Source organism: Trichosurus vulpecula, chromosome 3 (genome assembly GCF_011100635.1).
Source record: "Trichosurus vulpecula isolate mTriVul1 chromosome 3, mTriVul1.pri, whole genome shotgun sequence".
In the NCBI taxonomy this organism is placed as follows: domain Eukaryota; kingdom Metazoa; phylum Chordata; class Mammalia; order Diprotodontia; family Phalangeridae; genus Trichosurus; species Trichosurus vulpecula.
In genome coordinates, this window is record NC_050575.1 from 198568172 (window position 1) to 198640260 (window position 72089).

Sequence of the window (72089 nt, forward strand, 5' to 3'; positions counted from 1 at the left end):
GACCTTTTTTGAGCAAAAGGAAGGCTGAGTCTTCTATGACCTTGAGTTAAGTTGATTTTGAGAGAGAAATCGGTGGGGGAGGAAGAAAGCCCTCTCCTGTAGGGCAGGAGTGTGCAGGAGTCAGCTCTAATTGGTTTGTGAGAGCAGATTTTTAAAATTTCAGTGTGAGCTTTTATACCTCCAAAATTAGCAAAGGCTGCAAATCAGGGCTTGCCTTATTGTTTTGCTGATTGTTTAGACTTAATAAAGTAGTGGAGAAAAATGTTACTAATGAAGATTAAATTTAGAACTAAGTGACCTGGGTTTGAATCCTGGCTTAGGTTTACAAGTTGTATGACTATGAGCCAATAATTTGGCCTCTCTGGGCCTCAGTGTTCTTTTCTATTTTTTTTAAAAAAGGAATAATAATAATACTAGCATTCCCTAGCTCACAGAGTTTCTTCAAGGAAGGGAGTTATTATTATAGCAGCCTGTTTCTGACTGATGTTCTTAAGAGAATGAGTGGCCATAATAGACCAACTTAATCATCAAGTCTGAGCTGGAATAGACCTTAGAGTTCATTGAATTCCCTTGTTTTTACAGATGATGAAACTGATCCAGAGAGGGGATGTGTTTTCATGTCATACAGCAAATATTAGTGACAGAGCATAGCTTTCATAGGATCATAGGATGTTAGAGTTGGAAGGGATCTCAAAGGCCATCCAGTCTTTTCTTGAAAATAATCCAGTGAAGGTGACCCTACTTTTCAAGGAAGTTCATTCTATTTTTATATAGCCCTAGTTATGATTTTTCCCCACAAGTAAATACTAACTCCATCTACTCCTTATTTCTAGTTTATGGCTATTTTTTAACCACATTCCCTGCCAACTTTTGGCTTTCCAGAAACATAGCTAGTTGGTACAATAGATAGAACCACTGTACCTGGAGTCAAGATCAGACCTCAAATCCAGCCTTAGACACTTAGTAGTTGTGTGACCATGAGAAAGTCACTTGAATTTCTGTTTGTCTCAGTTCCAACTATAAAATGGAGATAATAATAGCTCCTGTCTCCCAGAGTTGTCTCAAATAAGGTGATATTTGTAAAATGCTTAGCCCGATGCCTAACATACACCAGGTGCTCAACAAATGCTTGTTTCCCTCCTTACAGACTAAAATTTCAGACAGTTGTCCCCCCACCCCATTTTTTTTAAGACTAAAGAGTCTTAGGTTGAAAGTGTAATTTCTGTGCCCTTAAGGAGTTTACAATCTAGTTCAGGGATAGAAATGATTATTGCTAGCCAGAGAATGGCTTTATGGAGGGAAGGGGAAATGACCTGTTGCTTGAAGAAGGAGTAGGTATGTGGCTAGTTAGAGTAGGACATTCCAGGTAAGGGAAGAGAACTGATCAAGGGCAGAGAAAGAAAAATGTCAACTATATTGAGATTACAAAGTAGTGCGTGAGGTGGGGACAGATAATAAGCAGTCATCTGGGTCCGAAGATTTGTGTTGAAGAGGAATGGGAGTTATCAGTACCCCCACTGTCTGACACAGTTGTACCCAAAAGATGAAGAAAAGGCTCATGAAGTGTTGAAAAATATGCAGCTGTCATTGACCTTGTGACAAAGTCATCATTGCCCAAATCCTTGGTATTTTCTGTGTCTAAGAACTAGGGAACCATATGTCAGCCTGATGGGGTGCTGGGGTGCTTGTGCTTGGACCCTAATTCTAACATCACATTTCTCCTTAGCCTCTGCTTGGGTGCCTGTGCCTGGACCCCAGTTCTAAAATCACATCTCTCCCTAGCTTCAAAATACTGTCTCTGACAGTTTCTCTCTAGTTCAAGGGCAGCATGTCCTAGCAGAACACTTATCTCTACTCCTTTCACAGTAGGCAGCTGTGCCTACCTATAGACTGACTCCCTGTGTATTGCTAATTGGCTGTGCACTGGGACATAACAATATTTACTGCTTACTGGGCTTACTGATATGTATCCTAGACATAGTCAAATGTATACTCCCTCACATTAATCTTGACTAACAAGACACTTGATGGAACTGAGCCAAGTATCTCCAGGTAGCCCTGACCACTTGATGACTTAATAACATTTCACAGTAAAAATCACACCCCCTAGTAACCACCACCCCACCATAGGCTATTTCCCAGTGAATTCTGGGTAAGATACTTGCGCAGTAGATACAAAAAGTGCATGTTCCTTTAAGAACTAACCACTCCTTAACCACTCCCTAATCCCACCCCAAAATGCCTAACTGACATGTTTCCCCCCTTTAATCCCCTAGAACCTTCTATAAAAATTCCCCCTGCACCTCTCTATGGTTACAGGTTCCCTAAGAACTCTTGCCTGCTATAAAGTATAATTAATCTTTGCCTCCTTGACTTAAAGAATGCTTGGGTCCATGAATTCATTCCAGGTGACCTTGCCCTGGGACCTTTGGTTTGGGATTCCTACATTCCTAGGTTTCTTTTCCCCCTCAACAAACCCAATATATAAGACTTTCCCACAGGCATGCATAAATACAGATATTAAGGAAAATCCACATACAAATGGCAGGCCTTCGTAAACTGTATTGCTCAGTCAGTCACAAAAAAAGCTCTCATATGGCTTTGTCTTTTTCTTTCTCTTTCTCCATGGACCACCATCAGCATTACAAACAACACTGCAGTGGGTAAACCTATAAGTAGTAGGCCAGAGATTCCAGCTTTCCAAGCCTTTATCTAAACCTTGCAGCCAGCCTTAGATTAGGAGAAAGATTGTTGCCAATAGTATGCCAGTAAATGCACTAATTGTTGGCTATTGTAAGCAGCTGCCACTAACTAGCCCCACAAACTCTGGCTTCCTTTATGTGGTAACAGGTGATAAGGCTGAAAAGACTGAGTGGGGCCAGATTGTACAGGGCCTTGGGTACCAGGCAAATCTTACTGAGATTAGCATCCCAGGATAGAATTTGGGCAGACAAAAGTAAGATGAGATGCCTTGTGAGTTATTGAAAGGTAATGTATTTAGGGAATAACATTATAAACTATAATTATGAGATAACTCCTAGCTATCAGTTATAACTTAGAAAAGGAGACACTGTAGATTATTATCTGATGATATCTAGCATACTGGTCAGAATAATAACACTTTTTTACATAGGTTTTTTAAGGTTTATGAAGTACTTAATTTATAAAAAGTAGGAAGTATATTTTTATTCCCCAGTTTACACATAGTCAAGTATTCCAAACACTGGACTTGACTAGACTGGGCCCACTGGAGGGTAGCCCAAAGTGTAGCTTTCCTTGGCTCATGTTGCCTCTGTCCAGAATTCTCTTTGAGAAATCTCTGACTATAGCTTGTGCAGTTCATGTCTAGGTCTTCACAGATGTGAGTCAAAGGGTTCCCAGCTCCTATACAAGCATTCCAAGTAATAATGTCTATTGGGTACAGGATAGTCTTTCTCCCACCCCACAGAAAATGTAAAAAAAAAAACCCACAAAGGGTTCACAGCAGTCTGTTTATAGTTTGCATGATTCCCTTTCCTTTTCAAGTAAGTCCTACCTTTCCCCCCAGGACCTATGGAGTTCTCCAGACTCAGCATAATTTGGTGGTTTGGACTCCACCAGAAGGGAAATGTGTTCGAGGTTTCTAGAGAGGCAAGCCCTGACTTTCTGATAAATCTAACTTTCATTTCAGAGACCCAGACAGGCATTGAGCTTTATGGTACTACCCCAAGGGCTTAGACTTCTTGAGGAAGGGAAATACATTTATAGTTTTTAGAAATGTAATCCCCTTTTCATTGCCTAAATAATTTATGTTAAGAGCAGAGGGTAAAGTATGAGTCTTTCCCTCCCATGTTATAACTTTAGTCCCTTGCTAGTCTGCCTATTTCCAGGGACCACATGATCTTCTCCTCAAGAAGCTTCTGCTACCCAGGACCTCCCTTTTGGAGTACAGAATGGGTCAAATGGGCAAATACACATCCTTCACAGGGTGATGCAAAGTCTCAAACAAAGGCTTATCTCTCTGTAAATTGATGAATTTGATCTGTGAACTCCTCTGATCAACGCCTTATACATAGAGAGTGAAAGTGTACCTAGGAAGGGTGAAGTGACTTGCTCATGATCACACATCTGCTTAAAGTCAAAGATGGGATTTAAATTGAAAACAAAACAGAAAACATTATCTCTTACTTTTCCCTCACTTTCTCTACAGAAATGATTTCAGTTATTATTTAAGGGCCTTCATTCAGCCTTGGTTATTGTACCTTGAGAAGATGTCAGGAACTGACAGTTAAAATAAACAAGGCAAAAGGGAGGTTTACATGTGAGAACAGACTGAAACAATTGGGACACTTTGGTCAGAAAAACAAAAAAACCGCAGATGCTATGAAATGAATTGCTGTGGTCTTAGTTCAACGGGTCCTACAATAAAGGCATATCTATACTTGCTTATTAAAATAAAGTTAGAGATTTGAGTTCTAGTCCAAGTTCTATCACTACTGACACTGAGCAAGCCCTTTCCCCTTATTGGGTTCTAGTTTCCTAATCTGACAAAGGAAGCATTTGGATTAGATCCAAAGGGCCCTCTAGCTGTGACATTCTATGGTCTAGACTCTAAGGGGTTGTTCAGCTCTTGCATTCTCTGAGTTTCTAAATCTAGACTAGAAATACATCCCTAACCTTTGGAGCTTGAGGTCATAGAGGGCTCCCCTCCCTTCAGAAAAAATACCCTTAGACGTCACTCTCAAAAAAACTCTGAGAAGCAAGGTGAAGAAAGACTTACGTTTGAATTCCAACCCTGAAACCCTGGACAAATCATTTAACTTCTCTGGACCATGAGTTTCTCCAACACAAAATGGGAATTATCATACTGGGCCCATCACCTCAGATGACTTTTGTCATGATTAAATATGTGTGTATATATATATATATATATATATATATATATATATATATATATATATATACATATATATATATATATATGTATATGTCAAACCATTTGGAAAGTGTTGATTGATAACTAACCGAGCCATCGTTATTTCAACTTCCTGTCTAAAAGTATTCTCACCCTGTCACATCTGTCCTAATTTTTGCTTAGCACCTCTCCTTTGCCTCCATCACTCTCTACTTTGTATGATTTCCATTTGGGTATGTTTTACAGATTTTTCTTCTTCGCTTCTCCAGTGCTGAGTATAATGCCTTGAATATAGTAGCTTCTGAATAAATGTTTGTGGAAGGGAAATGTGGGGTTGAAGTGGAAAAGGCCTGGGGAACCAGGATCTAGTGGTTTATTAAGAAGTCACACAGTATTGTCTTCAGCCACATGGTGTCACTGTCTTCAAGTTTTTGAAAGGAATCTTCTTGGGAGAGTTGGTAGGATGAGATAATATTAATAATAGCTAAAAGCTAGCTTTTATATAGCCCTTACTATGTTCCGGGCATTGTGCTAAGCACTTTATAATTATTATCTTATTTGAATTTCAGAACAATCCTGGGAGATAGGTGCTATTATTATCCCCATTTTACAGTTGAGGAAACTGAAGCTGGCAGAGGTTAGGTGACTTGGCCCGGGTCACACTGTTAGTAAATGTCTAAGATCAGAACTGAATTCAGGTCTTCCTGACCCAGTAGTAGGCCTAAGGTGGTCCCTAATGGGTAGAAAGTGCCCAGCTTTCTACTTTAGCTATCTCACCCTTGACTAACTGATATTTCTCTTTTTCCCTCTTGGTGTTGTCTTATGATTGCTTGCACTGAGTGCCTAGAGTCACAACTGTTATTCTGTGTGTCTGGAATGACATACTTGTTGGCGTTTCTAAAGAGTGTTTATTAATATTGCACTAGTGACCTAATTGTAGTAGATGTATTTTAATTATGATTAAAAAAGAAGAAGCAAACCTATTGTTTTCAGTAGAGTAATGAAGCCATTGGAAGTCAGGGAATGTTAAACCATAGGATTGTATACTGAAAGGGCCTTTAGAGAGCATAGTATAAGGCTCTGTATCTATGTTCCTATGATGTAATCCAACTTTACCATCATGCTGATAAGAATCCTGAGATCCAAAGTGGTAATTGTCCACAATCCCACTGAGAATGAGAGTCAGTATGGAGTGATGAAAAGTGTTGCATTTGGTCTAGGTGGGCCCTTGGCTCTGGTCTAGGGCCCGTCTAGCTCTTTATCTGTCATCGTGTTATCATCTCCACTCCTTGCCTATCTTCTAACAGCTCCCTGGCACAAAGCTGTAGCTGCTGTCCATGCCCCAATGTAATCCTCTCCTTGTGCCAAGATGGCTCTAATGCCATCTGATAAAAGTATGAAGTGAAGGTGATGGTGGTAATTAGGAAGAGGACTAGGGAGGGAGGGAAGTTCACAGTGTGAGAAATGTGGTTTTGGGGATCACTGGACTTCCCCAAATTGTGAGAACATGCAACTTTGGGGATCACTGGACTTCCTAGGCAGGGCCAAAATCCTGAGGAAGAACCCTGTGATAATCCCTAGGGAAGGCTGTACAGACCACAGGACTCCCAGAAGAAGACCAAGTGGTAGCCCCCCCTTAATCTGTGGGGATCACAGGGCTTCCTAGGGGTCAGACCCTAAGGAGGACCCAAGTGATGGCCCCTTAGGAAGGCAGTAAGATCACAAGGCTCCCAAGACAGGGCCGGAAGTCCCAAGTCCCCTTAAGAAGGCTGTGCAGACCACAGGGTTCGCCCAAAGGAATCCAGAGTGGTAGCCCTCTTAACACCGCAGTGGGGATCACAGGACATGTGGGGAATCACAGGACACCCCAAGGCAAGATCCAGTAAGCCTGGAACAAGCTTCTACTGCCTGTTGCTTCCCTTCACTTGACCTTAGGAAGATCCATGTGATTTTCCCATCCTCACCCAAAGAACTCAAGACCAGAGTAGGCAGAGGAAGGCATTTTTTACGGTCCTCCAGAAAGCAGGTGTAGTGTTCACTGGAACACTCACTGATACAGCTGCAGGAGCAGGGGTAACCATTCCCTCCACTCCTGCTAGAGTTACGGTTAGTTTACAATCTTTATTTTTACATAGTTTTCCCAGGTTATACAGTTTATATAGGTAGGATAATAAGGATACAGAAGCAAAAGTGAAGTGAATTAGATTTTCCTTGTCTTAGTTTAGGATTAAACTATATTCTTTTACTTCCCCTACTTTCCCTCTTTAACATATGCAAATTATGCAAATCAGTAGGCCTGGATTCTTGACCAAGACCAGACCCTAGATAAGCTTGAACTGGTTCAAGTGGGTTTGGCCTCTCTAATTCCCCAGACTGCCTTCTCAAAAAGCATGCACGTACGTACAAGCCTCTGACCTCTCACCTGACCGACCTTGAGGCCTGGTTTCTGCTAACGCTGGGGTGGGGGAGGGGGGAGAGTACAACTTTAGTTCTGTGGAAACAAAACTCCTCCTCCCATTTCTTACAACAGTCAGAGTCAAGTCTCCCAGGCAGAACCCCACTGACAGCCAAGTGTAAAAGGAGCTGAGGAAGAGCAGAGTTCTCCAGCCTCATCACAGCCACATGGCTGCTCATCACTGTGGTAGAAAGAGCACTGGCCTGGGATTCAGGACACCGGGTTTATGCAGTAGAGATGGCCCTGGACTAGGGGGGAGGAGATTGATAAGTCACGTGTCCTGACCCTCAGCTCCTCCTTCTTCCAATTTTGCCATTAACTCTGTATTACTTTGGACCCAGTTCTCCCTGGGCCTGTTTCCTTCTCTGTAAAATCAGGATATTGGATGAGATGAGCTTTAAGAATCCTTCTAGTTCTGACATTTGTGACTTGACTGAGTTGTGGCTCTGCCACCGACCAGCTGTGTGACCTTTGGCAACTTACTTCACTTTGGGTCCTCATCTTTAAAATGGAGAAAATGGTACTCCCCCTGCCTGAGCCATTTTTCCTAAGGAAAGCGCACTCTAAATGTGACTTATCATTGTTATTCAGTTGCCAGGTCTTGTTAATTTCCCCTTCATAGTGTGTCTCTTGTGCCTGGCCCCCTCTTGCCGTTCACGTTGCCCCCACCCTCATTCCCCTTTTGTCTTCTCTTACTTGGATTATTGCTGCAGCCTCCTGGTTGGACTCTTGGATTCCACTCTCACTTTTCTAATCTCCACATGGCTGCCAAAAGAATCTTCCTCATGTACAAGTCTGACCATACCACTGCCCTGTCCAAGAAATGGCTTCTTGTTGCTTCTAGGATAAACCACAAACTCCTCCATCTGGCATTTCGAGTTCATCACAATTTGGCTCTAAGCCACCTTTCTAGGTTTCTTGCCTTATTGCTTGCCTTTACATATACTTACTTTCCAGCCAGACTGACTTCCTTGATGTTTCCCAAACTTGGAATTCCATCTCCTGCAAGCTGACCTGGGCTTTCCCCAGGCTGTGCCCCTTGCCTGGAATGCACTCCCACCTCAGCTGCAGCTCTTAGTGGTCCTAGTTTCTCTCAAAGCTCAGCTGCTGTGCGATCTCCTCTGAGGATGCCTTTCCTGGTGGTGTTTGCTATAACTGCTTTTTCCTTCTTTCTCCAATGACCAGGTGTGTACTGATCCATCAGCATGTATTTATTAAGCACCTACTAGATAAGTTTACAAATACAAGAGTTAGTTTCTGCCCAGAATGAGATTACAGGTTATGAGGGTTTGGGAAGCAAGGTATAATAAATAGGTGTTCACAGCCCTGAGTGGTACAATGCAAACAGTGTTGGATTGGGAATCAGAGGCTTTTGATTCAAATCCCAGCTTTGTTATTTTCTGTCTTCTTGTTTTTCAGTCATTTAAGTTATTTCTGACTCTGTGGTTTATTTGGGGTTTTGTTGGCACAGACACTGGAGTGGTTTGCCATTTTCTTCTCTAGTTCATTTTACAGATGAGGAAACTGAGGCAATCAGGGTTAAGTGACTTGCACAGGGTCACACAACTAGTAAGTGTCTGAGGCCAGATTTGAACTCATGAAGATGAGTCTTCTTGACCTCAGCCATAGCACTCTATCCATTACGCCATCTAGCTGCCCATTCTACATGTCTACCCTTGGGTAAACCATTTAATGTCTTTGGGCCTCAGTTCTCTCACCTGTAAATTCACCAAATAATTTCTGAAATGCCTTTCACTTCTAAATCCACGGTCATATAATATATACAAGATCAATACAAAGTAAGGGAGGTGGGAGGGGAAGCCCGTACAAGGGCATGGAGGCAGGAGATGGGATGTCGTCTATGGAGAGCAGCAAGTAGGTCAATTTGACTGAAACAGAGAGTATGTTTGTATTCCTGCAGTAGAACATAAGCTCCTTGAGAGCAACAATTATTTTTCATTTTGTCTGTGTTCCCAGTACTTAGCACAGACACACACACACACACACACACACACACACACACACACACACACACACAGAGTAAAGTACTTAAGAAAGCTTGTTGATTGGATTGGATTGGATTTCTTTCTTTGCCTCTTGTCTTTCCTTCATGACTTTCTTCTTGACTTGGGTTGGGCAAACCCTAGCTCGGCAAGCCAGTTGGGAAGAGTGACTTGGTTGTTCACATCACTTGGATGAGCTTAGAGTCTTCAGCAACATGCTGTTTCAACAATCTGGCTAGCAGCTTTTGTGGGGATGTAAGATCCACCCACAGCCAGCACCCAGAAAGCTGCCAACAGCACAGGTTCTTTTGATCTGCTTAACTAAGGAAAGCAAGGTGGAGGGGTTGACAAGCTCACTTTAACTCAGCACACAAATATCAGTCACTTAGTTCAGGGGAGATGGCCAGCACCCTGAACTTCAGAGCAACACAAACAAATTATAAGCATCAACAGACAGACCCAATACAGATTCATAGTTACCAACATCTAGGTTCAGCCTGGGAGCTCAGAACAAGGGCTGGCCCAGAGTGACGCGCCACCACTGCTGTAAGGAAGAGCTCCAAAGAAGAGACAGCCAACCCTTGGTTTTTATATCTTTTTCAGCATCAGGGGTGAGTCACACATGCGACTCACCCATGTGACCTAGAATCATCACAAAGAGGCAGACTTAAACCCATGTGGTCTAAAAGCCTCTGCTGTCCCAGACATGTAAACTAGGCCCTCCCTGGAGTTAGCCCCACCTTGGGCCCCACCTTAGTTGCCAATCCACACCCACATAGGTTTTACACCTAATAGGGGTTTGAGCCTGGGGCTTAGCACTTAGTAAGGCTCAATGAAATACACTCAATTACTCAAATGGAACAAAAGCCAAACTATTCAAGGGCACTTGTTGAACTAAGTGCTAAGGAGCCCATTTTGCCTACCAACACACATGCCTTCCAGTGAGATGGAGGATCATCAGGCCTTACTATCTGCTCTGCCACTGTCCTTAAGTCCTTTGAGCCTTAACATATGCTCTGCTGGTGCACCCTAGCAGGATCTTGTCATTTGTACTACCACTGAACCTTTTAAGATTTCTGGGCCTTTGCATCCATCACGGGATGAAGTTGTTTCCATGGGTTACCTCCCCCAATTACAATGTGAGCTGCTTGAGAGTAGGGACTATCTTCTTTCTTTTCTTTCTTCCTCTTTCTCTTTTTCTTTCCTTCTTTCTTTCTTTCATACGCACAGTAACTAATAATGCTTTTTCATTTTTCATTCATTTCCTTTTTCATCCAATTCACCGATTTAGCAAACCTTAAATACCTTTAATAAATAAAATACTGTGTTATTCCCTGTGGTAAGATACAAAATATAGATAGGTAAGATGAGGTCTCTCCCTTCATGGAATTTTTAGTCTGGTAAGTTTCCATTCACCTCGTTAGGGCTTTTGGGTTATTGTTTTTATTCAACTGTGGATTCCTCCCAGCTGTGATTCCATATTCTTTACAGTTTTTCAACTATTTTAAGGATTCAGAAAGCTACCATTGTGATTATAACCCATCTCCTGTGTCAAGCATTAATGTTGGTCTGAGAAGTTTGCTTCTCAGTAACAGTCCTTATTCTCTCTACGTCAAACTGTAATGCAGTGAGTTTCCTACTGTTGTATTATTTTTAGGGATGGCTACTTCTTTGCCAAATTGTCTCCCTCCCTCTAGTCACTCCCCCACCATTGAGAAGGCAAGCAATATCATATCCTTTCTATGTAGGAAGTCATGTAAGACATTTTCATGTTGGCCTTGTTACCAAAGAAAAGCAAGAAAAATAAAGTGAAAGAAAATATTTTTTCAGTATGCACTCAGAGGCCACCAGCTCTCTCTTTGGAGGTGGACAGCATTTTTCATCACGATTCCTTTGGACTTGTCTTGGATCATTGCGTTGATTTGTTGTTCCCCATTTGCCGCAGTCCATCTTCTGCCTCTGTGCCTTTGTATAGATGGTCTGGTGCTGGTCTCCAGTGCCTGGAGTGTTCTCTCTCCTCATTTCCGCATCTGGGAATCTCTCACTTGCTTCAAAATTCTTTTCCAGAGCCAACTCCTACAACAGGTCTTTCCTGGATCCCCTAGTTGTTAATTCTCCTCATTGCTATAAACTGTTTTTGCGTCTCCTCACTCTACATGTACGTAGGCTGCTCTCCCCCAGCCTCCCAGTAGGATATAACCTTCTTGTGGGCAGAGATTTGTTTGTTTTTTGTGTGTATCCCTACCACAGTCAGTACCTGGCACACAGAAAAACTCAAGTGATGTTTGTTGCATGAAATGAGTTGAAAGAATGAGTCCTCTGAATGAATTTCTTTAAAGTCTGATACATATCAAAGGTTCTGCAGTACATAGAATAGCTGGCAATATAAAGTACAGTATTTTTAATTAAACCTGATGAATTTAGAAATCCTCAACAGCCAAAAAAACATTGGTTATGATTTTTTTTTATTTTAAATCAAAAGACCCAGCAGATACTGGTAAAAATAACACATGACACAATATACAAAAATGTACAAAATACCAACCCTTCCCCTCACAAGATCTGTGAGCAAGCACTGATGGGAAACAAATACAGTACTCCTTGAGGAAAAGCAACTGAATTACAGCTCTTCCAGAAAATGGAAGCCAAATAAAACCAGCCTGTCTGTATTTACAGTTTACATTTTATTGTAAACCTGTCTCTTGTACATGGTTCCAGAGTATTCATGGTTTAGATATTATTGGCGCATCCAAATAAGTGTTCTAAGGCCAAGGAAAACTAATGCTTATGCTTATGCAACTCTTTTCATTGAGCAGGATTTGTACACATAGATACTTCCCGTTGTTGAAGGTTCAGGTGGCAGAGATGATCAGGTTAAATCTAACTCCAAGTGGCTGTAGTGGTAGCTATATTGGACAGCTGCCCATGTAAGAGCATGAGAGCAACATTTAGTGAACACTGAATTTAAGTCTGTGTTATAACCTACTAACAGTATTTAACATACTATACAGTATATAAGACAAATATGTCTTATTCCTAGATTTACAAAGAGGTAAATTTCCTGCCATTATCTAAACCTTTAAGCCATGTTTAAGCCTACTTAATCAGTTCACAGATCCTATAGGTTCTATCTTGGACTTGATGTATAAGTTTCTCTGCAACACTGGCACAGGAAAGCTTCAATACTGTTATAATGGAGGCAAGGTAGGTCACAGAATAGTAGATCCAGCAGCCAATCCCACTAGTTCTCAGCTACTGTCTCTGCCACATTCTTTGCTTTATCCAGCAACTCCTGCAGGATAGGGTCATCACCACTGAATTCAGCATCAGAAACCCGGGAGGTAAAGACACTGTGGTTGTCCTCCTCCTCTAAGAAGTTCTCTCTGGCTGCAGCCACAGGGTTCAGTCTGTTTTGCCAGGCCAAACGCAGCAAGGAACTTTGCTCCACATCTTTCATTTTGAGGTATGTAGGAAGCACATTGCCTTGCTCTAGTGTCTTTTGAATAAAGTTCTTCCATATCTCTCTGCAACGTCCAAAGGCACATAGGGCTGTAAGATCACCCACAACAACCAGCTGTGATTGGGCCCTGGTCATCACTATATTAAGTAGTTGAGGCTCACTGAAGAATTCCAGGTGGGTGGCTGAGTTGCTGAGCAAGCTGTCCCGGGTGTGCACTGTGCTGAGGATGACTACTCGGAATTCACGACCTAGGTTAAGAGCCAAGACCAAAAAATCAGAGCATAGCCAGGTTACGTAGGAGACCCCAAAGGTAGAGGAGCGAGACAACCCTAGGAAGGAAACTAGAGCAGGGATGGAAGAGGCAGGGGAAACCACCCTGGGAATGGGTTCCCATTATAGTTCCCTAGAAACAGCCAAAGCCAGAGCTCTTAGACATTTGGCTCTGGGCCCCAATCTGAGCCCCTCCAAATAGGCCTAATTATTTTCTTTAAGAGTAATATATTTTATTTTTAATAGCATTTTATTTGCTTTCCAATTACATGTCAAAATTTTTAGCATTTATTTTTATAAGACTTTGAATTCCAAATTTTTCTCCCTCCCTTCTTCCTCTCCCGCTCTTCCCAAAATGGTAGGCAAAAATTAATACATTTTTATTTTGCTAGATATTTCCCAATTAAGTGTAAAATTTAATATTCATTTTCTAAAGTTTTGAGTTCAAAATTCTCTCCTTTCTTCCTCTCCCCCACACCTTGAGAAATCAAGAAATATATTGATTATACATGTGAAGTAATATAAAACATATTTTCATAGTAGCCATGTTGCAAAAGAAAGCATACACATATGAAAAAACAAGAAAAATAAATAGTTTTTAAAAGTATGGCTCAATTTATACTCAGAGCTCATCAGTTCTCTCTGGAGATAAATAGCATTTTTCATCATGTGTCCTTTGGAATTGTCTTGTATCATTATTTTGATCAGAGTAGCTAAGTCTTTCGCAGTTGAATCACCTTTAAAATATTGCTATAACTGTGTACTGTCCCTTGGTTCTGCTCATTTCACTTTGCATCAGTTCGTATATGTCATCCTAGGTTTTTCTGAAACTATTCTGCTCATTGTTTCTTAAAGCACAATAATATTCCATCATAATCAAATACTGCAACTTTGCCCAAACAGTGAGCAACCCCTCGATTTCCAATTATTGGCCACCACAAAAAAAAACCTGCTATAAATATTTTTGCACAAATAGGTCATTTCCCAAGCTTCAGGATTTTTTCAGGCTGCTATTTTTACAGCTAGTTCTGGGAATATGGGAGTTTTTGGTACTTCCAGAGTGGTATGATCTGGGGAGAGGTGTGGTCACTCCACTCTTGGTCTACACTCTGGTCCTTACCCAGGAAGAGCGCTTGATCTCTTGGGGTTGCAATCAATACTACTTCTCAAGGACCCTGCTCTGTTGGAATAGCAAAAAATACAGTTCCTCGGGTTCCCTGATCTCTTGTGACTGAAAGCAATACGTTCCTCAAGGTCCCTGCTCTCCCTTGACCAAAAAGTGCTCTTCTCTGCCCTTGAACTATGACCTAGAAGTGGGTATATGTAATGGAGTTGCCGAACAATTTCAAGTCCTTTGTTGAGTGCTAGGCACAGGGGTCCCCTTTAATCTTTGTCTGACCAGTTTCCAGATTACCTTACTATTTCTGACTTGAGAGCTCCCCAAATTCCTTCTGCTTCTGTTGCCATCACCTAGTCCCACCACCAATGTTGTATCCACATGGTCTCTGGGCCAGCCTCCACTTACATGTCATAGATCTCTTCTTCCAACTGCTGAAGTTGCCTTGGGCTGGAAGAATGCATCACCCTAACCTTTTGTTGCCTCTGCCATTCCAAATTTTGATTTGAGGTGTTATTTTAAAGCTGTTCGGAGAATGCTGGCAGAAGTCAGCAGTGTGCTTCCTCTACTCCACCATATTGGATTGAACCCTGGAAGTCCTCCAAATAGGCCTAGTTCTAAAGAAGTTATGTACTTTCTTACTGTGGAATGAGGGTTATCAAGGTGCTTAACACCCAGCATCAAGAGATATCCAAGTAGTGTGATCCAACAGAGAGCTTCCCTACCCCCTACTTTCTACCGCTGACCCCTGACAATAAGTCTTTGTTCACCCCTAACTCCACTGCTAGTCAGTTTCTGGCTAAAGTGGAACACACACAAGACTAATCAAGATGAGGTTATAAAGAGAACACAATTCTGAACCTCCTCAAGTGTGCTCTCTTCCCCCATATGAGGTGTGGCAACTAATGCCTGACCATAGTCTTAGAGGGCATGAGAAGGGATACGGAAGACTTCTTTATCATCCCACATATACATATACAATGACCCTTGAGGGATCCTTCATTATCAAATGAGATAACATTTGTAAAAACCCCTATGTGCCTGGCACATATGTAAATGCTCATTCCCCTCCCTTCTCATGTCCTTAATGTATCTCCTGATTTAAGACTCCAGACCTTAGAAACCAGGGCCCCTGTCATCCATTGCTCAGGGGCCTGGTTATAGGAACAATGACCAGCCACTGAATGAAGGTCTAAATGGACAGGTAAATAAACATCTCACATGGAGTCCCCCACCCTCTCCCTTCCATTGGACTTAGACATGTTACCTTCCAATTTTATGTCTCTGATACAAAATACTAACCTGGCATGTTTTCAAAATTTTCCACTACCACTTCTTCCAGTTGCTTCTTCCTTAATTCCTCTTTCAGTCTTTTTACCTGGAGAATAGACCAAAAGGGAACAGGGGTTAAGCAGTGACCTCAGCCCAGAATAAGCTCCTTCCTCAAGACTCCCATCCTGCCTGACCAAACCCAGTGCCAGACTTCAGCCTCCAAGACAACCCCATCAGAACCCTATGCCATTGTCTGGAGCCTTCTCCTAGGGGAAGAACCCCTCACTATATGCTCTGCCTCCCTTCCCAGTACCACTCAACACCATAAAAAGGTTAAGATGCCTTCCTCAGGTCTTTCATAGCTTATAAATCATCCCTCCTTGATGAAACCTTCATGGTGGTAATTAGCAAGAGGACTAGGGAGGGAGGGAAATTCAGTCAGAGTCCAAGCTAGTCAGAGTCAAGTCTCCAAGGCAGAACCCCACTGACAGCCGAGTGTAAGAGGAGCTGAGGAAGAGCAGAATTCTCCAGCCTCATTACGGCCACGTGGCTGCTCATCACTGTGGTAGAAAGAGCACTGGACTGGGATTCAGGACGCCAGGTTCATGCAGTAGAGGTGGCCTTGGACTAGGAGGGAGGAGACTGATAAATCATGTGTCCTGCCCCTCAGCTCCCCCTTCTTCCAATTCTGCCATTAACTTTGCTGGGCCATGGGGTCTCCCTCCAACCCTGCCTCGCCCCACTATTGTGATCATAAAGAGCCTAAGCTATCGGAGTGTTTGCTAAAGGCAATTTTCCCCCTGCTCCCTGTGTGTCTGTATTTATCTATAAAAGATAAAGAGAGGGATGAGGACTAGGCCTGAGATTCCATCAGTATTGGCAACTCCCAGCTGAGGAAGCCCCTCACCAGTGCAGACTGGCATCTCCTCTTGGAGAGTTGTCTAGAGAGCTCTGAGAGGTTAAGTTACTTTCCCAATGTCACACAGTCAGTATGGGTGGGGCAGGCCTTGAACCCAAGTTACATTGCCTTCATTAGAACATGCATGTTTTTTAGCATATTTATCTGGAAACATATACTTGATCAAGATGAATCATGATGAACCTCAGAGCTCTCTTCTTTTCTTCAGAGGAGAAAAGTTTCGATCGCGGAAAGGATCCAAAGGTGATTACTTTCTTCCCTTCCCCCACCTCTGCCCTTATCCCTATGAATGCATACTGCCCAAGGATGCTGTGAAGGACTATGGGGCTTCCAGAACCCACATGGGACATTTTTAACAGCTGTGGTTTAGAGGTGAGTTTATAGACAAAACCCTCCAAATCTGTTGCTTATCAGTTTTGTTAGTCTTTTCCTTCTTTATCCTTTTTTTCCCCTTTAAAAATAGTCGTTGTTATATGGCTCCCGTGAATGGAGAGGGGTACTAGAAGAAATTAGGCAATGTAGCAACAAATTATATCAATAAAATTTTTAAAGGAAAAAATGTATAGACAAGGTCCTGCATGCCTGTTTGCAAAACAATATTCTATCTATTATCCCTGTGGGAGAGAAAAGACAGAGAGGAAGGGAGGGGCCAATTACCTGAGAGCCATGGGACACAACACAAATTTGCTTCTGATCAGGGCTGCCCCATTGGTAGACCCAGCCCTGATAGAATTCCTGTACCCTCTTTATGACTTCCACTATTTCAGCCTTATTTAACCATGATGCCATTGAGATATCTTTCTCAGGAGTACCAGACACGTAGGAAAACATAAGCGGGTACTGCCAGGGATGTTCGGGGATTCCACTTTCCTCAATAGGGATTTTGCTGGTCTCATAGAAATTCTGAAACACAAAGGAAATGATGGCTTTGGTGGTTCGGTAGTTTTCATGGAAGATGATCCTGCACTGGGAAGCCAATTGGTGAGTCTCTTGTTGGTAGTACTGGAACAGCCGATTGAATAGTGAATGGTCAGCAGACTTCTTGTCCCCCACGCTGAAGAGTTTGGGGGTGATTTGCACGTGGTCCCCAGCCAGGGCAATGCGTGTGTCTCGGGTAGCATAAGCCAGTGGCATTATGGCTTCACACTCTAACATCTGAGCAGCCTCATCAATGAGAATGTGGGAAAAAAAGCCAGGTGGCACATGAAGGTTGTGGGATGAGGTAGTGGTAATGACAATAATGGGGTACTGTTCAAGCTCATCCAGTGTTGGGAAGCGGAAGGAGCACCCGTCTTCTGAGAGGCAGCAGTACTGCAATGTGGTCGGGTCTGTCTCATGGAAGAAGCTCTCAATGTGCTTGACCCTCAGGGGTATGGCCTCAGGGTGTCCAGCTGTGGCATAGACATGAAAATACTCCCGGATGTAGACATCAGCAGCACTGCAGAGGAGAGACAAAAGAGGTTCAGGAGTGAGGCTACAGGATTCCTTCAATTACTTCAATTCGATTCAGTAGGTATTTCCTGCCTCCTATGTTCAAGGCATTGTGCTAATTAACACTGGGGATAAAAAAAAAAAAAAGACAAAGTCTCTGTCCCTTAAGGAGGTTACATTTTGCCAGGAGGTCCAAACTGTACCATGTAAAATAGAGCATCAGAGAGGCAAAGGAGAGGTCCAAAGTGCTTGAGGGAAATTTGAGTATCTGTCAAGGAGCATTTATGCGCTAAGCACTTTGTTCAGGGAAAGGAGAGATGGACAGAAGGGGTGGGACAGGAGACAGAGACACATACAGAGACAGAGAGAATCCTAAGGAATCCCACTCTCAAAATTGCTTAGAAATTTTATTTCTTCTGGTTAGTCGATTTGTTGGTTATCCATCATAAAAGGTTAGTCCCAGGGTGTCCCAAACCTACTATCTAGGTGAACGTGGAGATGGCAGACTCAGACCTGAGGGGGAAACCCAGTGAGGAAGGCGAAGCTCCTTCCTACCAGTTTGACAATGTGTTTCAAATAAGTCTGTGCATTAGCCACAGCTTGAATTATCTATGTCACTGGCTCAATTCACTGATGCAGAAAATTAACAACTGACTCTACAGAACCACCTGGGAAAACTGGGCTAACAGGAGGTGCCCTAAGATTAAATGGAATGGCTGAAACAGCTGGGCCCCAAAGAGCTCCTCTTTCTGAGTCTTCTTTTTATTTTCCCCCTCCAAATCCACGTCTGCTGGGGTGGGATTGGGGAAATGGCTACCATCAACATTTCCTAGGCCCCAGAGGGCAGGATATTAAAATTTTTCTTGCTTTCTTGACCTTGCCAGTAGGAAAAACTCTCCTTTTTCTTCTAATTTGGGGGAAATCAAGGCCTTTAAAAAAGCAATTTTTTTGCCTAGATAAAAGAACTAACAAAAGCAAAGAACACAGAATTTTACAAAGGGTTCAGCTTGTCTTTGTTCCTCAACCCAGGTTCAACTCTTACCTAATCTTAATTTAATGCTGGTATAATCCTGCTAGCATGTTGGTCCAATGCTGGTCCAGAGCTAGTTGAATCTTTGGTCTAATCCTGGTTTGATCAAGTGCCATACACAGTCTCATCTGTTCCAGCTGTGGCCTAATGATGATCCAATCCTGGTCCAACCCCAGTCCATCTTTGGTCTAATCTTAGTCCAAGTGATGGTCTAACCATGATCTAATCCTGGTCCCACCTCAGTCCAACCAACCTTGGTCTAACCCTGGTCTAATACTGGTCTAAACTCAGTCAAAATGAGCAAGGTCTAATCCTGGTCCAACCTTCATCCAGCCCAGGTCCAATTTTGCATAGGTATAGCATAGGCCTCTAATTTATTTCTGTCTTCTCCCCTCTCTATCATCCAACATAGGGATGAAGACTTGAAACCAATAGTGATATATGTCCTATAGTGGATGATTCTTAGCTTATATCATCCTAAATTCAGAGCCTTTTAAAGCACATCAAATGGACTTTGGCAGAAAACATAGTCCAAACTGGACAAGGGCAGTAAAAAAGTAATCTATTTATAGGAAGTCCCTGCTCTTGTCAGAAAATTAACCAATCAGCACAGAAGGACATAGAAGCTGGCATACTGTTCCAAGGCCATGAAGATTAGGAAACCCCAGTGACTAGATTAGTTGGTATTTTGAGAAAACATAGCAAGCCAGCTCAGAGGAAACGGGAAGTAATAAGCAATTGGAAACAAAAATCAGAAAAAAAGACCTTCTCAGTAGACTGAAAGAAAATTACTCTGTTCTGTGCAAACTAGTATTAATGATCATGAACCCGATGACACCAGCAACATCTACACTTCAATCTCAGCCCCAGGTCCCCTTCCTAGAACAGAACTAAGTTCAAAACCCAACATCCTAAAGAACATTTGGGATTAATTTCCTACAAAAATGTATCCCCTTGCCTTTGTTCACACTGACCATAACCCCAAGCTCAGTTTCAATTGAAGCATGATGTAACCCTAATCTTTATGTCAAACTTGATTACCAAGGCTTTTTTCTCACCAACCAGTTCCTAGAGCCAGTGTCTACCTGCACTTCCCACTGCATCTCAAACTGAACATTTCTCACGATGAACTCAACATTTTCCCCTTCTGCCTCTTCTTCCTAAATTATGTCTGGCAATGGCAGCACCAACATCATACCTTCCCGGCTTGGAGTCATCTTTGACCCTTCCTTGTCCTACACTACACACATGCAACCAATTGCCAAGTCCTATAGTTTCTGCTTCCCCATGTTTCTAATCCAACTTTTCTCCACTACCACTTTCCCCTCATTTAGCCCTTTTCTCTTTTCATCCAGATTATTGTAATAGCTTCCAAACTAGACTTTCTGCTGATATGACTTTACAGATGATAGATCCTGGCTCCTTTCCCATCCTTCCTCCATATCACATGCTGGGTAATCTTCCCAATGCACTACTATAATTACATTACTCCTCTCCTTAAAAATCTACAGTGGCTGCCTATTCCATACCAAATCAGGTTTCAATTCTTGATTTTGGTATTCAAGGCCCTTCATAATCTGTCCTGACCCTACCAAATGAGCCCATTCGCCTTCATGTATTCCAAATTCTATCAAAATTAAGACTACTTGGTTCCCTGTTTTCACCACATTCTCCCCCATCTCTGTGCCTCTGTTCATACTCTCTTCCATATTAAAATAGAGCCACTGGTATGTTGGCAAACATTTAACAGCTGGCTCTGATGAATGGAGAGGATTAAAGAAGAGAGAAGGCACCAAGACAAACTTCCCCTCTTAGGGACCTATAAGTGGTCATCCACTCTGCTCAGACACCTTCAGAGACCAGAAACTTATTTACCTACATTCAGGGTTGGGCTGGTACACAATCTCAGGGAGGAGGAATCAGGGATTACACAAGACACACTTTTAAAGTTAAATATGCATCGTTAACATTTAAATCTTTCTTAAGTCTAGGCAAACAAAACAAAAAATCAAGCCCTGATATGTAGAGTTTGAATATTTCTGAGGGTGTGTATGTGTGTGTGTGTGTGTGTGTGTGTGTGAATGCTTACACTGAAATTTTTGACAATTTGAGCTGACTCCAACACACTCCTGAAGAGCTCTCTACCATCATCAAATCAGTCTCTTAACTGGTAATATTCCTCCTCTTCAAGGTCTACCTCAGATTCTGCCTCCACCAGGAACATTCTACCCCCTGTTTACACCCATATCCAAGTGAAAGTCATCTCTTTCCTCATTTTGCCTGGCCCTCCTTTGCCCCAATAACATTCTACCTTGTTATCAGCTTTATTTGTATAACCTGCAGAAGTGAACACTGGTGGACTGCATCATAGTTGTCTTTGAATATTTGAAAAGCTGCCCTAAGGAGGAGGGATTGCTTGGCCCCAAAGGCCAGAAACTCCAGTGGGGGAGGGAGGACTGGGAAGGGAGTTACAAAGAGGATTTTTTTAAAAGCTGATCACTTCAAATATCATCACTATATATCTAACTCAGCCATGGATACTCAACATGTTCCCACCTCCTTCAGCCTCTTCGCACCTCTGGAGGGCAGAGCACTAAACTCCACCCAAAACTTTATGGAGTTCAAGATCTGGACTTTCAATTCCCTCCACTTTCATCAACAGCTCTGCCTGGTTTCAACTCCATACAACAAGGGACCCACTGGTGTCTCTCCCCACCCCACTTTACAGCTTCTTTTTCTACGTTGTTTTCCCCCTCAGATTGGAAGCTATTTGAGAGCTTAGAACAGTAGTAAGTTCTGAGTGCATGTTTATTGGATTGAAGGGAATTGAAAAAACTTCTCAACAATTAGAGTTGTCTTGCCTAGGAGAGGTGGTGGGTACCCCTTCTTTGGAGGTCTTCAGAGGGTATAAGCAGGAATGTCATAGTGGAGATTCCTTTTCATTTATGGGCTAGACTAGATGGCCCTTCCACCTCGAAAATTTGGTGATTCTGAATCTGTGTATATGTTACCTGTAAGAAAGTTATGTCCATTTTAATATTTATATCTCTAGTGTATCATGCACTACATTACAGTGCACTTGATTTTAGACTGCGCTAGACTATACTACACCTGTGGGCAGGCCCACTACCTAGTGGACACCTAATAAATGGGACTTGAAGCGAGCTATAATCTTGACCCAAAGAAGGCAGCCCCTGCCCCAGTCCCAGTCCAGCTTACCTGTCGGTGTAAGTACAGATCAACACTTTGGTGTTTGGCTGTTTGATCACCTCCAGTGCAGCCCAGGCTAGTGTGTGTGTCTTGCCTGTCCCAAATGGGCCATAAATGAGCAGTGGAGGCACTTGTCTCTTCCCACTGGCTGTGCCTGTGATATAGGAGATGGCTTGCTTCTGTTTAGCATTACAAAAGATTTCCTGGGTAGGCGGTGTCAGAGAAGGCAGAGCACAGGCAGGTATGTTAGGTACTACCACTCTCTCATCGTGAAGTGTGTCGATGGCTTGATGCCACTTCCCAAATACCATCTTGTCAATTTGGAACTGGATTTCCATAAGCTGAGAATCTCCATCCTCAAGCCCCAAGGCCGAGCAGCAGTAGGCTGGCAGCAGGAGCCACACATTTAGTTCTGAAGTGGTCTTGACCTTCACCTGAACTTCATACACACGGTTGTCAGGGGCAGGGATGGGCACCACATAAGCAGTGCTAACAGCCCTGCTTAGCAAGGAACCCAGGTCTGTGTCTGGTGTCAGCGAGCAAGGAATTCGTCCCTTGACGTGTGATTTTCCTTGTGCTTCAAACTTCATGCCCATTGCTGAGGCCTGTACCTTGGAGGACAATGTGCCTTGTACTTGAACGTTCAATCTGTGGAAAAGGGGACAATGAGCTGGTGGGCTGAGCCTCTCTGGCTCTCCTCTAACCCATCTAACTCCCTCAAACATCACTCCATTTCTGTTCTGGTATCATCTCCTTATCTCCTGTGATTCTGATTACCCTAGATAGCTGAGGGCATTATAGAGAGACAGTAGAACAGCTGATTCAAGATAGCTATTGATCACAATAGGGAACTCAGCAACCTCACCCTTAGATCACCACCAGATCCTGACACAAAACCCTAATGCCTGACATTTAGACTAGGGGTTTCCAATGTATTTTCTTTCAATGCATATATTACTAATTCATTCAAATCTCACAGATCTCTTAGCTTCATGGGTTGGGTATTACGATTTCCACTTGACAGATGAGCAAAATGAGGCCCAGACATGGTTTGCCTAAGGGGTAGAGCCAGGTCTCCTGGCTAACACATCTGTCATTGCCCCCTTCTTGGGTTCCCTGCTTCATGTCCTCGACCACTACCTCGCTTCCCTACCCCACCCAATGCCTCTATCCCATTTTTACCTGGCCACCAGCTGTTGCTGAGCCTCCTCTTCCACGTATAAGAATTGGTGCATCCTGTCCCGATAGTTGGCCAGAGTTATAGGGATCTTGGCTGAAGCTATTGACTTGTAGTAGTCCAGTTCCTGGGAGCTCACAGTGTACTTGGCTAACAGCTTCACCTGCTCAGCAGTCCTGGCCACACTGGGCACCACACAACGATTCCTACTGTGCCAGTGGGTCATCTCCAGAAGACACCCCTGGTTCTGGATACAGGTGGGCAGGATTTCAGGTGCCTCCTTCTGGCCCACCTGAACATGTAGCTTCTGTACCAGGACAGGCCAGTGACCAAAGTCAAAGGCAATCCACTGATCATAATTGCCAATGGTGATACACTCTACGTGCACCTCCACATGGAAGGTCATCACTGCAGCACCATACACCCGGAACTTTGAGCCTTGGGCGTAAAGCTGTCCTGGTGGAAGCTCAGGACCCACCAAGGAGAACACTGCTCCCATATGCTGTTTGAGGAGGGCCACATGTCTCAGTGGTCGTCGGCCCTACAGAGGTAGTGAGGAGAGAGACGGTGTAACCTCAGCAGTGTGACCCACCTACCCCTAACCTTCTTTCCCTCTCCCTTCCTTTCCCCTAGTCCCCTTCTTTCCTTCCAAAGCCAGGCCAGGGTCTCATAGCTTCTCCTCTGCTAGCTGCCCCCAGAGGTCAGGATTCATTCTAGCACAAGCCTTCTAGACCTCTAATTCCCCTAGTCATACCTCCATGGGCTACTCTGCAACCTCCCATCTTGAGTGATTGCCTCCAGTACTAAGAAGATGGAGCTGGATTAGCCCCTGAAATACTAGGACTAGGATGAAAACTTCACATACACACTCACTCCCCCAAACTGTGTCACAAACCTTGGAATGGATGATAAATCTCCAACTGTGTTGTGATTTCTTGTCTTCTTCCTGGCACTGTAGGGGTTGGCCACAGTGAATGGTTATGTCACGTACATGCCTAGATCTCTGATGAGGAGGGAGCAAACAGACATGGGGCTGTTAGTAGAAGGGATACTGCCCCAACTGACTGCTACCCCAACTGTCCATGGAATTAAATTCAGATCCTTCCCATCTTCACCCCTCTTCTGAAGTTCCTCCTCCTTGTCCCTTCCCTGAGCCCTACTCACCACCAGCGCTTCATTGCCACTGTCCTGGAAAAGCCGGTCCTGAAAGAAGAGGAGTCCATGCTTCCAGGCTGAGTCCTCCCTCATCTGGATAGTCAGTGCCCGAAGAATCCATTCCTGCATCTCTCCCAGGGAATGTGCTTTGGTGCATACATTTCCGTAGGGACAGCTATCTTGTCTGAAAGAATGGAGAACCCAAAGAGAGCAGTCAAGTGGGGGATGAGGGCAACAAACGCCTTGCTCTGCTCTTTCTCTGATGCTGCCCCATGGAAGTTTCAAAGTCAGATAGAAAGCATACTGGATTTGGGATCAGAAGAACTGGGGTCTCAAATCCCAACTCTGAGACTTACTATCTATGTGACCTTGAGCAATTCCCATCATTTTGCCTCATCTGTAAAAGGACAGGACTGAATCAGATGACCTATGAAATCCCTTACAACTCTAAATCTATTATTATCCCATGAGGCCATCTCAGTGTTTTGGTTTGGAGAGGGGCAGGAATATATAAAAGGAGTGATTAGTATAGACCTTTCCCACAGGCTTGATCCCCGAGCTTGGGCTCTGGGGGCTGATCCACTTGCTTATATGAAAGCTAGGGCTTGATGAAGAAGGAGGGCAAGGAGTGGTCAAGGTATACAGTCTTTCCCCAGATAGCTGAGCCTTGGGAGGTTGGGGTTGGGGGCCAGCACTAAAGGGTGGTCTGGTTCCACGTGTGATATAGTAGAAAGAACTCTGAACTTAGGTACCAGAATTCCATAACTGTACCTGACATGAAGATCACTTTCACCTGAGACAGTTCACTTTCCTGTCTACTTCCTTATCTGAAAACTGGGGAAAACACCTGTCCTGCTTACTTCCTAGAGTTGTTCTGATGACCAAATGAGATACACTGTGAAAACTCAAGTCCCATCTTTAGCATACAAGAGGCATTTCCTGATCTCCTCTCCCCCCTCATCATATTATCCCACTCCTGCCAGCCTCCTCCCTACAGTGACTCCTTTCTGAGATTAGCTTCCATTTACACTATGTATTTACCTTTGTATGTATTTACATTTTGTTCTTATATAGTTGTTTACCTGTTGTTTCCACATTTAAAAAAGTAGAATGTGAGGTCCTTGAAAGCACAGGACTGTGATTTTGTCTTTCTTTGTATCCCCAGCACTGATCAGTACCTGACACCCTCGGAAGTGTGACTTGTAGATTGACTGAGTGTAAGTAAGCATGCACTGAGGGGATGTGCCTTGCTATTATGGATCCAAGCCTTGTCAGTCCTGCATGCAGAAGCTTAATATTTGCTGATACATGAAGGAGAAGAGGCAAAGTGGGAAGAAAGCTCCTTGAGTGTAGCTTCTAACTCCTCTTCCTTCCCTACACAGTGCCTGGTCTAGGGTAAGCCACACAATCCATGCTCAGCAAGTGTTTGTTAAACCAAGCACTGCTTTTCCCATGTCTGGGGCCTTACCTGTGGCACAGTTTGAATTCGCTGACTCCAATGGTGGGGGGCCGATGTTTCCATAGGGCCCCCTGTTCATAGGACACCCTCAGTTTGTGCTCTAGAGAAGAGCAGTGATTCCTGAGACACTCGTGAGAGCTGAAGGGCACACAGCAGGCCCGGCAGTACAGTCGGGTCTGGGCTGAAGAGGCTGGACTCCCATAGCCACCACCATCCTTCCTACTGACCCTGGCCCTTCCTCCAGACTCCGAAGTGGCTTGGATCAAGTCAGGGCGAAACAGGCAGTCACTTGCCTCAGCTTCCCACACTGCCATTTCTACATGGCTATGAGCATAAATGCAGTTGGTGGCTCCATGCTGACATGGCTTCCCTCGGGACACAACCATACAATATTCTAGTAAGAGATCTCTCCTCAGGGGTTTGGGCCTGATCACCACTAGCTGGTCCTCACTTGCTGCATGTACCAGAATGGAGCCAGAAGACTGATGCTCTGGGCACACTAGGTTTGGACCCAAGTGAGTCACCTGTGGAGGGCAGTTCTCAAAGCAGGCCTTACAGATTTCCTGAAAGTAGGCTCCAAATTCTGCCCAAATTTTCTCAACTGTTCTTTGGCTTCTGGGGGTCTGGTGGTACCAGTTGTTCTGTACTTCAGCTTTTAGCCACAACCTGGGGATGTAGTTCTGCCTTTCAAAAGTCCAAACCACTGCTTCCTCTGGGCTGCTGGCAAATGTGCATGGGTCATGTCTTCTGCAGCCTGCCCCGCATCTGTAATAGCGGCACTTTTCATAGTATCTGGGCTTGGGGAAGATGGGCCTACGTTGAACCTTCTTCCACCCTTGATGTGGAGAAGTTCCCTTGGCTCTCGCAAGGAGGATCTCACCAGGGCAATGGTGATCTATGATTTGCCATATATATGTGCTGTCATCCAGTGGCTTGGCACAGACTGAACAGCCCACGAGAAGCTCCAGCTGGCTCTGGAGCTCATCCAGAAGCACCTTTTGCCTGGACAGCGTCTCTCGCCCCAGGATGGTGGAGTTGGCAATGAAATAGCCAGAGCTTCTAGCTAAAACTCTTCCAGGCACTGGAAACATTGGGTCAGTCGGCAGCAGGCAGAGCAAGGTCCTTGAGGTGACTGGTCTTCAGGTTCAGCTTCTATCCCAAATTCAAAACCCTAAGGGAATGGGAAGAGTAAGAAGTCTGAAAAGGCATTGGAAGGGGATTCGGGGCAGGGGAGGTGACTCCTTCAAGGTAGGGGCTGTCTCCTGTTCCTTCTAAGCCTGAGTTGGGTCCATCAGGAGAAGGAAAGTGGAAGCATGGCCCTGTCTTGGGGTAGTCCCTGGTATGGAAGGGAATAAAAACTAAAGACACACAAGGCTCTACAACTTATAGTGGAAAACATGAAATCAATACCTAACTAATTACAACCTGGGTATAGGACATAAGGCACCAGGTGTGACCATAAGGTGATCAGAGGTAGACAAACTTATGAAGAAGTTAATTTTGGAGCAGAATTTGGAAAGATAGAGGGACATGGTTTGGTGAAAAGAAGGGAAGCTTTAGGTTTGGGTACTTTTCCAATTTGAAGAAAATAAATTTTCTCTTTTAACCATCTATAAAAACCAAAGGACAAACCCCTGGCAGCCTTTCCTATGAATGTTCCTCCTAACCCCCAACACTTGAAATGTCACCCAGGATTCCTCAAGGAGCTCATGGGACAATCTGTTTTTGAAGGGGGGAGGGGAGGGGCCTATGGTAACCACTCTACCCTAGAGAAGCAAGAAGGCAGGCAGACTGGTAGACAAAGAGCTCTGCTCACAGATAGGGAGAAGGCCAAAGTTTCCCTCCCACAAGTCCCTTCTTCCATCTCCATCCCCAATTCCTAGAGTTTACTAAAAGAAGAATTGCTCCAACATGCAGAGTGCCAAGTTGGCCCCTAGTGAGGAGAAATTATCACCACTACTATCATTGTTAAAACCTTCACCATCACCATCACTATGACCTAAAATCTCCATTAAGGTTTTATAGGGACACAGCAACCTTATGCAAAGATTTCCCTGGGGACTAATTTTCAATGACATCTCCTTCATTCTGATCCTCCAAAGCTTAAGAGACTTATCAATTCATTCTACAAACTAGGAAACTGGGGTCTCTTTTCAAAGCTTCCTGAGTCCACTGAACTCCAGAACCAATACACTAAAGCTCCCACACAAGATTTCTATTAGAGGGGTGGAGGGGCATGGTAAGGGAGCAAAAAGGTTCCCTTCAGGAGTCCTGAAGCCAAGGACAGAATCCACCTGGCCCCATGACACAGGGCCCCAGTGCAGTCAGTCCTCCCTCTCTTCCCTCTTCCTCATGTCAATGGCTGAGACAGGCAGAGAATGGCTGTATTGGTGGAGAGGGGGTAAAGCAAGTAGGACAGCTTTGGAAATTCCCAGGGAATAGGCTAGCGAATGAGTTATTGTAATCTTGCATTCTGCTTTTCCCATGCAATAAAAATAAGCCCTTGACTCACTTGTTATGCTTCAGTTTTTCTTTCAGATTCTCCTATAATGGAGAATCATATTACTTTAACTTTGGAGTAACTAGAGTATCTAGAACCAAAGTCTCAGAGAAATAAATCATATATTAGGCAAACTAGACACTTTCTCCCTTCTCTATTAGCCAGACACACAGGACTATATGTGCATTACATTAGGTTAGCATAGTGACAATGGCTATTAATACTGTTATTAATACTGCCACCAGAGCTGAGTCCATCCCCTGCTCCTCCTCTCTCCCTCCCCCCACCTGGTTGAGGATGTTGCAGCATACTTCACTAAAACATCTGAACTCATTTAGAAGAGGTCCTGCCCCTCCTTATCTGACATAACTCAGAAATCTCCCATTATCTTGTCCTTCACCCTTACCTCTCATGAAGAGGTACCCCATTTCTTTGCTATGGCAAACCATACACCCTTGAGCCCATCCCTTCCCTTCTCTTCCGGCATATTCCAGCCCTAACCTTTTTCCAGACCTCCAATATCACATCTCCAGCTTCCTATTGGATATCTCAGAACTGGATGTCCCATAGAAATCTTCAACTCAAAAACCAGAACTCAGTGTCTTTCTCCTAATCTCCCCAAAACTCTTAATTATATACAATCTGTTGCCAAAATCTGTAAATCCTACCTTTGTAATAGCTCTCATGTATATCCACTATGCACTAGACAAGTGCACTTCAAGCCTGAACAGCCAAGCAAATAGCCTACTGCTTGCTCTTCCTGCCTCAAATCTCTCCCCACCCTAGTCCATCCTTCACTCAGCTGTCAAATTGATCTTCCTCAAGTGCTGGTCTATGTCATCCCCCTACTCCATTCAATAAACTACAGAGACTCCCTGTTCCTTCCAAGATCAAATATAAAACTCTGTTTGGCTTTTAGCCTTTCACAACTTGGCCCCTTCCTACCTTGCCAATCTTACTCCCAAGTACTCTATGATCCAGACACTGTCCCCCTTGTTGTCCCTAGAACAAGACACTCCATCACCCAACTCAGTTAATTTTCACTAGCTGTGCTCCATACCTGGAATCTTATTCTTTCTAGTAGTTTCTTTCAAGTCTAGACTAAAATCTTATCTTCTGCAAGAAGCCTTTCATGATCTCCCTTAACGCTAATGCTTCGCCTTTGGGATTACCTCCAATTTGCCCTGTATAGATCTTGTAAAAAGTCGTTGGCATGGTTCTCTCTCCCTTATTAGAATGTGAACTCCTTGAGAATAAGGACTGTTTACATTTGTTCAGATGACCAACTTTGATAGACTTAGCTCTTCTCAGCAATGCAATGATCTAAGATAGTTCCAAAAGACTTATGATGGACAATGCTATCCACATCCAGGGAAAGAACTATGGAGTCTGAATGCAGATTGAAGCATACCATTTTCTCTTTTTTTCTTTCTTGTGGTTTTTTTCTTTTCTTCCTGATTCTTCTTTCACAACATGACTAATGTGGAAATGTTTAATAAGATTGTACATGCATAGCTTATATCAGATTGCACACTGTCTTGGGAAGGGAGGAGAAAAATTTAGAACTCAAAATTGTATAAAAGTAAATGCTGAAAACAAAAAAGTAAATAAATAATTTTTTTTAAAAGATTAGGAACTGTTTTTGTGTCTTAGTTTCTCCAGTACTTGGCACCTAGTAAGTGCTTAATCAATGCTTATTGATTGATTTACTGATTGGCAAATGGAAGGTCATGAGGTTTACAAGGTAAAAAAAAAAAATAAAGACAATGTAATCAGTAAAATAAAGATAACACATCCAGTTAACACCCCCGAACTCAAAGCTTTTTGTCCACCTTTTCATCTACGGGAAGTCACTCAGATTTTCCCACTGCATACTAGCAGAATTCAATGGAGAGACAAATAGGACTTCACATCTCAGATAACTGTTACTGTACGGTTGCCACATCTCTCTAGTAGGGCTCAGGTCTTTCTAGGATGGATTATAGGACCTGGAAATGTTGCATCTTTTGGGTTTTTTCTTTCTTAAAGGAGAAGGGTTTTTTGATTGTTTATTTTTTTAAAGACTCTTGGAGGAGTGGATAAAAGATCAATGAAACAAAGTATTTGTAACACAGTTCTTCAGTCAGAACAACTTTAACGAGACTTGGAAGTGCTCTGGACCACACAACCTAGGAATAGAGGATCGGACTCTGGCAATATCGACTGGAGGTGTGCCCCCATCTCCATTCCCACCCCCTTTCTGTCTCATCCCATCTACTGCAGAGCCACGTAAGAACATGAATCCTGCCCCACCCCTTGAAAGAGCAACAGTCCGGGACCCTCGGCTTGTCCACTTGGGACTCAGGGTAAGCCGGGCAGGAATCTTGAAGGAAAGTCTGTCTGAGAAAAGGAACAAGGCTAATGTTTGGTCTCTTCTCTCCACCCCGGCTCACGGCTAGCCCGATATATCCTCCTTACCTGCCGTCCTAGACCGAGGTCTGATTCTCGCCGTCCCAGAAGCTCTCTCTAACCAACCAGCTAAGCACCGTCTCAGGTAGGGATTCCTCGTTCTCCTCCGCTCACTTTGGATCCTGCTCCCGCCGCTATTCAAACTTAACAATCTGTAAATTTTCTCACAGCCTAGATAACTATACCTACAATTGCTCCGCCCCCCCCCCCGCCTCTTAATCTCGGTCGGGTTAGTCCAGCCCTCCACACCCTCTTGGTCCGGGCTCCTCCTCCCTCGCCCTTTCTCTTTAACCCTCCCCTTGCTGACTCTCCAATAGCAGTTTCTGGTTTTCACCTTCCTCACCTCTGGCTCCGCCTCTTCCATGCGCTCACACGCCAACTCCTCCCCCCCCCCGCCCCCATACCTTCACAGCACCTTGAAGTTAGGCAGAGTTTTTAATTTTCACACACATTCACAAATACATAGTGTCCATCTTCTCTCATAAGCTCCATGTTAACTTCCTTCACGCACATATCCACTCTCTCTCACAGGCTCTATGAGTGTTAGAAACCAAAGCACATACTGGGTAAGCTCTCTCTCACCACTTACACAGGAACACTGTATAGAAGAGTGCTTTGCACACAGAAGGTTATCTGTGTGTGTTTATTCACACACACACACACACACACACACACACACACACACACACACACACACAAACAGGCACACAAGGGGCATCCTCTCCATAGACTCTGGTTCCTTCAAGAACAAAGCTAGGACACCTTCACAAAGATGACACATTCAAACTCAGGACTCTTATAGATCGACTCCGAATTCCTTCTGACTCCTGAAATCCCTATGTCAATGCCAGCACCAAACGTCTGAATTATCTTGTACTTTGCTTAACTTTGCCTCCATATCACCAAGTAATGTCTGCCTTGGACACTCTCAGATTCCTCCTCCTCCCCAGGCTTTTGTATTTATCTCTAACAGCCAGACTTATATGATCATGTGATCATATTACCTTAATTCCCTCACCTTTCCCCTTAGTCTAAGCTTTTTTCTTTCAACCAGAAGAGCTGCAAGTTTCCAAACAAATTTCCATATCTCCATTCTCTCCCTCTTTAAACCATTTTACACAGACAGCCAGGCACAGATGTGCATAGTAGGTGAGGAAGCTGACCCCCCCCTTTGGCACCTCCCCCCCTCCCGGGGAGCATAACCACCAACCCTTCCATTTCCAAGGGAGATAGTCAATGTCAGGAACTTCCCTTCAGAAAAAGGACCCACAGAGATGTTTGTTCCAAGGCATGATGGCACACCCCTGCCCACTCCAGCCGCACAAGCTTGGCCCATTATGCAACCAGGTTAATTTTCCTAAAGTAGCACTCAGGTAATGTCTTTCCTTTGCTTAGTCTACAAAATAAACTCCAAAATCATTAGGTTACCATTCAAAGGTCTTCACAATTTCTTCACAACCTTCTTGCTTGCCTCTCTTCAACATGAATCCTAGCCAGGATGATCTATTCATGGTCCTCAGGAAACTCCAGGCCCATTTCTTCATCAGATCTTTGAATCAAACTTTTCAACTCTGAAATACTCTTCTTCCTTCTCTCCATCTTTTCAAATCCTAGTTATCCTTCAAGTCCCACTTCCCCCTCCTAGCCTTCTCTCACTACTCAGATCCTCCAAGTTCTTTGCCAAACTGCCACCACTAACTCCCAGGTATCCCACAGGGCCCATCAGACATGGCCTCCATGGCCCCCATCAGATAGCATCAGCTCCCATGATGCTAGCTAGAGAAGTAGGGGTTTGTATCTCCATGAAACTACCAAATAGAAGACCCTGGCTCCCTATATTGCATTCTTTCCAGGTGCCAAAACCCGTCTAAGAATAATGGTGTCAATTCAAAGTTTTAACTTCCTGAGAGATCTGAGGTTTGAATTTTATACTTAGGCAAAATGTCTAGGGAAGGACACTCCTACATTTTCTGTTAAGGAAAAAAATTCTACTAGGAGGTCGTGAAAAAAGCAATGGACTTTATCAGAAGACTTGGGTTCAGGACATTGGAAAAGTCCTCTTCAAACATATTCTTTGGCTTTGAATTGGGATGTTAATGGTGTCTGGGAGAGGTTTGCCAGAGGTATTAAATTCTGGGTCAGAGCTAGTAATGTGTAAGGCTCCAAAGTTCTTCAAACCCTCCACTCCGAGTTGGAAAGAAAGGCTTTGCGTGGAGTCTCTATAGTAGGGGAGATCAAGGAACCTGTGCTTCGTGAGGTGGCTGGGGAGAGTTTAAAAATCATGTACTCACAAAAAGCATGTATTAAACGTTAGCTCACACCTGGGCCTGCAGAGTTGAAGTCCTCTGTCCTGGCGTTCACCTATTACACTCAGGGATGCTTAAAGACGTGGGCGGGACAGGCTGACAGCTGAATGGAAGTGCCTGATCAGGTAGCGAGTAGGTTAGGGGAAGACAAGTTAGTCGTTTTTTTTTTTTTTTTGGTTTGTTTGTTTTTTTTTGGGGGGGGGGCGGTTCTTTGTTTTTAAAAGGGGCTTGGGAAGTGTTTGGTATTTGGGGGAAGGGGAGACCTAGAAGAAGACTAGAGTGAATGGAAGAGGGGGAGAGAGACGGCCCATAGGCCCAGAGGAGAATGATCTCGGTTAGATTTGAACAAAGAAAATACTACCAGATCCCGAGAAATTTTGGTTTCCATTTCTCTACATATCTGCAACCCCAGCATCATAGTTGGGGTGAGGAGCAGGGGTGGGGGATGGAGGAGGGGGGAGTGATGTGTGATGGAGGAAAGCTGCTGCAGAGTCTGATCTTTTCGGAGTCACACGATTTGCGATCTCTAGGGAACACGCGGATTATCACCTTGAGCCTCCCCACTACCACAGCTCCATCTTGGGATAGAAGTTTCTTAGTCCTGGTCAGCCCCAGGATAACTACTCAGTAACCGTACTTGAAAGTCAGTAGCTTCAGGTTTGCATATTTGGGCGGGGCCAGGAAGAGAAAGCTTTTCTATTCCTTCCCAAGAAATATCATTTAGGTTGAAAAATACACACTGACTCAAAGTCCTCACCATTCATCCGTCTTTGACCCCTTGCAATCCGGCATCTTCCCTGATGTCCTGTTTCCTAATATTACCTTATTGACCCTAACAACAAGGCTACGTTAGTAGGAGCTGTTATCTGTATCTGTTATACAGAGTAGGAAACAGCCGAAAAGAAGTTAAGTGACTTGCCCAGACTAAGTAGCAAAATGTACAAGGCAGAATTTGAACCCAGGTCTCTCTGACTCCCTGTTCAGCACTCTTATCTACTACACCACGCTCAATATAGCGTACCTCTCTTCTAGATGATGACATGTAGTTGGATTACTAGTGGGTGGAAGAAGCCCATCAGTACACATATCTTCCCCAGGTACACAGATAGACAATGAGCTAAGCTAAAGTTGCATAGAGGGAAGAGATCAGACTGGATGCCCCTTGGGAAACTATGCATTGCTATGAACAAACGTGGGTGCTGGGAAGAAGGCTGCAGTATGTCTCCAGTGATGATTCCTATGCAAAACGTAGCATAAAAACGTAAGGTCAGAAAAGGGTATGAGTCCCAGGAGAATGGGAGCAATGGACAGCCTGAGTGATTCCACGGTGTCTCCAGAATGTTGACTAACCTAAAAGAGGGCTTCTAGTGCAAGGCACTAAAGGTGGGAGTGTCTTGGTTCCCCAGTTGATGTGCTGCTTACTTCCTGTAGAATTTTCAAGTTCAACTCGATTCAGCTAAATGTAGTAAGTACTTCCCAAATGAAGGGCAGCACCTGTACTAGACCTGGGATACAAAGAGAAAGCAAATAGTTCTGGGGGCAGGGTGGCAGTGGGGGATACAACCCTTACACTGGTAAGTAAATGAAAAGATTAATCAAAGTGCTAGGAGTATTTTCCAAAGAAAGGAAGAGCCAACGAGTGGGAGGGTCGAGCTGGGACTTCTGGAGAAGGTAGACTTGAGCTGTGCTTGGAAGGCAGAGCATCTGTAATGAGAAAGAGTATTCCAGATAAGGTACGGGATACCAGTTCTGCAGAGCCAGAGAGGTAGAAGGGAAATGTCATGTATGGGTACAGGGAGCAGTTCAGTTTTACTGAAACAGATAGCCCATGAAGAGGAATAGTAAGAAACAAGACTGGAAAAATTGTGAGGAGCTTTAATTGCTGGGCAGAGGAGTCTGCATTGTAGATAGAGGGTGGGTTTTCACTCTGTGAACTTTAGCTCTTCTGCTAGGTGGCACGGTGGATAGTGCCAAGCCTGGAGGAAGACCTAAATTCAAATTTGCCCTCAGACACTTAACTAGCTGTATGACCCTGGGCAAGTCATTTAAACCCTGTTTGCTTCAGATGTCTCCTCTGTAAAATGGGATGATGGTAGCACCCATCCCCCAGGGTTGTTGTAAAGATCCAATGAGATAATAATTGTAAAGCACCTGGCACATAGCAAATCCTATATAAATGTTAGCAATTATTATTATTAAAGTGCTTAGCGCAGTGCCTCATACCCAGTAAATTAATGTTAGCTATTATTATTTTTTAAACGAAGGAGGTGAACTAGATAATCTCTTTTAGATCTAAAGAGTATCCAGTTCTGGGGAAAAGAAAAAGTCAATATCTACCAACTGGGGAATAGCCAAATAAATTGTGGCACATGAATGTAATAAAATATTGATTCACTGTAAGAAAAAATGGGTGTTTGTTACGGAGAAGTAGGAGAATACATATATAAACTAATGTAAAGTGAAGTAAAGCAGAAGCAGGGACAATCATATATGTGACTATGTGTTGGTAAACAAAATGGGCTCTTAGCACTCAGTTCAACCAAGTGCCCTTGGAGAGTTTGGCCTTTGTTTCCTTCATTAGAATTGGCAGTCCTTGGTGACCTCCTTGCCTCACGGGAGGGCCTAGTTTACACATGAGTTTGAGTGACATGTTTGGAACATCAGAGGCTTTTAGACCACATGGGTTTAAGTCGCCTCTTTGTGACGATTCTAGGTCACATGCGTGAGTTGAATGTGTGACTCACCCTTGACCCTTAAAAAAAGCAGGGGTTGGCGTTCTCTTTTTCAGAGCTCTTACCCACAGCCATGGTGGCTCGAGTGACTCTGGGCCAGCTCTCATTATGAGCTCCGGGGCTGAACTTAGGTGTTGGTAACTATGAATTGCATTGGGTCGGTCTGTCGATGTTTGTGATTTGTTTGTATTTGTTCTGAAGTTCAGGGTGCTGGCTTTTCCCCCTCAACTAAGTGAATGGTATTTGTATGCTGAATTAAAGTAAGCCTGTCAACCCCTTAACGTTGCTTTCCTTACTAAAGCAGATCAAAAGAACCTGGGCTTTGGCAGCATGCTTGCTGTTGGGCTTGTGTTGGGTTTTCACTCCCACAGCAGCTGCTAGCCAGATTGTTGAAACAGAGGACCACAATGTTGATGAAAAGAACCGTGATGAAACTAAATGTGTGGAATTGTAATGACCAGGCAGAACCCCAAAGACGGTACCTGCTCCATTTCTTTGTAAAGGTTGGGCACTATGAGAGTGGAACATTGCATCTAATATCTGATTTTTTTTTGATGTGATACTTAGTTTCGCTGATGCTTCAGCTGCTCATTCTGACCGTGCTCCTTTCCATGGTGGATGTGATGTTCACCTTGAGTTCCTGAGAGTTTCAACACCTTGCAACATAAATCAATTTTGAAATTTTATATAGGCTCCTGAAAGCAACACAGCCCTCTCTTCTCTTTCTTTTTTAACTCTGTAGATGTCCCAGACATGCAATCTGTTGCTCATGTTCTTCAGAATGACCACTTGTTGAAATCTGAGCAAGAGGCGTTCTTTGTTGCATTTCATCTTTCCTATGTGTATGGTGTATTGGCAATTACGGTGGGACTTTTTTACTGTTTTAGAATGCTAAATTAATTAGGTGCCTTTGATTAAGTCTCTCTAGGTGCAAAGTTCCAGGCACATACCTTTTTGCCAACTAGGTGTAAAGCCCTAAGTTCATACCCTTTTACAGAGTAGGTGTGAATCCTTCAGGCCCTGAACAGGATATAAAAACTCAGAGGTTAGAGAGAGCTTCGCCAACGCAGAGGCAGTGGCGAGAGGTCAGTCTGCAGCGGACTGACCAGACACCGGCAGCGGCTGAGACAGCGGCGGCAAGCGGCGGAGGCGGATCCAGCGGGACAGGGCAGCGAGGCAGTCCGGAGGCACCCCGAGGCACCATGAGCGACAGCGGCGAGCGGGAATCCCGTTCTGCTTCCAGAAGTGGGAGTGCCCACAGATCTGGAAAATCCGAGAGCCACAGCCCTGCAAGGTCACGGTCCAAGGAGGATTCCTCGCGCTCCAGATCCACGTCGAGATCCACGTCGAGGTCCACGTCTGAGTCTCCATGGAGATACAAAAGAAGCTCTCGAAGGCAGCCAGCCAGATCACGGTCTCGGTCTCGGCCTCGGTCTCGCTCTCGCTCCCGCTCCCGCAGACGGTCCCCCAGCAAGTCATACAGTCGAGATTACCGAAGGCGACCTCGCCGCAGTCACTCTCCACTGTCTACCCGTAGGCGTCACGTGGGAAATCGAGCCAATCCTGATACCAGCTGTTGTCTCGGGGTGTTCGGATTGAGTCTGTACACCACAGAGCGGGATCTCAGAGAAGTATTTTCCGAATATGGCCCGATTGCAGACGTGTCCATAGTGTATGACCAGCAGTCTCTGCGCTCCCGGGGATTTGCCTTCGTCCACTTTGAGGCTGCGGATGACGCCAAGAAGGCTAAAGAGCGTGCCAACGGAATGGAGCTGGATGGGCGGAGGATCCGAGTGGATTTTTCTATAACAAAAAGACCCCACACCTCAACTCCTGGAATCTGCACGAGAAGACGTGCTTATGGCAGTACCCGCCGAGGCTACCATCGCAGCTATGATGACCGTGACTGTTACAGCAGATCCTACAGAGGAGAAGGTGGAGGAGAAGGAGGGTGGAGAGCTGCTCGAGACAGGGATCAGATTTACTGGAGGCAGTCACCATCCCCATATTACAGTCGTTGGGGTTACCAGTGACGGTCCCGATCCCGATCTTGATCTTATTCACCTCTTAGCTATTTTTAAAGCATGAAGATGGTGGATTTCTGAAATGTGATTTTGTTTTGTGGACAATATTTCTTTACTGTCTCCTGTTTAAAAGTGAACAGTGCCTAGTGAATAGGTGACTTTTACACCATTTATGAAGACTACTTTTGGTGGAGTTGAAATGCTGTTTTCATTCTGCATTTGTGTAGTTTGGTGCCTTGTTCAAAGTTAAGTGTTTTCAGAGAAATATGTTTTGCATGTATGTTTTTACAATCTAAATTTGACTGCTGAGAAGTTGCTATTGTACAAAAACTTCATTTAAAAGGTTTTTCTACTGAATCCAGGATAACCTGAAGATTTAACATATATGTAAAATGCCTCCAAATGGTAAACTAACAATAAACAGTTTGATTTCTACTTTTCTTTTCACCACATCAATGCTTAGAAAACTGGATTTTCAGATTAGTATGTGGAAAATAAAATCAGATGCCCTTTCACCCTTGCCATTTCGAGAGCACCATACTTAATATGTCTGCAACTGAGTGTTACGATTATAATACTGTGTAACTTTGTATTACTAGTATTAGAACTAATGGTATTTCTATCCATCAATTGCTTACTGCTTGTCTGAATGTTGTTTGTCAAGCCTTTATGTAATCTGTGCAGATAGCAAGTGAGGATAATAGTCACAGTCTGTTGGAGGCCTCCAAGAAGGCCCATCTGCCTCACGAGGCTCTTCTGGAGGTGGTGAGGTGGAGCTTTTAGCTATCAGTGAGTGACGGGACATTCCACCACAAGTGTAATCTTAATTTTGGGGCTTTAGATTACAGATCAAAATGGGTGCTTCATAAGGGATGGGAGAAAGGAACACATCAGCAGTTTGATGAGTGAACTGAAGATTTTGCCTGTTAAATTTCAGAACCTACTTTGAGATCCTTTTGCTTACCCAAGGAGGCCTGATTTTCAGTCGACTGTTTTCAGAACTATGTTTAAATAAAGTTAATTTAAAAAAAACTCAGAGGTTAGCGTTTTGTTTGAGGCTCTCACTCATGGAAGAGTGTTGATGTGGAGACTCTGGGCAGCCGTTGTTAAGAGCCCCTGAGCTTGTAATGTTGATGCTTCCCTGGTAACTATGAATTAAGACTTGAATCAGACACGATCTGTCTGTTGATGTTTGTAATTTCTACTTGTATTTGCTCTGAAGTTCGGGGTGCTGGCTTTTCCTTCTGAACTAAGCGAGTTTACATATATATATATATATGTACATATATATATATATATGTACATATATATATATATATGTTTGATTAAAGTGAGATTGTTAGCCCCTTAAAGTTACTTTTCTTAGTAAAGCAGATCAAAGAACCTGTGCTGGCAGCTCTTGTTGCTGGTCTTGTTGGGTCTTACACCCCTATAGCAGCTGCTAGCCAAATTGTTGTTACAGATGGCTATCAGTTCTTTGAGAGATGTCAGATCTCTTCCAGGAGGTTCTGCAGTGTCTTAGCACTTGCTGCAGCCGTCACAATGTCAGTCACAAACAGGAGCATCTGGAGGACTTGATCATCTGTAGAGAGCCCCTCCTCATCCTGGACTCTGTGCTGGATCTCTGTAATCTTTGTTGAGCTTATAGCGCTTGACTGAGGTTTATCATCAGAGGGTCATTGAATAGAGTTCTTTCTGTTATCACATCTTCAAAGGGATCCTTAGTGAAGGAATGATCTTGATGTCTTGTTGGGAGCCACCTTTCTGCAAAAGACTCTGTGCGTTATCATGCTGCCCTACTGAATCAAATGTTTTGTCATAATGAACAAAGAATAGGCACAGTAGGGTCTGACATTCTTTGCAACTTTCAGTAAATTGTGAGCTGATAAAGATTGCTTAATTGTTGAATATTGCTTTTAAAAGCTCATATTCCTGACTAATGCACTCCTCACTTTATTTTACATATGGATTACTCATGGAAAGATTTTGTATAGGTGACCAACAAGATGAAGACTTAGACATTTTCTCAGATCCTCACAACCTCTCAAAATTTTCTAAAATAGAAATTATGTGCCCAACATATAGCAACTTCAGCTGTCTTCGTGGTCTGGGACAGACCTGGCAAACACACAGCCTGTGGGCTGCATGCAACCCACAACACTCTTGAGTTGTATTTGAGTTTGATAATACTGGCCTAGGACACCTGTAACCCAAAAAGGTTAAAAAAACCCAACAACTTGACTTAATAGCAACTTTGAGGGATGGGTTGCCTCATGAGTGAGTGCTTTCCCTTTTACCAAAGGACTTCAAGCTGATCACTTATTGGAAATGTTGTAGAAGAGATTCTTTGTCAGGTATGGGTTAGCCTAGAATACCTCTGAGAGCTTCCAGGTCCTAGATGCTGTGATTCTATGACTTTGTAAATTATTTTACTTTTAGGGGAAAATTCTCTCCTCCTCCATATCTATCCCTCCATTTCATCTCCTTTCTCAAAAAACAGCCTTTGTCTCTGATTGAATGATGAATCCATCCCTATAAAGAGACATGGATATTTAAAGGAGGAAAGGAGTATAGCTATGTTCTTGTGGAACTAGTAGTGACCAACTGGACAGGGAATCAAAGGACCTGAGTTCAAATTCTGACTCTGCTTTTTTGTGACCTTTGTGGTGACCTTTGTGACCTTCTGTGGCTTTGTGACCCTGGGCAAATCACTTAACTTCACTGGACTATGAATTTCTCCAACACATTATGGGAATTTTCATACTGGGCCCATCACCTCAAAGGACTTTTGTCATCATGCAGAGAACAATTATTTCGAATTCCCAGTGATTTCACAAGTAAAAGTGTTTTTGCCCGAGTTTTATTTGTCCTAATTTTTGGACAACACTCCTCCTTTGTTTTCATCACTCTAAATTCATCACTGCTAAATAAATGCCTGTGGAAGGAAAACGAAGGGTTGAAATGAAAAAGGTGTGGAGATGCAGGATCTACGGGTTTAAGAGGTCACACACTATTGGCTTCAACCACACGGTGTCACTGTCTTCAAGTTTTTCAAAGGAAATTCTTCCTGAGAGAGTTGGTTGGATGAAATAAGTCCAAGGTAGTCCCTAATGGGTAGAAAGAAACTTACCTATGTCACTGTTGACTAACTGGTATTTCTGTCCTTTTCCCTCTTGAGAAAGCAATCTTATGATTGCTTATACTAAGCACCTCCAGTCACAACTGTCATTGTGTGTCTGGGATGGCGTACTGTTAGCATTTTTAAAAAGTGTTTATTATAATTGCATTAGTGACCTAATTGCAGTAAATGTATTCATAATTATGACAGAATTTTATTAAAAAAGCCTGTCCTCAGTAAAGTAATGAGGCCATTGGGAGTCAGGGAATATCAAACAATAGGATTATGAACTGAAAGGACCTTTAGAGATTAGAATAGAAAGCTCTGTTTCTATGTTCCTGTGATTTGGTCCAACTTTATCACTATGATAATAAAAATCCAGAGACCCAAACTGATAACTGCCCATTATCCCACTGAGAGGGAGAGGACACATGGAGTAAGGGGAAATGCTGGATTTGTGATCATAGGCCCATGGCTGGAGTTCTGGAACTGTCACTCACTCCTTGTAGAAAATCTGAAGAAAATTCTCTAAGTTTAGTTTCCTCTAGGTGAAATGAGGCAATTGGTCTAGGGTCATTCCACCTCTATATCCGTGATCCTAAGTGTCAGAATCAGAATTTGAATATAAGTTCCCTGAAAGGCAACTGGGTAGTATAGTTGCTGGAGTATTGGACTTGGAGGTTCAAATCCTAACTCAGATAGCTGTGTGACCCTGGGTAAAGCAGTTAACTTCTCTCAGCCTCAGTTTCCTCATCTGTAAAAATAATGTAAAAATAACACTATCTGTCATGATTGCTATAAAGATCAAATGAGACAATATATGCAAAGTGCTTTGAAAATTTTATAGATGATATATGTATATATATAACATATACATATATATACTGGCTATTATTTTTATATAAATCTAATGCTCTTTCCAATTTTTCATAGAATTACAGAATTCTAGAGTTAGAAAGGACCTCAAATGTCAATTTAGTTCAGCTCATAGGTGTAGAATGATTTTTTTCTACAAAATCACTGATATTCCTCAGTTTGAATAGATCCAATCATAGGGAACTTACTGCTTCCTGAGACAATACATTCATTTTGGGGCACCTCTAATTGTCATCAAGAGCTGAATTTTTCCCCTCTCTGAGCTCTGCCTAGTGAATGAAAGAATGAAGCACTTATTAAGCAATTACTATGTACATAGCACTGTGTTATGCTCTGGGCATACAAATATAGAAGACGGTCCCTGGTCTGAAGTAGCTCACATTCTAACAGAGGAGACGACACATATGGAAGTTTTCTGATGTGAGTAGGGTGGAAAGATCCCATGGTCCTTTGGGTGCAGTGGCTAAGTAGATAATTTACTCCTACCTCTGTGTTCCAGGGTCACACAAAGCCCAATCCCTCTTCTGTAGAAGAGCCCTTCAGATACAGAAAACAGCAATCACATCATGTGCCCACTAAATATTTCCTTTTCCATGCTAAGCATTTCTTCTACGTACAAAGATTCATTGCAGAATTTGAGACCCTCCCCATCTTGCTTTCCCTCCTCTGGGCGTGCTCTAGCTTGTATGTCTTTGGCTTCTACATTCAGGCCATGATCAGGGAACACAAAATGTTTGTTTCTAATTTATTTGTTTATACAGTGAAGGCTTTTTGAAAGTGCCCTGGGCACACCAAAAGTAGATAACATGCACAAGCTGAAGCATTTAATAAATAAACCTTAGTAATGAGAAACCAGTCAAGAGTGCCATCCCGTAACATTCATTTCCAACATTTAAAAAAAAAGTTTTCTTGGATACTATAGGGTTCACCAAATTTGTTAGCACTGAAAATGTGAGCTCATAATCATTTGTGGTGCAGTAGGAAGAATATTTGATATAGAGCCAGAACACATGGATTTGAGTCCTAATTTTGCCAACTAGATGGGCTGTGCAATATATTGGAGAGAATATTAGCCATGAAGTTGGAGGAAATAACTTGGTTTGAATCCCAGCTCTGCAGGGAGGAGAGGAGGGAACAAACATTTTTTGTTTGTGTTTTTTTTAGATTTTTAAAAAGTTTTTTTTAGTTTTTAAATTTTATTTTTAATTTATGGAATAAAACAAGCATTTCCATAACATAGTATAATAAAAAAAACATGAAACTGCAAATCTATTATGTGGCAACTTGCTATTCCTTTTAAATATATAATAAACTTATCTTGTAAATTTCTTTTTTTTTCCCCTCCCTGCTTCACTCTGGAAATGGCTACCATTACACACAAATATGCATTTACATGTAAAATCATGTTATACATCTTTTTATCAGTTCTTTCTCTGGATACCTATAGCATCTTCCTTCATATGTCCTTTGTAGTTAATTTGAGTGGTTATAATAGTCAAAGTGACTTATTTGCTCAAAGTTGTTCTTAAAACAATATCACTGTTACTATATACAATGTTCTCTTGGTTCTGCTCATTTCATTCTTCATCATGTCATGCAAGTCTATCCATGTTTTTCTAAGGTCGTTGAGCTCATCATTTCTTATAGCACAGTAATGTTCCATCCCAATCATATACCACAAGCATTTGTTAGGAGCCTACTATGTGCCAGGCACTTTACAACTTTTATCTCATCTGTTCTCACAACACCCTGTGGGGTGAGGGCTATTATTACTATCATTTCATAGATAGGGAAACTGAGAAAGACATTAAGTGACTTGCCCAGGGCTGCACTAGTAAGGTCCCTGGGCCAAATTTGAATTCAGGTCTTCCTCTGCCTCTAGGTACAGTGCTCCATTCTGAGCCACTAGGTTCCTGGAGTCAGGGAGACCTTAGTTCCAACCCTGTCTTTGTCCCTTAGTAGCCATATGATCACAGGCAAGTCCCAATCTCTGTAAGCATCAGTTTTTCTCTGTAACATGAGGATGATAAATCTTGCAGCACCTGGCTTCGCAAGGTTGTTGTGTGCTCTAAATGAGAAAACGTAGGTAAAGCACCTGGTGAATCTTAGAGTGCTATATAAATCTTACTTCTTCTTGTTTATTACCTGAATGACTCTGGGCCAGTCACTGAGCCTTTCTAGGCTTCAGGTTCCTCCCCTCTAAAATAAAGGAAAACAAAACCAAAATAAATTAATAAAATAAAACAAAGGGGTTGGACCAGATGATTTCTAAAGTAATTTCCAGCTTTAAATTTAATGATCCTAAGTGACCATCTGACCTTGGCTAAGCTTCCCACCTCAGGCCTTATTTTCTTCATCCACATAATGAACCAGCTTTAAGTCTCAGTTTCCTCCCAATTCAAGGATCCTAAGTTCCTATTTTTCCCCCCTTATTGTTTATGGGAAGGCTGGCTCTGATAACCTCTGTCTTTGAATCCCATTGGGGCTCGGTAACTTCCAAGTACATCAAAAAGAGTGTTACTATTTCAAGATGTGTCAGAGGGGGGTGCTGCAGGCCACAACTCTGCTCCTTGCCTATCTTTTAGGACAACCGCTCCCTGGCACAAAGCTGTAGCTGCTGTCCATGCCCCAATGTAATCCTCTCCTTGTGCCAAGATGGCTCTAATGCCATCTGATAAAAGTGTGAAGCGAAGGCGATGGTGGTAATTAGGAAGAGGACTAGGGAGGGGGGGAAGTTCTCAGTCAGAGTCAAGTCTCCCAGGCAGAACCCCACTGACAGCCAAGTGTAAAAGGAGCTGAGGAAGAGCAGAGTTCTCCAGCCTCATTACGGCCACGTGGCTGCTCATCACTGTGGTAGAAAGAGCACTGGCCTGGGATTCAGGACACCAGGTTCATGCAGTAGAGATGGCCCTGGACTAGGAGGGAGGAGATTGATAAGTCATGTGTCCTGACCCTCAGCTCCTCCTTCTTCCAATTTTGCCATTAACTCTGTATTACTTTGGACCCAGTTCTCCCTGGGCCTGTTTCCTTCTCTGTGAAATCAGGATATTGGATGAGATGAGCTTTAAGAATCCTTCTAGTTCTGACATTTGTGACTTGACTGAGTTGTGGCTCTGCCACCGACCAGCTGTGTGACCTTTGGCAACTTACTTCACTTTGGGTCCTCATCTTTAAAATGGAGAAAATGGTACTCCCCCTGCCTGAGCCATTTTTCCAAGGAAAGCGCACTATAAATGTGACTTATCATTGTTATTCAGTTGCCAGGTCTTGTTAATTTCCCCTTCATAGTGTGTCTCTTGTGCCTGGCCCCCTCTTGCCGTTCACGTTGCCCCCACCCTCATTCCCCTTTTGTCTTCTTTTAATTGGATTATTGCTGCAGCCTCCTGGTTGGACTCTTGGATTCCACTCTCACTTTTCTAATCTCCACATGGCTGCCAAAAGAATCTTCCTCATGTACGAGTCTGACCATACCACTGCCCTGTCCAAGAAATGGCTTCTTGTTGCTTCTAGGATAAACCACAAACTCCTCCATCTGGCATTTCGAGTTCATCACAATTTGGCTCTAAACCACCTTTCTAGGCTTCTTGCCTTATTGCTTGCCTTTACATATACTTACTTTCCAGCCAAATTGACTTCCTTGATGTTTCCCAAACTTGGAATTCCATCTCCTGCAAGTTGACCTGGGCTTTCCCCAGGCTGTGCCCCTTGCCCGGAATGCACTCCCACCTCAGCCGCAGCTCTTAGTGGTCCTAGTTTCTCTCAAAGCTCAGCTGCTGTGCGATCTCCTCTGAGGATGCCTTTCCTGGTGGTGTTTGCTATAACTGCTTCTTCCTTCTTTGTCCAATGACCAGGTGTATACTGATCCATGAACAAACATTTATCAAGCACCTATCAGGTGAGGATGCAAATACAAGAGTTAGTTTCTGACCAGAATGAGATTACATGTTGGGGAGGGGTGTGTGTGTGTGTGTGTGTGTGTGTGTGTGTGTGTGTGTGTTTGTGTGATAAATAGATGTTCAAAGCCCTGAATGGTGTAACAAAGAGTGTTGGATTGGAAATCAGAGGTCTTTGATTTATATCATTGCTTTATCATTTACTACCTGTTTGCCCTTGGGTAAATCACGTAATGTCTTGGGCCTTAGTTTTGTCACTTGTAAAACAAGGTTGTTAGGGTAAATGGCCTTTGAAGTGCCTTCTGGTTCTAAATCCATGATCTTACAATATGTACAAAAATCAAAGGTCGCTGAGAAGGCACTGAAAGCTGGAGGAATCAGGGAAGGCCTTCTGAAGGAGGTGGTATAAGAGTGCAGTCTTGAAGGGAGCTAGTAGTTCCAATTCCAAACATGGGGAGGCAGAGATAGCCTGTACAAAAGCATGGAGGCAGGCGATGGGATGTCATCTATGGAGGGAAGTAAGTAGGCCAGTTTGACTGGAATAGAAGAGTATGTTTGTATACCTACAGTAGAATATAAGCTCCAATTCTTTTTCATTTTGTCTTTGTGTTCCTAATGCTTGGCACAGAGCCTTGTATATATATGGTAGGTAAAATACTTAAGAAATGCTTATCGACTGGATTGAATTTGATTTCTTTCTTCTTCTCTTGCCTTTCCATCATCCCTTCCTTGATTTGGGTCTGCCCAAACCCCAGCCTGGAAAGCCAGTTGGGAAGAGTGACTTGGTTGTTCACACCACTTGGATGAGCTGAGTGTTACCAACTACTTACCTTCCAGTGAGATGGAGCACCATCAGGCCTTACTATCTGCAACTGCCACTGTGTCCTTAAGCCCTCTGAGCCTTACCATCTGCTCTGTTGATGCACCCTAAGGATCCCTAAGGACCCCTTTAAGATTTCTGGGCCTTTGCATTCATCATGGGATGAATTTGTTTCCATGGGTCACCTCCCCCAATTAGAGTGTGAGTTGCTTGAGAGCAGGGAATCTCTCTCTCTCTCTCTCTCTCTCTCTCTCTCTCTCACTTTTTCCCCCTCTATTTGTATCCATAGTATTTAGCACAAGAGTAGGTACATAGTAAGTACTTAATAAAAGCTTTTTCATTTTTGATTAATTTCCTTTTTCATTCAATCCACTGATTTAGCAAACTTTAATGTATATAATAGAGTACTATGCTATTGCCTGGGGGATGTAAAATATAATTAAGGTGGGAATTTCACTAAATTAATTCATGGAATTTAGTCTAGTAAAAATTTCCATTTACCTTGTTGGAGCTTTTGTGTTGTTACTATTCAACTGTAGATTCACTTCATCCATGATTCTATATTCTTTAGTTTGTTGTCCAAAAAGCCACCACCATAATTATAACCCATCTCCTGCATCACACATTATTGTACGTCTGAGAAGTTTTTCATGTCAATCCCCAGAAAGCTTCTCAGTAACAGTTGTTACTCTTTCTTTGTAAAACGGAAACACGGTGGAGTTTCTCACTGTTGTACCGTTTTGGAAGGGAGGCTATTTCTTACCAGATTAAGTATAAGCTGTGTGGAATTCTAGGCTCATTAAATAGAATCAGGGTTTCTGAGCTGGAATGGAACCTAGAGGTCATCTGGGCAAACTCTCATTTTACATATGAAGAAACAAAGAAGATGATTTCCTAAAGTCATTAGCAAGTTAATATTAGGGTCTCATGTCCTCTGATAAAGGGTCACTGGAGAGAGTAAAGAAGATCTCAGAAGGTGTTGTCAAAGATGCAGTTGTTGCTGATGTCACAATACAGAATCATTACTCCCCAATTCTTTGATGTGCTCTGTGCCAGAGTTTTAACTAGGGCAATGTTTCTAGGGCCCAGGGTTTTTAGGTGACCCCCAAAGCACACATCCTAGGATATGCTCTTTCTCCACACACTCTTGCCCCCATGGTTGAGTTCCCTTCTCTCCACCTGAGGTTTGAAGTTTCTAAATTATGATTCTGTGTTGTGTGTAAGCCTGTAGTACAGCCCAATGCATAAGACTCTTCACAGGGACTCAACCAATGCAGGGCAACATAAATACAGACATACAGGGAGAGTCCCTGAGGTTATCAGGCTCCCCAGAGATGCACTGTTCTGCTATATCACAGTTATCTCCAGACTCATCTCCTAAGACATTCAAGCCTGCATTCACAGTAAAATGACCAGCTAACACTCTTTCAGAAGCTTCTCTTTTAATAAGCTGTCCCCAAACAACCTTGGAAGAGGAAAAGGCTTGATACCTTTAGTTAGGTATACTGGCAACAGTTGCTTTCTTCCTGTTGTAGAGAGATCACCTGCCCTACCTCTTTGATTTTGACAAGTCACACAGTGGATCACTTCAGATTCACACTGTGGATACGTGTTTCCTGATCTCTAGGTCAGTGTTCTGTCCACAGAGCTCACAGGATCACAGAATCACAGAATTTGCCAGTTGGAATGAACCTAAGCAGCTAGCTAGTCTAACTACTACACAAAAAAATAACACAACCTCGTTATGTTGGCTGATTATTCAGTCTCTACTTTAAGACCTCCAAGGAGGGGAAGCCCATCACGCCTCGAGGCAGCCCATTACATTTTTGGAAAGATCTAATTTTTAGGAAATTTTTCCTGATACAAACCTTAATCTGCCTGTTGCAATTTGTGCACATTGCTTCTGGTTCTGCCCTCTGGAATCAAATGGGGGTAAATCTTCCTCCCCAAAGACAGCTTTTCACATACCGGAAGACAATGATCAAGTCGTCCTGAGATTTCTGTTCTCTAGACTATGTGTTCAGTTCCATCAACCAGTCCTCATATGGCATAGTCTCAAGGCCCTTCATCCTAGTTTCCTTTCTAAGGGCACTCTCCAGCTGATCATATCCTTCTTAAATTATGGTGCCCCAAACTCAATGCTATACTCCAGATGTGGTTTAATTAAAGCAGGGTACAGTGGGATGTCATCTCCCTATTTCTGGAAACTATGCCCCTCTTAGGGCAACCCAAGGCTGAATTACACTACTGACTCGTATTGAGCTCGTAGTCCATTAAAATCCCTAGATCTTTTTTTCAGAATCACTACTGTTGATCCATGCTTCTGACCTCTTATACTTTCCTACAAAAATCAATGTGAAGTTGATTTCAATGAATATTTTTAGTGAAGATTTCTTAGAATAGAAGATTTCTTGGAGAATTCATCCATCTTCTTTCTCATTGACAGAACCTTGCAATGAATTGATCCTGGATACCTTGCATATTTCTTTTTTTCCTCCCAAGTATAAAATTGTTTCTCTTTTTTAAATTTACTTTTTATTTTTAGTTTATAGCACTCAGTTCCACAAGTTTTTGAGTTCCAAATTTTCTCCCTCTCTTTCTCCTCCCCGCTCCCCGCACCCCAAGATGGCATGTAATCCAATATAGGTTCTACAAATACCTTCACATTAAACTTTCACAATAGTCAAGTTGTAAAGAAGAGTCATAACCAGTGGAATGAACCATGAGAAAGAAGAACCAAAACAAACAAAAAAAGAGAGAGAACTGCTAGTTTGCTTCAATCTGCATTCAGAATCCATAATTCTTTCTCTGGATGTGCATAGCTTTTTCCATCCTGAGTCTTTTGGAGCTGTCCTAGAACCTTGCACTGCTGAGAAGAGCCAAGTCTATCAAAGTTAGTCATTACAAATACTGTGTGTCTGTAATCGTGTATAATGTTCTGCTCCTCACTCAGCATAAGATTAGTCTTTCCAGGTTATTATGAAGTCTGTCTGCTTCTCTTTTCTTATAGCACAATGGTATTCCATTACATTCATATACCACAACTTGTTTAGCCATTCCCCAATTGATAGGCATTTTCTTGCTTTCCAATTCTTTGCCACCACAAAAAGAGCTGCTTCAAGTATTTTTGTACATGTGGGTCCTTTTCCCACTTGTATGATCTCTTTGGGATACAGCCCTAGAAGTGGGATTGCTGGGTCAGTGTACATCTTTATAGCCCTTTGGGCACAATTCCAAATTGCTCTCCAGAATGGTTGGATCAGTTCACAACTCCACCAATAATACAATAATGTTCCAATTTTTTCCACATCTTCTCCAGCATTTATAATTTTCCTGTTTTGTCATGTTAGCCAATCTGACAGAAGAGATGTGGTACCTAAGAGTTGTTTTGATTTGCATTTCTCTAGTCAATGATTTAGAGCATTTTTCATATGACTATAGACATCTTTAATTTCTTCCTCTGAAAACTGACTGTTCATATCCTTTGACCATTTGTCAATTGGGGAATGACTTGTATTCTTATAAATTTGACTCAGTTCCCTGTATATTTTAGAGATGAAGCCTTTATCAGAGACACTGGTTGTAAAAATTCTTTCCCAATTTTCTGCTTCCCTCCTAATCTTTGTTACACTGGCTTTGTTTGTACAAAAACTTTTCAATTTAACGTAATGAAAATTATCCATTTTGCATTCCATAATGCTCTCTGTCTCTTGTTTGGTCATAAATTCTTCCCTTCTCCATAAATCTGACAGGTAAACTATTCCTTGCTCTCCCAAATTGCTTATAGTGTCAGCCTCTATATCTAAATCGTGAACCCATTTTGACTTTATTTTGGTATATGGTGTAAGATCTTGGTCTATGCCAAGTTTCTGCCACCCTATTTTCCGGCTTTCCCAGCAGTTTTTGTGAAATAATGGGTTCTTATTCCAGAAGCTGGACTCTGGGTTTAACAAAGAGTAGATTACTATAGTCATTGACTGCTTTGTCTTGTGTACCTAAGCTATTACACTGATCTACCACTCTATTTCTTAGCCAGTACCAAGTAGTTTTGATGGTTGCTGATTTATAATACAGTTTAATATCTGGTATGGCTAGGCTACCTTCCCTAGCATTTCTTTACATTAATTCCCTCGATATTCTGGACCTTTTGTCCTTCCAGATGAATTTTGTTATTATTTTGTCTAGCTCTATAAAATAATTTTTTGGTAGTTTGGTATAGCACTAAATAAATAGATTAATTTAGGTAAAATTGTCATTTTATTACATTAGCTAGGCCTAACCACAAGCAACTGATGTTTTTCCATCTATTTAGATCTGACTTTATTTGTGTGAAAAGTGTTTTGTAATTGTATTCATATAGTCCCTGGGTTTGTCTTGGCAGATAGATTCCCAAATATTTTATAGTGTCTACAGTAACTTTGAATGAATTTCTCTTTATATCTATTGCCTTTGGGCTTTGTTAGTGATATATAGGAATGCTGAGGATTTATGTGGGTTAACTTGCATGTTTCAAAGAAACAGCTCATATATAAGGGTGGGATAATTGATTTACTCAACCCCATCCAACTTAAAATAAGTGATAAGATGCCCAATCAATCAGTCTTATAGGTCTTAGACTAAGTGTGGAGAACTCTTTTGAATTGTAGTGAGAGCAGTCAAGAATTGTGTTTAAATAAGTTAAGGAAACTTGGCATATCTCAGGGATCATCTATAAATTATCAAGCAAGTTGAGAAAAGAGTCATTCTAGAAATTAAAGCAAGTATAGCTTTCCAGGACACCCCTTGAGGAGAAACTACCTGGGAAGAAGAGGCTTCAGCTTTAGCCTCTCTTCCACCCCCACCTTGGCTAGAGGAGAATTTTTCACACTTTGAAGGGTCTAGAGGAATTTGTACTTCCCATATTCCTCACTAGCTGTCCTTGCCTCCAAATGCACACACTAATGCTGATGGTGGCATCTGTATTGGGAGGCAAGGACAGAATGGAAATAGATTCGCAGCTCCATAGAAAATTGTAGCAAAAAATTGAAGCCTAGCAAAGAAACTACACCATGGCTAAGGAGAACTTATAGAAGCCAGGAATTATACCTTTGTCGCAGGTGTTCTATAACCTACTTTCCTCTGAACCCTGTATGTATTTATGGAAGCATATAGCAAAGAAACTGGGGGAGGGTGGAATGACTCCACTGTTCTTAATTTATCACCTTCGTAAATACCCCTTTCTAAAAGCTACTTAGGGATAGCTGACTAAATTGATTTTCGATGGGTTACCTTGAGGGGAAGCATCTCTGTGAGGACTCAAGCCAATAGCATTAGAAAATCATCTCTGATTCTTTAGGGGTAGCATTAGAATGGGGGGAAGGGGTAAACAGAATCAAGTTCTGGACACCTGACTCAGTGGAAGTGAGAGTAGGAATAAGGATAATAAGGGCTCACAAGCACTATACATATGTGAATAACATTTATGTAACTGTTCAGTTCTAAAGTATGTCACTTACATTTTGTGGGGGAGGTGAGGGTAACAAGATAGATCAATGGGGTGCAGTAAACATAATATAGCTGGATTTCAGCAAGAGACTTGGTAGAATCTCTCATGATAGTTTTGTAGAAAGAGAGTTGATAATAAGAGTTAGGTAGTTTGGAGCTTTATGACTGAACGTCAGGTGTGCTGATTACTAGATTAGTGGAGAGAAGGCTGTATTAGAGTGCCACCAGATTCTGCCTCTGGCCCCATTCTATTGAATACTTTAATCAATAATATTAAGACTAGTAATCACATTTGTGTAATATTTTAAGGCTTTCAGGCTTGAAAGAAGGTATAGATGACCTGCTTATCAACTACATAGACAGTTATACAAAGCTAGAAAGGATATAGCTAACAAGTTGGATAACAGGTGCCCAAAAGATCTTAGAAAATCATAAGGATGGACCAAGTCTAATAAGATAAAATTGGATTTAATTCAATAATCATTCTTACATGTGAAAATCATTGTGCTAGACACTGGAGGCACAAGAACAAATGAGATTGGCCCTCCTCTCAAGGAGCATACCCTCTCCTAGAAATTCACTGTTGTTAAATTAAAAAATTCTATATTTTAGTTCAAAGAATCAAGTGTGTAAGTATAGGAAGGGGAGAAATGTTTAGACATCAGTTCCCATTGAGAAAGACCTAAGGTGCTTAGTGAACTACAGCTTTAACATGAGTTAATGGTGCAACATGGTAATCCTAGTGTAAAGAACAAGAGAGATGATAGGTTTTGGTTAGACTGTAGTTTGAATATGGTGTTTAGCTCTTATTGCCACATTTTAGGAAGGGCATTGACAAGCTGGATTGGTCAAGTAGGAGGATAACCAGGATGGTGAAGAAATTGGAAAGTATGTTATGAGAAAATTGTTTGAAGGAGCTAGAAATTTTTAATCTGAAGAAAAGGAGAGTCAAGAGGAGGAAGACATTATATTTATCTTAAAGTTTTAGACTTGTGCTTGACTCCAGAAGTCAGACCTGAGAGCAGTAGATAGAAACTGTAATGAGGCAGATTTCAGCCAGATGAAGTGAATAGCTTCCTACTAATTAGAGCTACCCAAAAGGATGCTGGGATGCTTTGTTAGGTAATTAGTTCCTTATCACTGTAGGTCTTTAAGTAAAAGCTGAATTAACACAAGTCGTGGATATTGTAGAAGTGATTCTTGCTCATATAGGGGTTATAACTGATGACCTCTAAGGTCTCTTCCAGCTCTGACATTTATACATTTGATCTTCATTGCAAACTTGTGAGGTGGTAATAATAATACTGATAATAACAACAATCAGACTTAGTTATAGATAAATATATAGATGAAATGTTTATTACACAGTTACTATATACCATGAGCTTTGCTAAGTGTGGAGAATAAATACAAACATAAACAAACAAGATAGTTCTGCCATCAGGGACTTTATATTGTAATGATGAAAGACAATAAGTACATAAAAGGGAACTAGGAAAGGGTCAGAAATATGCAGGCCATGACATGGTGAGTAGAGAGCCAGGCAGTGGCATGGAGGTTGCGTACTGGGCAAGAGAAAGGCAAAAGTTTACCTATTTGAGCCAGGGGACTGAGGATAGAGGCCAAGATTACAGGACGATGGTTGGTGTGTAGGCACACTGGTGAAGAGACAGCCAGGAAGTAGTATGGAAGCCTGGTTTTGGATAAGATAAGGTGAGAGCTGGGAGATCCAGGGCAGAGTCAAAGATTGTGGTAGTGGGAAGATGAAGGTGACAGCCAGAGTGTAAGTAAAATAGCAAGGGGATGGTTTGAAAGTGGAGCGGAAACCTAGTTACTAACAAGAAAATATAACAATTCACCTATAAGATCCATGTACCCCAAGGATGGAGTCCAATGTTGGAGTGGAGGGGAGCTGAATGATGCCCAGATGAAAGCAGCATGGTGAAGAGATGACTGGGAAGTGAACCAACATAGATTATGTAAGGAAATGGTAGAAATCGTGCGGCACATCATTGCAGGCTGTAAAAATTTAGCATGTGGCAAAGCTATGACCTAGTCCTAGAGGACAGAAGTATACACCAGAAGCTCACTATCATTCATTCGTCAACTGACACACAACGAATGCCCACACTACAAATACAGACCTCCAAAAAATATATGGTTGAGAACTCAACTAATAAACTATACTGGAACTGGACCATTATCACAAGCAAAACTGTTGCCCCAAATCATCTGGGAATAACGTTATTCCATCTAAACTTAAGAACAATGTTTTTTATAGGTATTGCCATTCCAAATATGCATAATCTCCAAGCTACAAGGAACAAAAAACCCTTTAAAATATAGAGATGTAGCAGAGCAGATCAAAATCATGTGGGAACGGCATAAGGTGCATGACATCCCTGTTGTCCTGTTTGTTCTGGATTTGTACTGAGGATGCTTTCAGTGAGCCTACAGAGTATGAGCTGACATCCTACTACTTCTATACCATTTCAAAAAAGCAGCTATTTTACTTGTCTGCACAATAGTCAATAGAATGGTAAACATATAAGAATAGTAGAGCACTGACTACACCCGGAACTATTTCTATTTAAAACCCATGGAACAGAGGAGAAGAATGAGATAATGATCATAATCACTGACATTTAGCTAGTGCTTTAAAATTTGAAAGTCACTTTATGTACATTATCTTGTGTGATCCTTATAAAAACCCATAAGGTCAGTACTAAAGATAATATCATTCCCATTTTACAAATTAGGAAACAGGCTCTCAGTGGTCATGAGATCATAGATTTAGAGCTGGAAGGGATCTTAGGGGTCATCTAATCTATCCCCTTATTTTATAGATAAGGAAACGGAGGCCCAAAGGGATTAAGTATCTTGCTCAAGGCAACCCCCACCCAGGATCCCTGGGTCCAATATGCCTCTATCCAAGATGTACTCCTTAGCCTAACAACACACGCCATCCAGGAATCTTTGTGGGGATGGGAGGGAAGATAGTGGAAGAGGAGAGGGGCCAACACCTTCCCTTCCAATGTAGTCATTCCTAGATCTCTCCAGTCTTTACCCTCTTTTGTTCTTCTATCCTTTTCCACTATACCCTCAAGCTTCCCTCTATTGTTAACAAACTCCTCTTAATGTTTCCTCAATAACATATGTGTTGATTCTTCTCATAAACATTCAGTGTAGATGGAAAAGTAGGCAGAATAATTAGTAGCTGACTTCTGTCACTTGCTGTTTGGGGATAGTAATAAGGTCTGAGATTTTTTTTCATTAGTATCTTTCACTCCTTTAGATAACTTGTGAATCAATTCTTCAATGCCATCACAATTGTGTTGCCTTCAGTATGAATATCCTCTATGTACCTGTAGTATAAACCAGCTGCTTTTTAGGTTTTTGTTCTCTTTTTTATTTTCCATGTTTAGATTTTTAAATTTTGCACTTAACATACATTAGCACATATGAGCATTTACATGCCTAAAGAAGATTGTATGTATTTTCCCAAATTTCTATTACATACAGCTTTTTTAAAAGTGCATATTTAATTTAAGGAAGTAATACCAAATTGTCTTGCTTTCTATGTCCTCTCATGAATTTACTTCTGCTTTCTTCTGCGTATGTTTCAAATGTTTCATAGACTTGATTTTCCTTGTATTTTTCTTTCTTTGCATCATTGTCGCTACTGACACACTTCCTCCCATGTACAACCCTCCCTCCCTCCCCCTCCCCCCAATAAAAACCATCTCCTGGAACAAATAAGAATAGTCGAGCAAAATAAATCCACACATTGGGCTTTACCGATAATGTGTGTCTCATTCAGCACCTCTAGTTCATCACCTTGGTAACATACTACACTATTATTTTTCTGTAGTCATGATTGGTCAACGTACCGGTGAAAATTCTTAAGTCTTTCAAAGTTGTTTTCTTTTATATTACTATAATCATATAAATTGTTCTCCTGGCTCTGCTCATGCAACTGCATCAGTTCATACTCATTTTCTCAGGTTTCTCTGAATGTGTTCTTTTCATCATTTCTAACAGTATAGTAATATCCTATTACCCTCCCTCCCTCCTTCCCCCCTCTTTTTCCCTCCCTTCCTCCCTCCCTTCCTTCCACCTTTCCTTCCTCCCTCCCTCCCTCCCTCCCTCCCTTCCTTCCTTACTTCCTTCCTTCCTTCCTTCCTTCCTTCCTTCCTTCCTTCCTTATTTATTTCCTTCCTGCTGCATTGATTTAAAAAAAAAACATACCTCAGTCATCTCTCTATTTTTTGTAGCTTTTACAAAAGATTTTTACTGAGATGGTTTAACGGAAATAAGTGTGTCACCTTAGCATATTTGACTCCATTTCATTTTAAACCTCTATTTTGTGATTGAGTCATTTCTGAGTAAGTTGTTTTTCATTAAGTTTTTTTTCAATAATAAGATAAGTACATGTATGATATGATCTAGTAAACAACATGGATATATTCGCAAGCAACTCATAAGCATATTTGGATCCTCTGATAGGACAGACCACCAATGAAAAAGTATTATAAATAATTTTACCAATAGCTTGTTTAATAAACTAATAAGGAACATCCATAGCTAAAACTATAAGAGGGCCTCCAGGGGTGGGGAACCTGAGGCCTCGAGGCCACATGTGGAATTCTAGGTCCTTGGGAGCAGCCTTTTGACTGAATCCAAGTTTTACAGAACAAATCCTGCTTGGCACTGAGTTGAGGTTGGGACAGATTCCTACAGTCCCTGAACTTGAGAATTGGACAGTCCATATTAGCTTGAGGACAGTACTGATTGACAAAGACTTGTCAGATGACTACCTTAGAGGGAGACATATTGCCTCTAGCTGGACAGAGAGAGGACATTGTCATGAGCCCTTGTATGAAAAGCCCTTACAGGAACCTCTAAGACTCAAGTTATTGGTTTGTTCATAGAGGAGGCTGATGTTTCTCTTCTTTGCATGTATTGATTAATATAGTTTGATTACATACATTGAGTAAGTCTAATCGGTGTTTCCATCTTACTAGTTAGAATATGTAACAGTAAATGGGCCACAAGTATATACCATGTGTTACAGAAGGTATAGCAAGAACAGTGGCTACAAATATAATTCCCCTCTGTACCTCATACTGGGCACACTTTCCTTTTCACTCACATAATTCTTGAGGAGAGTGGGATCAGACTTAAAGTACAGAGGCAGTGAGGTACCCTGGAGGGAATTCATGGGACCAGTAGGTACCATAAGCCTCTTAGACCTGGAAATCCTTTTCTTGATTTGTCAAATCCTCATGAAGTGCCTCTTAGGTGCGGCTCTTTTCTGGGCTCTGAGGACCAGGGCCTCTCTAGGCTATAGATACAGTCCTTTTCTTTTTTAGACCATATTCCCTGGACCAAGGGTGGGGAACCTGAGCCTGGACTGTCATCAGCTACTGCTACTGCCTCCAGAGGACTCAGCTACCAAGTCTCATTGCTGGAGTAGAGGTGGCAGAGAGAGACTTTTCTGACCTTTCAAAGTTCACAAGGTCATAACCGGTCTAACCCATCTCCAGTTCACCTAAGATCAAGGAAGAACAAACACACAAAAATTAGAGGCTTCGTGTACTCAGGGATAAATGGTGGCTGAGTGGGAGAATCCAGCAACTCAAGGAATCCAGAACTCAAGGAAGTTCTCGTTTTATCAACTATCAGGAAGGAAAAGGGTCTCCACAGCTAGCTCTCAATAAGTCCCTTCCCCTAATAATATGTATAAAACAGCTCCTAAAAAGAAAAAGAGCAACAGTTACATAAAACAAATGTACATAGTGATGCTGTCTGACATTGTTGTAACATTACACATCCATAGTCCACCACCTCTCTACTAAGAGTAGGGAAGTGTGTTTCATCCTTGATCCACTGGAATTAAGATTGATCACTGCAGTTAATTTTAATTCTGATGTTTTGAAGTGTAGTTTTAACTTATTTTATTAGAATTATTATATAGGCTGCTCTCCTGGTTACTGGTTCTTTGTTCTTTGTTCTGAATCAGTTCCTATGTTTCTCAGACTTTCAAGGATTACTTTTGTAGTAAATCAGGTTACAGACCCTATCTACCACGTATTAAGTTCTTAACAAAAAGGACCAAAAATATATTCCTCTGGGGAAAACCAAGAATATATCAGTAGAATATTCAGATGTGGAAACACAAAGGGCCTCAGGATACCTCTTTATATCTGTTTAGTCAAGATTAGCTGGATAAAACTTAATCTGATTTATTACTCAAACAAGAGAAGTTGTTTGGCAAGGCTGAAAGGTTTCTTATGAAAACTCGGGCAGTATCACTGCCACTAAAAATGACTGAAACTGGCAAATAGTGGAGCATTAGATTGTTGTTAGGTAAAGATGATGTCCATTAAGTAGTGAAATAATTAAATACATAATCAGGGAAAAAATTGAAATAGATGCTATGGAGTATTGCAGACATGTAAGTACTATTGGAGAGGCAACTTAGTATAGTGGAAAAAACCCTGGAATTGGAATCAGGTGGGACTTCATTTCAGCCTCTACTTCCACCTAGACTTACTGGCTGGTGTGACTTTGAGGCAACCACTTAACTGTGCTGAGCCCTCATTTCCTCATTTGTGAGATGAGGATAATAATATCTATAGCACCTATGTCACTCCTCTGGTTACCTTTTAAAGCCTTTCACAACCTGGCCCCAACCTGTATTTCCAGCTTCCTTAGACATCAGTCCCCCTCCCTTACTCTGAGTTCTAGCCAAATTGGCCTCCTCTCTCTTCATCACTCATGACATTCCATCTCCCATTTCTGTTCCTTTGCACTAATCATCCCCCCTTGTCTAGAATGCATTTCTTCCCTTCGTCCCTTCTCCTAATGGGGTTTCTCTCTTCCTTTAAAATGCAGCTCAGGCACCATCTTTGGCATGAAACTGTTCCTGATCTTCCAAATGCTAAGGCTTTCCTCCTATTTGGCTTTTAAAGCCCTTCATAACCAAGCACCTTCCCACTTTTCCTGTCTTCTTGTATCTTACTACCTCCTCCATTTACTCTGTGATAAATTGACATAGACATGACTCTGTGATACATGGCTTTCCCCCTCTTCCTTGGCTTAATACTCCATCTCCCAACTATGGCTGTCCCTCATGCCTTAAATTCTCTACATCTTCACATTCATCCCCTAGCATCCCTGGTTTCCTTCAAGTCTCCACTAAAATTCCACCTTCTATAAGAAGTCTTTCCTGATCCCCCGAATACTAGTGCCTTCCTTCCAATATTATTTCCAATTTATCCTGTATGTATCTTGTTTCTGCATAATTGCTTGCATGTTGTTACCCCTCTCAATCCCTTTAGACTGTGATCTCCTTGAGAGTAGAGTCTGTTTTTGCCTTTCTTTGTATTCTAAGAATTTTGCACAATTCCGGGTGCATAGTAGGCACTTAATAAATGTTTACTGAAGTCAACACAAGTCTAATCAAGGAGATAACATATAAACAAATATATACAAACAGGCCATATACAGAATAAATAGGAAATAATTAACAGAGACACAGCATTAGAATTAAGAGGAGTTGGAAAAGACTGCCTGTAAAAGATGGGATTTTAGTTGGGATTTAAAGGACAACAGGAAAACTAGTAGGTAGAGATGAGGAAGGAGAGCATTCCAGGCATGGGGAAAGCCAGAGGAAATGCTTGGAACCTAAAGATGGAGTGTTTTGTTTGTGGAACAGCCAGGAGACGAGTGTCATAGGATTGAAGAATACATATCTGGAAGTAGTATATATTATATACTATGCTGTATGTATATATATATATATATATATATATATATATATATATATATGTACATGTTTACTTGTATGTACGTACTTGTTAGCATTATATTTATGCTGTGTGTATTTTTATATTTATTTGTTTTCTGTGTCCCCCTTTAAGTACAAATTCATTGAAAGAATGGATTTTTTGTTCTTTGTATTTGCATCTCTGTTGCCTAGCACAGTGTCTGACACATGTTAAGTACTTAATAAATACTAGTTGGTTGATTGAAATAATATGTATAAAACACCTCCTAAACCTTCAGACATTTCCACTAATGCCAGTTATCTTTATGAGGATAAATGTGTGGAATGGTGAAAGGAGCAATGGACCTGGGTTTGAGTCCCAGCTCTGCCACTAGTGGCCTGTGAGACTGTGGACAAGTCACTTAACCTTTGAGCCTCAGGTTTTATCATCTACAAAGCAAGGGCAATAATGTTTACACTACTTATTTTACAGGGTTGTTGTGGAGAGGAGCCTGTTTTGTAAACTGTGATGGGCTGCATAGGAATAGAGACTGGCTTCATGAATTCACTGCTATTGGGAACTCCCTCTACCAATGCAAGGAAGTCATCATCTTCTCTGCAGCTTTTAGTCATAGAAATTGCCTAGAGAGCTGAGAGGATAAGGGATCTGGCTCAGGTCATTCAGCCAGTCTGTGTCATAGGTGGAACTTGAACTCAAGGTTTCTGGCAACAGGACCACCTTGATATATGCCACAGAGACTCTATTCGTGCTATAAAACAAATTTTCTGATGATAACAAATTAAGTGTGGTTGCAAATACTGTGGAAGGTTATCAATCAAAACAGTGTGGCTTAAATGACTATTTTGTGCCAAGGACTGGGCTAGGTACTGGGGATACAAGTACTAATAATGACTCAATCCTTACTCACAAGGAGTTTATGTTCTAGTGGTGGGGACAACAGGTACAAGTAAAAACACACACAACATAATCATGCAGTTAATAAATACACATATATGCAAAGTAATTAATTAGGTAGTTGTGGAAATAATATTTAAAATGTCCTCAATAAATTAAAAAAGAACAGAGACAGAATGAAGTATAATGGGATGAGGACTTGGTAGTACCTTAGGGTATTCAGTCACTAATCAGATTTATTAAATATATTCTATGTGAGAAACCAAATAAAGGAGGAGAAAGAGCACTGGATTTTACGATGTGGGACTTAGTTTTACTTCTATTTCGGCGATCTTATTTTTCACCTGGTTGCACTACTTTGGGATTTCTCTGACTTTCCAAGAAACTCATTACTGGGATAGCGTCATCATGCTGCAAGATCTCGTCAGCCTTGGTTCTCTACTTCTCTCTCTGATTGGAGGGTGTGGCCATGAACTCCAATCATCCATTTAATGAGAGAGCTCAGCTCAGATCTCATTTCTCACCTGGCTGCACTACCCTGAGAATTCTCTGGCTGACTTCTCCACCATGCGCCTGTGCTGGGGTATCTCTTCCTGCCCTTTTAGTTTCCCTTTGTGTATTGTCTTCCCCTATTAGGTTACAAACTGCTGGGGAGTAGGATTTGGGGTGTGTGTGTGTGTTCCCAATGCTAAGGACTGTAGGCACTTATTAATGCCTATCAAATAGGCACTTAATAAATATTTATTGACTTGATCTTGGGAAAGCCACCTAACTTCTCTGGGCCTTGGTTCCTTTGAGGGTTTTAGCCTAGATGGTCTTTGAGGTCTCTTCTACCTCTAAATTTACAATCTCTACCATGTATTGAGCTGGGTATTGAGTATAAAATGAAAAAAAAATGAATATAGGTCCTTCCCACAGGGAGTTTACATTCTGCTGGGGTAGTAGGGAAATATAATATATACACCAGTATTTAACTGATCTCTAATTTCATCAGTGTGGGTCTCCCTTACCATGATGGAGATAACAACCAATCTGTGGCATGTCCATCCTATGGTAACCTCTTCCATGGCCTTCCATAAATTCATCACAAGGCGACCACCCAACATACCAGAAGCCTTCTTCTAGTTCTCTTGATGTTGGGAACCTGCAAATGGAGAAAACAGGTCTTGTTTACCCCTGGCCACTTCTTTATTTCTAAGAGCAATCCCTGACACATAGTCGGTCTTAATAAGTGCTTTAACAAACGAAGGACTTGGCCGTTGATTAGCTATAGGGAGTGGTGTGAGGGAAGGGAAAGGAGTCAAGGATAACTCTGAAGTTGTAAGCGTGAGTGATGGGAAGAATGGTAGTACTTTCAACAGAAAGAGGAAAGTCTGCAGGACAGCAAGTGGGGTTAGCCAGGAAGATAATGAGTCTGTTTTAGGGTATATTAAATTTGAGATGCTAATGTAATGTCCAGTAAAAATGTCTAGCATGGCAATGTGAGATGGAGGGAGATTAGAACTAGACATATAGATTTGGGAATTGTCTATATAGAAATGATAATTGTACCTATTAGAAAACTTGAGATCATCAAGAAAGAGAGTGTGAGATCGATGGAGAAAAGAAAAAACTATGGGGGAATCCCACATTTAAGGGTCAGAGGATGGATGATAATCCAGCAAAGGAAACTGAGGAGTAGTTTAGTCAAGTACCATGAGAACCAGGGAAGAGTAGAGCCATAGATTCCAAGGGAGAAGAGAGTCTCTAAGAGGAGGGGAGTAGTCCACAGTATTGAAAACTGCAGAATGGTCAAATAGAATGAAGATTGAGTATAGAACATCAAGTTTATCAGTGAAAAGGTGGCTGATGTCCTTGGGGAGAATTATTTCAGTTGCGTGTTGAAACAAGTTGAGAAGTGAGTAGGGGGCAAGGCAGTGGAAGCCACAGTAGAAATTACTTTCAGCCAAGGATTTTGTCTGTGAAAGGAGGAATAAATATTTTGTGTTAATTTGAAGGGATAACAGGATCAACTTCAGAACATAGGAATAATCTGGGCATGTTTGTAGATAGTGGAGAAGGAGTCAATAGAGCATTCATGAGTAGGGATGGGTGTTATGAGTGCCGTATAGATGTAAGTATCACTGAAAAAGATCTGAGTGTCAGAATTAACCACAAGATGATCATGTTGTGAGATGTTCAAATGATGTTGTAAAACAAAGACATGAGGCTATTGGGATGCTTACTCTTCCGCTATACTCTACATGAATCAGACTTTTATAAAAACTCTTATGTCCATCTATGGTCACCAAAAATTTTAAAAGAATGTGGAAAAACTGGAAAAGATACACAGAAAAGGGAGAAAATGATAAAAGGAATAGGACTGGATATATTTAGGCTATAGGAAGGAAGTCTAAGCATTGTTCTGATTTCCTTCTCCATATTAAGGAGCCAATTGAATAAGGGGATGATGGACCTTAGTGAAAATGGCACTGGATGAGAAGTCTAGAGACCTGGACTATAGTCCTGGGCCTTTCATTTATCTGCTGTGTGGCTTTTGGAAAGCTAGCATAGTATAGTGGGAAGAGTACTTGACCTAGAGTCAGAAGACCTGGATTCAAATTCATCTCCTGACACTTTAAAGCTGTGTAACTTTGGCCAATTCTTTTCTATTTAGCATATTTATTAAATGACTGCTGTATGCTCAGTGCTATGGCTAATTTTTTTAAAAAAGGACAGAGTTCCTACACTCAGAAACCTTACATTCTACTGTGGAGAAGGGAAGGGAAAATACACTCTTCTCTCTGTCTCTCTCTCTGTTTCTCTCTCTCTCTCTCTCTGTCCGTCTCTGTCTCTGTCTCTCTCTCTCTCCCCCTCCCTGTATGTGTGTGTATGTATATATTAGGTAATGGAAGGGTAATAGAAGAATCCAGAAAGTGATTTAGCAAAAGTTGTGGTAGAAGAGACGTGTTTCAAGTAGGACAATAAAGACAAGCCATTTAATTTCTCTAGGCCTCATTTTTCTCCTCTCTAAAACCATATACAAGGTTCCTTCCAACTCTCGCAGCCCCTGGTGCTTGAATGCCTCTCTGGACTTACGTTTCCTCATCTGTAAATGTGAATGACCATCACCATTTTATATTCTGATCCCAACAGAACTGTTGTTGGGGTCAAATGACCTAAGAGTCACAAAACAGTTGCGACTGTCAAGTGTTCTATAAATGTAAGTTGTCACTATCATTTAAACAATCTAAACCGAACCTTGTCCAAGGATCTCCACAAGCCGAAAAACTCCACTCCAGTCAGCAGAGCTTCAGCTCTTGTAGGAGACTCTTCTTGGCTGAGAGATATACTGCCCTCATACGCACACTTCACGAGGTGACTGAACCATCTTGTCTTCTGATTGTGATGACCCTCTTTACACTGCTTCTCCTACATAATTTCTCATTTATAATATTAGGAGGGAAATATGCTAGAGACGCTGTGATGGAAGCTCCTCATACTCGCTCATATAACTTTCTATTAGATATTGGAGGAAACTGAGATTAAGGGATTTGCTCAAAGTCACAAAGGTATTAAATGCCAAAGGTAGGATCTGAGCCAAGGCCTTTTAACTCCAGAGCCAGGGTTCTTTTTCCTACCATGTTGCCTCTGAAAACTGTAGGATCTTAGATCAAGAGGTATAAGGAATCTTAAAAACTCTTTGATCCAACTGCCTCATTTTGTGGGACAAGAAACTGAGGTAAACAGAGGTTAAGTGACTTGCCCAGGGTCACACAGCTAGGAAGGGCATAAAGTGGATTTTCTTTCTCATTCTAAGTCTAGGACAGGCAGCCTCTTGTAGCCATATTATATCCTTGGGGGAATGTTAATATTAAAAAGGGATTATGTTTCATGGAAAAGCTTGGGATCAATAAGAGAACTATGCAATTTCCCTAAGGCAATTCAGCCTGCTTTCTTCCTTTTGCTTATTTCTGGAGACACTTTTTTGTGTACACATACACATATATACACACACTCCTTACGTGTATATATACATATACACATATATACATATATACTCTATCTATAATACACACTATCATCTATCTGTGTGTCAGTCTATCTACCAATGGACAAGCTCTATTAATTATTTCTTCAATTGCATGTCATGATAACAGACAATGGATATTCTTCATCCATTTGATTTTTCTAGTAGTTGTGTTGAACTCTTTTGAGCTGGGAGGTAATATGGAATAGTGGATTCTCCACTAGGTTTGGAATCAGAAAGAAGTGGTTTTGAATCCTGCCTGAGGCACTTACCAGCTGTGTGACTCTGGGCAAATCATTTAATCTCTCGGTACCTTTGTTTTCTCATCAGTAAAATAAGGCAGCTGGATTCAGTGATCTCTCATGTCCCTTCTATGGTCTTATGAATGATTATTAATTTCATTTAGGAACCTCTGACATGCCTTAAGGCTTGATGCAATCAGCATGATGTCATCCATGAATAGGAGCATCCAGAAGACTCTCTTTATCTATAGGAAATCCCTCTTCAGTGTAGACTTTATGCTGGATGTCCTCCATAGTAGTGGCAGACTCTTTTGGCCAATGTGTGTCCCTTTGTCTTATGACTCATTTGTATATGTGTATATATACAGTATATATACATAGTTGACACACATGTATATTTATATCTACATCTATATCTATCTGGCTATCATATCTATCTCTATCTGACTATTATATCTATCTATCTATCTCTATCTATTATCTGTCTATCTGTCTGTCTATCTATCTATCTATCTATCTATCTCTTGGATACTTACTAGCTATTGACTCTGGGCTAGTCACTGAACCTCTTACTTGTTTCAGTTTCCTCAATTGTAAAGTAGGGATGATAACAGCACCCGCCTTGTAGAGTTGTTGTGAGAATCAAATGAGATTATATTTGTAAAGTACTTAACACAGTGCCTGGCATGTAGTAGGTGATATACCAATGCTTATTCCCTTTTCCCCTTTCCTGAATGAAAGCAAATAATTATTTTTAAAAAATAGTTCATGGTAGAGGAGTCAGGAGGGATAGGAAATAGGAGATATACACAAACATAAAATAAAGATCAGGAGTTGAATTTATTAGGGAAAAAAACCAGAGGTAGTAATCATGATCTCAGGCAAAGTTAAAGATAAAATAGATTTAATCAAAAGAGAAAAAATAGAGAAGCTATACTATATATCAGCCATATTAATCAATATTGTTTTAGACTATTTAAAATAACTAGATAGTATGAGGTTGGAATATTGCAGTGGTGTAGAAAATGATGAGTTTGTGCCCTTAGAAAAATGTAGAAAGACTTGGACTTATGAAGGAAGATACTATCCACCCTTAGAGAAACAGGACAAAAAAGCATAGTATGGTCTTACATAAATGCATATGACTATATATGCATTTTTTGGCCTGTCCCTTATAGATATCTAAGCATATGTATTTGTTTATAAGTATATGTATGTATGTATGTCTATGTGTGTATATATGTATATGTGTATATATACATACATATGTGTATATATGCGTGTGCATGTATGTATATACAGTATACACATGTGTGTGTATAATATTAGAGCTTAAATATAGCCTCCTTGGGAGAATGGGAGGAGGAAGGGGGAAAAAAGAACAAAGTAAAAGGTGTGCAGCAGAGAACAAAAGAAAACTCTCAAGGAAGCAAAGATGGACAGCTCTGAACACAATGTATAGTACTTGTTATATAGGTGTTCTTGAAATGGAAATTTATTGCTATATTTTGAATCCTCTTTTATGTTCTGCTGTGCACATGGCAATGTTATTCTCCTTTTCTTATACTGTGTCTAAGTTTATAATATTTTTTCTTATTATGTATTTAAGTTTAAAATAAATTAATTTTTAAAAATAGTCCACAAACAATAAGCATCTTGGGATCTCATATACTCTATACTCTTCAATCAACTGCATGATTATAAAGATGTTATCTGTGGTAGAATGTCATTTATGAAAGCTGAATTGTTTCCTTTTTGTAACTTCATCAAGTGGCTAAGAATGCCTCCCACCTATTGGTAAAGAGGGTAGCAAAAGGTATGGAATGAGGTATGCATTTTCAGATGACTGAAATGTGTTGGTTTGTTTTGATTATCACTACTTATTAATTATAAGGAAAGATTTGATGGGGGTGGGGTGAGAGGAGGCATTAAGAAGTGATAGTGATGGTTAAAAAAGAACATAAATAAAACATTAAAAGATATACTTTAAAAAAATAAATAAAACACCATCTACCCTGAAAAACTTGATTTAGGTTGTCCTTGGTGTATATTTAAATTATTCTCATAAAAATTTTATATAAGTGAGGAAGTTGGCATATATGGGTTGGTAGATATTTGTAGTCTCTTGGTCATTTTTTGGGTTAATATTAAGATATAAGATTTTTGCCCCCAGAATTTTTCTCTTTCATATCCCTTAAGAATAGATCTCCCCAAATGCTCAAAATTGTTTTGCTCCCAACACTGACCTTTCTCTCTGTATACATGATATAGTCCATCCAGTGCTCCCATCTTTAACTCCCACAGTGCCATTTCCACATCCATATAAAACTGTTACCTTAGAGTCCAAATGTAGTGGCTCCATTGTCCTTATTAATCAACCCATCAACAAGTATTCACTAAGCAGGTGTTGTGTTCTAGATACTATGCTAGACATTGCAAAGACATAAAGCAGAGTAGGCTTGGTCTTCAAGAGCTGACATTCTAATGAGGGAGGTAATCTGCACACTCACACACACATAGAGGTATATACAAAACACATACAGTGAAGATATGTTAACTTTTGTGGGAAAGACATTGGCAACTGGAGTGGGTGGGCGGGTAGACCAGAAAAGGCCTCACGAAGAACGTGGTATCTGAGTTGGGTCTTGAATGAAATTAGCAATTCCAAGAGGTGGAAGTGAAGAGAGAAGAACAATACAAAGACACAGAGGTAGGAGATAGAGTATCATGTGTGAGGCTTAGCAAGGAAGCCAGGATGGCTGGATGGTATAGTGTATCAGGAGAGTAATAAGTCTGGAGAAGTCATATGGGGCCAGGTCATGAGGAGCTTTAATGTCAAACAGAAAAGTTTATGTTTGATCCTAAAGGTAATTGAGTAAGGTGTTGACATGGTCAAACCTGTGCTTCTGTGTGATCACTTCAGCGGCTGTGTGGAAGATGGAATGGAGTGAAGAGAGACTTGAATTAAGAAGTTATTACAGTAGAGGTGAAAGGTAATGAAAGCTTGATCTAGGCTGGTGACTACATGAGTGGAGGGAAAGGGACACTTGCTGGAGATACTGTTGCAGAGAAATAAGACTGTGGGGTGAGAGAGAACAAGGAGATGAAAATGATTTCAACATTGTAAACCCAAGTGACTTGAAGTTTTCTAGTGACCTAGAAGGTGCTGTTGGCAGAACTAGGGAGATTCAAAAAATGGTGGATTATGGGAAAAAGGTAATGAGTTTTGTTTTAGATCTATTGAATTTAAGATGCTGATAGGACATCCATTTTGAAGTGGCCAACAGACAGTTGGTAACAAGAGACTGGAACTTATGAGAGAGACTAGGACTAGATATATAAAGATCTGGAGGTTGCCATCTACATAAGATGATAATTTTTAACCCATGGGAGCTGAAGAGGTGAGAACATGTAGAAAGAAAAAAAAGCAGCAAAGAACCTTGTGTTATTCGTATAGCTAATGACATTTAAAATGAATTATCATTGTCTCAAAGGAAACTGAGAAGGAGCAGTCAAATAGGTAGTCAAATAGAGAGAAGTATGAAATCAGAGAGAGCATCAAGGAAAAGAAGATGGTCAAGAGTATCAAATGCTGCTTGTGGGGAAAGATGGAGAATGATATGTGTGTGTGTGTGTGTGTGTGTGTGTGTGTGTGTGTGTAAAGCCTCTATGTAGTCTATGAGCCTTTGACCTCTCATTTATTTCTCTTGAACCGTATTTCCCAGTCATTTTACTTCATCCTCCTCTGTGCCAGCCTTTGCATTAAAGATGCTATTAAAGATCATAAAAGCATGTGTAATTTTTATTTGGAATGTCAGACCGGTCCTTGGAAAATGGATACAAATCGCCGCTGCAACCATCTTTGAAGCCATGGGGGAACCTACTAGAGCTCATACCCCATTGACTTGTCTATACTTGGAGAACTCTAAGCTCAATGCCACCATGAAGAATCAAAGTAGGATATAGTGGAGGAATGAGACAAGTTATAATAATTAGACAAGTAACAAATATTTGTTCATTTTGCCATGTACCAAATGTAAATACATATACTGTCACTGAATGAATTGTTATTGTTTTAAGAAAGAAAATTAATTTTAAAAATTAACCAGCTGTAGCAAAAATCGCTTCATCATTCTCTGTAGCTTCCAGGATTTCTTTTTCATTAAGTGATTTATTTAATCAAACAATTAATTAATCAATCAGCAAACATGAACCTGCTTTTGTTTGGTGACAAATTACTGTTAAACATCTGTCTTCTTTCACTGTGATCATACAGCTTGAGAACACATCAAAATATTTGCTTCAAGGGGTAGCTAGGTGGCGCAGTCAGTAGAGCACCGGCCCTGGAGTCAGGAGAACCTGAGTTCAAATTCGACCTCAGACACTTGACACATGTACTAGCTGTGTGACCTTGGGCAAGTCACTTAACCCCAACTGCCTGCCAAAAAAAAACAAAAAAAAATATTTGCTTCAAGAATCTGATCTACGAAAATATGAAAATACTCTGATAATTGTTGTTTGGTCTAGTAGATTGAGAAGCAAGAGCCTAGAGGTCAAGTAGTGCTTTTTGCTTCTCATGACCTTGTTGATGGGCAAATCACTTTTGCTTCGTTTGGGTCAAAGTTTCTTTAAGTGTGAGATGAGATGGTTAGACTCAGTCTCTAAGGTCCCTTCCAACTCTGGCACTCCACGTTCTAACTTACCAGATAAAATTCAAGAGTTTTAAAGTACCAATTGTACATAAGATAAAAAACACAGTCCCTGTCCTCCATCTGCTCTCATTCTAAAAAAGAAGGAAAACCCTCAAATCTCTAAAAAAATATATGCGCATGAGGTGAAATTAATAGGTTAAGATATAAAGTTTATTTGCAAAGGAACAAAGACCCTAAAGCAAAATTCGGTTTGCTTTTGTTTCAAGGCAGCTCAGTCTTCTTCTCCATGTAGCATCTCCCTTGGCAGCATGTACTCTACACTGCCTATAAATTGCATTTATAACATAGAAAGCAAGGATAACCCCACTGCAGTGGTGAGAAGAGAGGGCTCAGACTCACATTTATGGGGCTAGTTCCCAGCCATGGTACTATTCTACTATGTGACTCTGAATAAGCAATGCTTTCCTCCTTTACAGAATCTTTCATCTTCAGATCTCAAAGCACTTTACATACACGTTAATTAGGCATGCCTCATTACACTCCTGGAAGGTATATATTATTAACTTTCTGTTGCTACAGGCACCATCAGTGACATGGATGATCAGAAATGGAGGTGGGCCTGACATGTATTGAGAATAAAGAATTGGAGGTGTGCAACAGGAATGCTGCACTGAAGACCGTGACATAGAAAAGAGCTTTGTAAGCCTTAGAGCACTATATAATAATTTGTTTATTTCTTTACTTTGAATTTTAATTTAAAAAATCATTAACCAGGAAATCATAGACTCATAGGATCCTAGATTTAGAGCTAGAAGGGACCATTTAGTACAATCTCCTTGTTTTGCAGGTGACAAATCTTTTTATTTTTACTTCACCTTTATTTCAGCATAGAACCTTTCCTACCACCCCCCACTTCTTGCCATTGAACTATCCTTTATAACAAAGAATTTTAAAAAAGCTTGAAAAAATTACCACCAAATCAATTGAATATGACAGGAGATGCAGTGTTTCACATACATAGTCTTTCACATTTGCAAAAAAACAAAGGAGGAAGGTACATTTTCTCATCTCTTTTCCAGGCATGAGTTTGAGCATTATAGTTGGAGTGTTCAGTTTCTCCCCTTCCCTCCCCCTCCCCCTCCCCCCTCCCCCCTCCCCCCTCCCCCTCCCCCTCCCCCCTCCCCTCCCCTCCCCCCTCCCCTCCCCTCTCCCCTCCCCTCCCCTCCCCTTTCTAACTCGGTCCCTCCTTACCTTTATTTGTTCTGTGTGTATCTTGTTTGTACAATGTTGTTTGCACGTTGTCTCTCCTTTGGTTGTGAGAATAGGGACTTGTATCCTCATGCTTAGCCCCGGGCCAGGCACAGAGCGGGCGCTCTATAAATGCTAACTGAGTGAATGAATATATTCCGGACACGAATAAATTATTTTAATCAAACGAGAAAAGGCGTTACTGTCCCTATTTTACATATGAGGAAGCTGAGGCTCATGGGAAGTAAACTGAATTGCTGAAAGTCACACAGCCAGTGAATGCAGAGGATGGCCAGGGACTTTAGTTCTCAGACTCCGAGCCCGATTCACTTTTTCCAGTTCACTATCCTAGGTTTTCTTTTTCCGTTTTTATCTTGCCAAAATTTCTATTACTGTCTACATGCCATACGTCCTAGAGGTTTCCAGATAATTCACTGAACAAAAATGATTACAATTTATAATATAAATGTATTTATAGCAGTCTGCTTCTGATAGTTTTCTGCCTAGGCAGCAAAGAACATTAGAATTGGAAGGTTTCTCAATCTACCCTCTCTTTTTAGAGAGGAAGGCACTGAGATACAAAAAAGGGAAATGATGGGGGATGGTTAGTCTAGACCATTTCCTCCAGAAGGAGGAAGGATGACAGGTAGATAGAAACAGCTAGGATGACCGAACAATCCCAAAAGGCATCCCTTGACACCAAAGGAATTCCAACAACCCTTGTATGCATTCTGTTCATGACTGTTACCTTAAAAGGTGCTGGGCTCTGCTTAACCTAGCCTGGCACATTTGGAAAAGGTTCTAGCCCCTGTAATTATCTCACATACTCTAACTACCTTTGGTTGCTTACTAGCTTGCTTTCTAGTTCTGGACTGAGCAGATTTCTTGGTTTTTTTATTATTCATGTTGCTTCATTTCCTAGAACTAGAACAAGATCATGACTCAAGAGTAGCACTGAGTTGGAAGTACATGACTCCTTGTATCCTTTTGTGTGTTTGTGTTTGTGACTAGTGGTTTGTATGCTATCAAAAAACCCAGTAGGGAGATTAGCAATGGTTGTGACTGTGTTTCTGAAGTTCCTTGAGATCCAGATCCAGAAGAATGCAGGAAATGTCTTGTTTAAGGTTACACATAGGGTCAGCGTTAAAATTGGGACTAGAACCTAGATCTGATTGCGAGCTAGAGATGAAGCTGCACT

At 41.7% G+C, this 72089-nt stretch overlaps 2 protein-coding genes across 2 annotated transcripts; one reads left to right on the forward strand and one right to left on the reverse strand.

The window, feature by feature from the left end:
• Positions 1-11837: 11837 nt before the first annotated feature.
• On the reverse strand, positions 11838-30915 carry LOC118840899 (helicase with zinc finger domain 2-like). The gene is made up of 9 exons (XM_036748268.1): positions 30810-30915; positions 25862-27023; positions 24403-24577; positions 24134-24241; positions 23244-23779; positions 22071-22709; positions 17048-17828; positions 15502-15577; positions 11838-13060 (listed from the first exon to the last, which is right to left on the reverse strand). Exons 2-9 carry the CDS (start codon positions 26941-26943, stop codon positions 12594-12596), a joined length of 3864 nt encoding a protein of 1287 aa, XP_036604163.1. The 5' UTR covers positions 26944-27023; positions 30810-30915; the 3' UTR covers positions 11838-12593.
• Positions 30916-37040: 6125 nt separating this feature from the next.
• On the forward strand, positions 37041-37871 carry LOC118844993 (transformer-2 protein homolog beta-like). Its single transcript, XM_036753010.1, has one exon. The coding sequence runs from the start codon at positions 37041-37043 to the stop codon at positions 37869-37871; it is 831 nt and encodes a 276-aa protein (XP_036608905.1).
• The last annotated feature ends 34218 nt before the right edge of the window (positions 37872-72089 follow it).

Coding starts and splice junctions, on each gene's coding strand:
- LOC118844993 (XM_036753010.1), top strand. CDS start 37,041: ATGAGCGACAGCGGCGAGCGGGAATCCCGTTCTGCTTCCAGAAGTGGG.
- LOC118840899 (XM_036748268.1), bottom strand. CDS start 26,943: ATGTTTCCAGTGCCTGGAAGAGTTTTAGCTAGAAGCTCTGGCTATTTC. Junction 24,242..24,402: donor GTGGCAATGAAGCGCTGGTG/GTGAGTAGGGCT, acceptor CCTCCTCATCAG/AGATCTAGGCATGTACGTGA. Junction 15,578..17,047: donor TTGTGTCCCATGGCTCTCAG/GTAATTGGCCCC, acceptor TCTATTCTCCAG/GTAAAAAGACTGAAAGAGGA.